The sequence below is a fragment of the Rhinoraja longicauda genome, chromosome 36, assembly GCF_053455715.1.
Source record: "Rhinoraja longicauda isolate Sanriku21f chromosome 36, sRhiLon1.1, whole genome shotgun sequence".
Taxonomy (NCBI): Eukaryota; Metazoa; Chordata; class Chondrichthyes; order Rajiformes; family Arhynchobatidae; genus Rhinoraja; species Rhinoraja longicauda.
This window is the reverse complement of record NC_135988.1, coordinates 16978759-17050020: the sequence shown is the minus strand read 5'-3', so window position 1 is coordinate 17050020 and position 71262 is coordinate 16978759. Positions and strand designations below refer to the sequence as shown.

Below are 71262 nucleotides of genomic sequence, written 5' to 3'. Positions count from 1 at the left end.
TCAACAGCGTGACAGTAAAACTAGTGCAAAGGCTAGGGTGGGGGAGGAACGGGGAGAGAGGGGATGCAAGGGTTACTTGAAGTTAGAAAAAATAATATTCATGCCAGCTTGGGTTTCTGTGCATTCACAGCCACAATAACTCCCAACATACACACGTTCTGTAACAGCAGATACTGCCACCAGCAGGCAGGAAGGAAACCCAGCACACTCATATTAAAATAAAGACATTAAGTGCTGCAGCAACTCAGCGGGCCAGGCAGCATCTCTGGAGGATTGGCACAAAATGTCGGAGTAACTCAGCGGGACAGGCAGCGTCTCTGGAGAGAAGGAATGGGTGATGTCTCGGACTGAGAGTCGGTTGAGGGGGAAACGAGATATGGAAAGGTACAATGAACACGCAAGGTGTACGGGTGAAGAGAAGAACAGATCACAGCAGGATGATCAGGGAAATGTACAATGGTCCATTGTTGGATGAGTGGAAGGTGACAATGAGGCATACGAAAAGTAAAAGTAATCAGGAGGACAATAGAACATCTCTGGAGGACACGTGTAAGGAATGGTTTGGGTTGGGACCCTTCTTCAGACATATTAACAACTGTTTGAATCCCCAGGGCTAAAATCTAAAACAAGGGCTGCTTGAAGAAACAGCGAAAATAAGCAAGGGAAGAGAGATATGATACTTTTAAGCAATAGTTTCTAATTATTTTAAAGCTCATTACTTTAAATCTGGGGGCTGAAAGCTAAACTCTTTATGAAACAGTCCATTCATTCGAGTAAATGCCACCATGGGGCACCGCACGTTGGCTGCCTCGCCAATGGTCTGGTCTGGCTTTGTCTTTTTCCTTCTTTGTGTTTTTAGTTCTCCCCTCCCCTCCCCTCCCCTTCCCCTCCCCTCCCCCAATCTTTGCACATCCCCAATTCTTTCCACTCGTCACTTTAATTTCATGTGTCACGTATTTTGTGTTTTGTATGACAATTGGCAGATCAATTTCCGTCCTGGGATAAATAGTTCTATCGTATCGCATCGACAGGTACACAGATAAGAAAGGGACATGGGGTCGGAGGGACATGGATCAAATGTGGGCAAATGGAACTGGCATAGATGGGCACCTTGGTCAGGATGCACTAGTCAGGCTGAAGGGCCTGCTCCCACTCTGCTCTGAATAGACCCTTTAGTTTCTGTGACCCACGGTTCTACACCTTCATCCTTGCTACATCGACTCTGTCAAGTCCTGCAAGAAATGTTTCCATGAGGTTTGCCCGAGCCGATCAGGGTCAAGGCCCAGTCTGATCAGTCTCCCCTCACATGGGAAACCCGAAGTGCCAGCAATCCCCTCCTCCAACTGCAGGGCCATCCTCCAAGGGCAGGAGGTGAGAGCCTGCACAATGCTCCAGGTGATTCTTGATCAGTGTGGGTGTCAGGGGTTATGGGGTGAAGGAAGGAGAATGGGGTTAGGAGGGAGAGATAGATCAGCCACTATTGAATGGTGGGGTAGACTTTATGGGCCGAATGGCCTAATTCAACGGCCATCACTTATGACCGAGGTGCAATTTCACCCAGGTGCCGTACAACTGCAAGAAGAATCTCCTTTACCCTTCAAGGTGTGCAAATAAAGTGCAGTGGCTCCTCGACTTTAAGAATAAGGGGTAGGCCATTTAGAACGGAGAGGAGGAAAAACTTTTCACTCAGAGTGTTGTAAATTTATAGAATTCCCTGCCTCAGTAGGCAGTGGAGGCCACTTCTCTGGATGCTTTAAAGAGAGAGTTAAATAGAGCTCTTAATGATAGCAGAGTCAGGGGGTGGAAGAAGGGTCTCGACCCAAAATGTCACCCATTCCTTCTCTCCTGAGATGCTGCCTGACCTGCTGAGTTACTCCAGCATTTTGTGAATAAATACCTTCAGCCATGATCACATTGAATGGCGCTGCTGGCTTGAAGGGCCGAATGGCCTCCTCCTGCACCTATTGTCTATTGACTGATTCACCCCACAAGCAACGCGCACCCCTCCACCCCCACCTCAGCCAACCACAGGATAGACCCCACGCACCGCATGCTTGGTTCCAGCAACTCACCCAGAGGTTTCCTTTCCCTTTGTTCCTGCAACATCCCGAGCAGGAGAGAGCTGCTGGTCCCCCGCTGCCAGCACAGCCGAGGGTGACGGTAGTCTGCTCTTCCCCAGCGAGCCTCGCCCCATCTCCAAGCCCTGCATGCAAGCTGCCAGCTTCCCAACGCTGCACACAGATGGCTCAGGAACCAAGCTTCGGCCTCTGCAACTGGGAGAACGGGAGAGGACAATGAGGGTGAAGAGTACACACACAGAAACCAAACCACCCCAGTCACGACTGGATACAGAATTGTGTAAGGAACTGCAGATGCTGCTTGAAACCGAAGATAGGCACAAAAAGCTGGAGTAACTCAGGTCCCGCCCCCTCCCCTGACATCAGTCTGAAGGGTCTCGACCCGAAACGTCAGCCATTCCTTCTCTCCTGAGGTGCTGCCTGACCCGCTGAGTTACTCCGACATTTTGTGTCTCCCTTCAATTTTAACCAGCATCTGCAGTTTTTTTCCTAAACCTAGCAACCCACACATTTTTAGAACATGGCAAGAGACAGGAGCACCAGGGGGGAATCCATGCGGCAACAGAAAGAACCTGCAGACTCCACACAGACAGCTCTGAAGAAGATGATTGAACTCTGGTGAGTGGAGCCGAGAGGCAGCAGGGCAGCCCTCTGCCTCACTGTGCCTGTTGTTTACTTATCAAAATAGTCAGCGTCTTTAGACCTTCGCTGCATTAAGACATCACGCTTCTTTGTGGGATGGCTTTCTCCCACACCAATAAAAAAGGTCTGGTTTGGCTCAGCCACCAAGCACGACATCCGGAGGCTGTAACGAATCGTTCGATCAGCTGAGAAGGTTGTTGGCTGCAACCTTCCCCCCCATTGACAAACTGTACACTGCAAGGGCCAGGAAGCGAGCGGGCAAGATCATCTCTGACCCCTCTCACCCTGGCCACAAACTCTTTGAAGCACTTCCCTCTGGAAAGAGACTCCGGACTGTCAAAGCAGCCACAGCCAGACATAAAAACAGCTTTTTTTCCCACGAGTAGTAGCTCTACTCAACAACCAAAAGCCTGTAGTCTCTTTTTGCTCTGGTTTATTTCACTCATGTTTAAACCGTAATGTTGTATTCTTAATGTTTTAAGCTTTATTCTTAATTGTTTACTGCATGTTCGTGTTGTTACTTGCGAGCGGAGCACCAAGGCACATTCCTTGTACATGGACATACTTGACCAATAAACTTATTCAAACTTATTCAAGGGGAATCACGCCTCACTGGCCCGCTCTGCAACCTCGCCTCCCAATGTAACAAGCAAAGCAGTGCAAGAGTGGGACTGGTGCGACAGGAGCTTCTGACTCGGTGCAGTTCCTCGCAGTGGAGGTACAGATAATCATTGCCAGCAGATAGTTGACCACCCCAACCACCCAGTCCTCTCCTTACCTGCTTTGCCCGGAGCTCCACTGTGGTTTCGCTCTCGGTGGAAAGGCATCTCCAGCGCCCAGCTCTGTTTCATGTTTTAATCCTCCTAATATTCCTCTGCCCAAGATCCCTCTGCCTGTGAGAAGGGGGGGAGGGAAGGAGTTAAAAGTCAGTGAAGTCTCTTTACTGCACAGGGAGCCACATAGGACTGCTGGGTGGTACATTTAACCTCCAAATTAAACCAAGTCTAAAGCAACTATGTGGTCCACCATTCCCTCCGAGCACCAGCTGAAAGCAGCCAGTGGGCTAAGAACTATAATAATAATAATAATAATAATGCATTTTATTTATATAGCGCTTTTCATATACTCAAAGACGCTTTACAGAGATTTTGAGATAATAGCCCTCACGTTCAGTCTGCCCGACGCATTTTCACTCCCTTCACCACAAAGATACTCTTCTTCAATGAGCCTGGCATGAGAACCGTCAGGAACAGCTCAGGTGTGAGGTACGCACCAAACAACTGGCAACAGCAGGTATGACTCAGTTGGAGTTATACTTTGCATCTCTTACGACTGTGCTACTTCCAATGACTCCTGTGCGGGGAGTTCCTCTTTGGTTAACCCTGACGCTTCCCTATTTGACACTGTACGCTTTGCACTGGGACCGCTCAACACAACACGGCGGCGCAGCAGTAGAGTTGCTGCCTTACAGCGAATGCAGCGCCGGAGACTCGGGTTCGATCCTGACTACGGGCACCGTCTGTACAGAGTTTGTACGTTCTCCCCGTGACCTGCGTGGGTTTTCTCCGAGATCTTCGGTTTCCTCCCACACTCCAAAGACGTACAGGTATGTAGGTTAATTGGCTGGGTAAAATGTGAAAATTGTCCCTAGTGTGTGGAGGATAGTGTTAGTGTGCGGGGATCGCTGGGCGGTGCGGACTCGGTGGGCCGAAGGGCCTGTTTCCGTGCTGTATCTCAAAGAAAACCTAAAACATGTTCTAAAACATGTACTCATTGCCTTTCCAAGAATCAAGCCCTTGGAATCTTTGACCAGCTCGGTCTAGCCTTGGTTCCAAGGATTGGTGGGAGGATGCACAAACAATAGCAGAGTGTAGTTGGGCTGGATGGTGTGTTTCTGTGTGGAGACACCAACTCAAGTGAAGGTGCGGCACTCATTGATTATCAGGGGAGGGAAGGGTTTACATTGGAAAGGTTGTACACTTCACTAACCACTGGCAAGGTAGACCCAGTATTTGCCGCTGGTCCTTACCTGGGACTGGAGCACGGGTTTTGTTGCCGAGGTGATCTCCTCGACCATAAGCTCCAAACTGCGGTAAGGAGGTTAAACTACGGAGCAGTTCGCCTGAACGACCCAGTGACTGGAAAAACAGGCAGAATTAGGAAGAACTGTCATTTCTGCTGCACCTTCCAGCAGCTGAGGCATCCTACACCGCATCATAGACCACAGTGTACTTCATACAACTAAAACCAGGAGAGGCAGAATTGAATTACACCCCAGCGGTATGAACATTGACTTCTCCAACTTCAGATAGTTCCTGTGTCCCTCTCTTTCCCCTCCCACTTCCCAGTTCTCCCACTGTCTTCCTGTCTCCTATCCTATCTTTGTCCTGCCCCCTCCCCTGACATCAGTCTGAAGAAGGGTCTCGACCCGAAACGTCACCCATTCCTTCTCTCCAGAGATGCTTCCTGACCCGCTGAGTTACTCCAGCATTTTGTGTCTGCCTTCAATTTGAACCAGCATCTGCTGCTATTTTCCTACCCATCATTTCATTACGTCTCAACAGTTATTCCAATCGGTTGGAAAATTAAATTCAGGTCAGGACACTTGAGGGAACTCCATGCAAGAGGGCAAGTGAGATATAGTACCATAACATGTCAAAAGCATTTCATTTTGCAGAGAGTCAAAACTTCAAATTGCTGGGTGTGCATATTTCTAAAGAAGGGTCTCGACCCGAAACGTCACCCATTCCTTCTCTCCAGAGATGCTGCCTGTCCCGCTGAGTTACTCCAGCTTTTTGTGTCTATCTTGTCTTTGAAATGCTGTGCATCAGATCAATGAGGGCCAAATACAATTGTTTGCAGGACAATTCCCCGAAGCATTCACATCTCTGCGGTGTGCCCCTTACCAGCTTTCCCCAAACATAATGTGCCTACCTGGAAGGCCAGTCCAGGACCGGTTGCCATTGTTGCTGACAGCTGCGGCTCATCTCCCAGTGACTCAGGCTGTGGAAGCCTCACACCGCGGCATGCTCTCCCTCGCCCTCGCATTGCTCCAGGCTCGGGCAGCAGCTGTTGTGGACGGCCAGGATATGGTGGGTCAATCCCTGTGCGAGGCAGGCCGCCGCGGAAATGGAATCTAGCCCGATCGGACATCTTGCTACCTGCAATACACCACAGCCTCATTATAAGCTCATAGTACCATTGCAGGGTTTCGATTGAGTAGAAGGCACCATTTTTTGAACCACGTTTATTAATTTGTACGGGCAGAGAAACAAAAGATTCACATCTTAATCACAAATTCAAGCCCTAATCCTTAACAGATTGAGTAATCCCTTAACAGATTATAGAAACATAGAAAGAAGGTGCAGGAGTAGGCCATTCGGCCCTTTGAGCCAGCACTGCGATTCAATATGATCATGGCCGATCATCCAGAATCAGTACCCTGTTCCAGCCTTTTCCCCATATCCCTTGATTCTGTTAGCCCTAAGAGCAATATCTAACTCTCTCTTGAATACATTCAGTGAATTGGGCTCCATTGCCGTCTGTGGCAGAGAATTCCACAGATTCACAACTCTCTGGGTGAAAAAGATTTTCTTCATCTAAGTCCTAAATGACCTATCCCTTATTCTTAAACTGTGACCCCTGGTTCTGGCCTCCGCCAACATGAGGAACATTTTTCCTGCATCCAACCTGTCCAATCCCTTAAGAATTTTATATGTTTCTATAAGATCCCCTCTCATCCTTCTAAATTCCAGTGAATACAATCCCAGTCGACCCATTCTTTCATCATATGTCAGCCCCGCCATCCCGGGAATTAACCTGGTGAATCTACGCTGCACTCCCTCAATAGCAAGAATGTCCTTCCCCAAATTAGGAGACCAAAACAGCACACAATGCTCCAGATGCAGTCTCACCAGGGCCCTGTACAACTGCAGTAGGACCTCCTTGCTCCTACACTCAAATCCTCTCGCAATGAAGGCCAACATGCCATTTGTGTTCTTCACTGCCACCCAGTACCTGCATGCTTACTTTCAGTGACCGATATACAAGGACACCCAGGTCTCGTTGCACCTCCCTTTTCCTAATCCTAATCATCTGTCTTCTTGTTCTTGGCACCAAAATGGATAACCTCACATTTATCCACAATATACTGCATCTACCATGCATCTGCCCACTCACCCAACCTATTCAAATCACCCTGCAGCCTCATAGCATCCTCATCGCAGCTCACACTGCCACCCAACTTTGTGTCATCCACAAACTTGGAGATGTTACATTTAATTCCTTCATCTAAATTGTCAATATATTGTAAATAACTGGGATCCAGCACTGAGCCTTGCGGCACCCCACTAGTCATTGCCTGCCATTCTGAAAAGGACCTGTTAATTCCTCCTCTTTGGTTCCTGTCTGCCAATCAGTTCTCTATCCATGTCAATACCCTACACCCAATACCATGTGCTCTAATTTTGCCCACTATTCTCTTGTGTGGGACTTTGTCAAAGGCTTTTTGAAAGTCCAGGTACACCATATCCACTGGCTCTCCCTAATCCATTCCACTTGTTACATCCTCAAAAAAAATTCAGAAGATTAATCAAGCATGATTTCCCCTTCATAAATCCATGCTGACTTTGACTGATCCTGTCACTGCCTTCCAAATGCACTGCTATTACATGTTTAATAATAAAATAAGTTTGGAGTGCTATGGACCAAGCGCAGGCAGGTGGGACTAGTATAGCTGGGACATGTTGGTCGGTGTGGGCAAGTTGGGCCGAAGGGTTTGTTTCCACACTGTATCCACACTCTATGATTCAGGCATCTTCCCCACTACCAATGTCAGGCTAACTGGTCTATAATTCCTCGTTTTCGCAAACCCTCCTTTCTTAAAAAAAAGTGGGGTGACATTAGCTACCCTCCAGTCCACAGGAACTGATCCAGAGTAACAGGACAGTGCTGGAATAGGCCATTCAGCCCACAATGTCTGTGCCAAGACCAAGACCAACTCTTATCTAAGAAGGGTCTTCACCCATTCTTTCTTTCCAGAGATGCTGCCTGACCCTCTGAGTTACTCCAGCATTTTGTGTCTACCAATTTAAACCAGCATCTGCAGTTCTTCCCAACACTTATCACATGATCCATATCATAGACAATAGACAATAGACAATAGGTGCAGGAGTAGGCCATTCAGCCCTTCGAGCCAGCACCGCCATTCAATGCGATCATGGCTGATCACTCTCAATCAGTACCCCGTTCCTGCCTTCTCCCCATACCCCCTCACTCCGCTATCCTTAAGAGCTCTATCCAGCTCTCTCTTGAAAGCATCCAACGAACTGGCCTCCACTGCCTTCTGAGGCAGAGAATTCCACACCTTCACCACCCTCTGACTGAAAAAGTTCTTCCTCATCTCCGTTCTAAATGGCCTACCCCTTATTCTCAAACTGTAAGAAAATAACTGCAGATGCTGGTACAAATCGAAGGTATTTAGAAGAAGGAGTCTGAAGAAGGGTCTCGACCCGAAACATCACCCATTCCTTCTCTCCTGAGACGCTGCCTGACCCGCTGAGTTACTCCAGCATTTTGTGAAATACATGATCCATATCCCTCCATTCTCTGATTAATTGGACAATTATCTGAATCATTCATATCATCCCTCCCCATCTCTACCTCCTCCCCCCCCACCCACCCACCCCCTCTCCACACCCCCCACCCACCCACCCCCTCTCCACACCCCCCACCCACCTCTCCACACCCCCCACCATTCCCCACCCACCCACCCACATACCTCCCCACCCCCCCCACCCACCTCCCCATCCCCCCACCCACCCCCTCTCCATCCCCCCCACCCACCTCCCCACCCACTCACTTACCTACCTCCCCATCCCCCCACACACCCACCTCTTCATTCCCCCACCCATCTCTTCATTCCCCCACCCATCCCCCACTCCATCACCCACTCCATCACCCCCCCACTCCATCACCCACTCCATCACCCCCCCACTCCATCACCCACTCACTTACCTACCTCCGCCCACCCACCCCTCCATTCCCCTCCCCCCTCGAGTTAACGGGCCCTCCGAATCAGGGCCCTCAGTCTCTTCATCCCCATCTATTCCTTCAACACCTCTGCAAGGCTGCAGCCGCCACCTCCAACCTTATCTCGGTCCGGCCTGGCCTGGTCACTGGGCTCCGGCTTCGGGGCTCCACAGCAACGCGGGCGTCAACCGCCCCCTCCCCCAAGAGCCCCGCCCCGCCCCTCCCCCAGAGCCACGCCCCTGCCCCGCCCTCCATAGAGCCCCGCCCCTGCCCCGCCCCTGCCCCGCCCTCCCCCAAAGCCCCGCACCTGCCCCGCCCTCCCCAGAGCCCCGCCCTCCCCCCAGAGCCCCGCCCCCCAAGAGCCCCGTTCCTGCCTCCAGTCCCGCCCCTCCGCCAGAGCCCCGCCCCTGCCCCGCCCTCCCGCCCCCAGAGCCCCGCCCATGCCCCGCCCTCCCGTCGACAGAGCTCTGCCCTCCTCCAGAGCCCCACCCCTGCCCCAAAGCCCCGCCCCCCGCCCCTTGAGCCATGCTCCCTCAGAGCCCCTCGCCCCTAGAGCCCCGCCCCTGCCCCGCCCTCCCGTCCCCAGAGCCCCACCCCCGCCCCAGAGCACCGCCCTCCCCCAGAGCCCCACCCCGGCCCCGCCCCTAGAGCCCCGCTCCCTCAGAGCCCCTCGCCCCTCGAGCCCCGCCTTGCTCGCCCTCCCGACCCCAGAGCCCCGCCCTCCCCCAGAGCCCCGCCCCTCCCCCAAAGTCCCCCAGAACATCCCCTGACGCCTCCTCCCACCCGGGGCCCTGCCCAGTCTACTATTGGTCAATTCTGCTGTCATTCAGGTGCGGTCACGTGGGGAGCCTGCCCCGCCCACCACGTGGTGCATCGAAGACCGAAGAAGGGCCTCGGCCCGAAACGCCACCTGTTCCTTTTCTCCAGCATTTTGTGTCTGATTTCGGTGTGAACCAGCATACATAGATACATAGACAATAGGTGCAGGAGTACGCCATTTGGCCCTTCGAGCCAGCACCGCCATTCAATATCAAAATCAGTGCCCCTTTCCTGATTTTTCCCCATATCCCTTGATTCCCTCAGCCCTAAATCTAACTCTCTTTTGAATGCATCTAACTCTCTTTTGAATGCATCTAACTCTCTTTTGAATGCATCTAACTCTCTTTTGAATGCATCTAACTCACTTTTCAATGCATCTAACTCTCTTTTGAATGCATCTAACTCTCTTTTGAATGCATCTAACTCTTGAATACATTCAGTGAATTGGCCTCCACTGCCTTCTGTGGCAGAGAATTCCACAGATTCACAACTCTCTGGGTGATGAAGATTTTCTTCATCTCAGTCCTAAATGGCCTACCCCTGAATCTTAAACTGTGACTCCTGATTCTGGACTCCCCCAACGTCGGGAAAATTTTCCCTTCATCTCGCTTGTCCTATCCCTTAATAATGTCATATGTTTCTTTAAGATCCCCTCTAATCCTTCTAAATTCCAGCCCAGTAGACCCATTCTTTCATCATATGTCAGTCCTGCCATCCCGGGAATTAACCCTCGTGACCCTACGCTACACTCCCCCAACAGCAAGAACGTCCTTCCTCAAAATTGCATCATCTGCAGTTCCTTCCTACAAATTGAGTTATTGATTTTATTTAATTAAAAGGTTAATCAGGATGCTAGTTATTAGTCCACAAGGGGGTGAATCTGAGCAACTCCAGCATTTTGTGTCCGTCTTCCACCCAGAGCAGACAGAGCAAGATAGATTCAATGCATTCAAGAGAGAGCGAGATAGAGCTCTTAAGGATAGCGGAGTCAGGGGGTACGGGGAGAAGGCAGGAACGGGGTACTGATTGAGAATGATCAGCCATGATCACATTGAATGGCGGTGCTGGCAAGAGGGGCCGAATGGCCTCCTCCTGCACCTATTGTCTATGTCTCTTGACCACTCGACCCTAAAAACCGTAGTATGTCACGGCGCCATTTTAGTAGGCAGAAACTTGCAGAAACATTAAAAAATAAAAATAACAACAATCTGTGAGTTGATAGATGAGATATATTCTGCATTTTAATGGCATCATCTCACATACTGTTCCCCCAAAACACTGATTACACTGCGAGAGGCAGAGCGAACGGCGGAGTTTTGCCTACTAAAATGGCGGACGTTCGCGTACTACGCTTCAGGTGGTTTCGACGGAGTGGTCACCATTGGCGAGATGGGCCGAAGGGCGTTGGAGTGCGCGCATGCGTGTTGGGTCCAGCCCGGGGGGGGGGCGGGGCGGGGCGAGGCGGGAGTTGGCGCCTGCGCGGTGGCCGCGGCGCCGGCCGGAAATGGGGGCCGGGCCCAGGGCCTGGAGCCTGTGGGGCGGAGGCGGCAGATGGCGGCGAATCTCAGCAGGAACGGGCCGGCGCTGCAGGCCGCCTACCGGGACGTGCTCAACGACAAGACGAGCACCGACTGGTGAGCGCGGCGCGCGCTGTCACTGACCCGACACGACACGATGGGACCGGGTGTGGGGCTGTATTAACAGGCGGGGAGAAGCCAGTAACACCCCCACCCCCACCCCCACACACATCTCTCCCCACCCTGAGGGGGAATGTGGTTACCGACTCCCCCCACCCTGGGGAGATGTGGTCACCCACTCCGCACCCCCCACCCAACCCTGGGGAGATGTGGCCACCCACTCCGCACCCCCCCCCCCCACCCTGGGGAGATGTGGTCACCCACTCCGCACCCCCCCCCCCCACCCTGGGGAGATGTGGTCACCCACTCCGCACCCCCACCCTGGGGAGATGTGGTCACCCACTCCGCACCCCTCCACCCCCCCACCCTGGGGAGATGTGGTCACCCACTCCGCACCCCTCCACCCCCCCACCCTGGGGAGATGTGGCCACCCACTCCGCACCCCTCCACCCCCCACCCTGGGGAGATGTGGTCACCCACTCCGCACCCCTCCACCCCCCCACCCTGGGGAGATGTGGTCACCCACTCCGCACCACCCCCCCCACCCTGGGGATATGTGGCCACCCACTCCGCACCCCCCCCCCCCCACCCTGGGGAGATGTGGTCACCCACTCCGCACCCCTCCACCCCCCAACCCTGGGGAGATGTGGCCACCCACTCCGCACCCCTCCACCCCCCTCCCTGGGGCTTGTCGCCATTTCCCCCCACCCTGGGGGGTTTGTCGCCACCCTCTATCCCCCACCCTGGGGAGATGTGGCCACCAACTCCGCACCCCCTCCACCCTGGGGCTTGTCGCCATTTCCCCCCACCCTGCTGGGGGCTCGTGGCCCCCCCCACCCTGCTGGGGGCTTGTGGCCCCACCTTGGGGACTTGTCGCCCCACCCTGCTGAGGGCTTGTTGCGCCACCCTCTGCTGGGGAGATGTGGCCACCCACTTAACCTTCCCTCCCCCTCCCCCTCCCCCTCCCCCCCACCCTGGGGTTCGTCGCCACCCTCTATCACCCACCCTGGGGAGATGTGGCCACCCATTCCACCCCACCCCGGGGGCTTGTCGCCCACGATCCTCCACCCTGGAGGGATATGGCAACCCCCTCCACCCTGGATGTGACTGCCACCCCCCGCCCCCTCCTGCGGAGCCACTCCCCTCCTGCAAGCCCCCCTCCTTTACAATGTGGGATTGATCTGAATTGCGTGATCTTTTCTTATTCAATCCTGGGTTTAAGATTATGCTTCCTCAGCACTGTCCTTGCAGGGCCAAGCCCTTGAGAAGTTGTTGGTGAGCTGCCTTGAACCATTATCTGTAGATTTTTCCACAGTGCTATTGAACAGGGAGTTAGACAATAGACAATAGGTGCAGGAGTAGGCCCTTCGAGCCAGCAACACCATTCAATGTGATCATGGCTGATCATTCTCAATCAGTACCCCGTTCCTGCCTTCTCCCCATACCCCCAGGTACTGGTTCCCAGGTTTAGAACCAGTACAGACGAATGAATATGGAAAACTGTCTATGTCAGGAAGGTGAATTACTTGAAAAGGCACTTGGTGGCATTCCATGTGCCCTGGAACAAACAACAGTGTTGTCTGCAGTTAGACAATGGACTTGGACAATTGAATTGGAGAAGATTGAATGTACCTTGTATCGCTGATATGCTGAGAAAGAATGTGTGTGAAATGAGCCGTACAATAGAACAAAACAGGGAGGGAAGAGAAAACATGGAGGTGGATTCTGCGATTGATGTTCTATTGGAGTGAAATCTGTATTGATCTGCAATACCTAGAATTTAATATGTTTGAAATGTCTCAAATGATCATATGCAGTTTAGCAAGTTATTTTTGAAATAAGGAACATACGCATTGAAGCAATGGGAAGGGCAGTAAATACGGAACCAGTGCAATAGTCACAGAATGTGGATTTTTTCTCTGTTATTTTAATTCTATCTAGCTATAATACAAGACCTTTAAATTTAAATTGCTGCCCTTGACCTTGTGTTACCTGAACTGAGCAAGGTCTCGCACCTCTGTGAGTCCTTTCTCTTGACCAAGTCCTGCAACCTTTAAGCACTCTTCCTGAATGTGTCCTGTTTGCAGTGTCTGAGTATGTTTCCTTGATGTATTAAGAACGCTGTACAAATTTATTTGGGGATTTGGCGTTGAACATAAAATTGTATCACATTTTATCCCCACTCTCCCCCACGCACAGCCTATGGGGCATGTGTACCACACAGGACACAAACTCCTCTCCATCCCGGCCTGTTAATCTTGGCTGCTTTTCTGTGTAGCAATAATCAGCCTTGGTCTTAATGAAGACGGAGCAGGCGTGGCGATCGATCATCTAACTCTGACTTCCTTTTCTGATCTTGTGTTCTTCTCACCCGTGACCATTTGTCCCATTGCTCCTGAAGTGCTGCTTATCTTAACCACCCCCGGTGGGAGCAAGTTCCACATTTAACCCGTAAATAAGTTTATTGAGAAACTTTGTACAGATGTTGCCAGTGGATAACATGCAAAACAAAGTCATTTCACTCTATCGTTGCATGTGACAAATAATAAACCATTTTAATAGGCAGAAACCAATGCTGATAGAAAGGTGTGTAGAAAGGAACTACGAATGCTGGTTTGCACCGAAGATAGATACAAAATGCTGGATATGAGTTATAGGTTTTTGATTTATACTTTAAACCAACGTAGGCCTGATGATTCATGCTTAGCACGCAGGTTAAAACATATCCAGGTTTCAAAGTTGAACTTGTGAAGCATTGTTTAAATATTTTGATGGTGTCTCACTCGTTGGCATTAAAGGTGAAAGGGGCCTAATAAAAAATCATGAAAATAACTCTTTAGGTTTAGGTTTATTGTTATGTACCGATGTACCGAGTTACCCTGAAAAACTTTGTCTTGCATGCTGTCCAAACGGAATAGATAATGTAATCAAGCCAAACTCAAGTACAATAGATAGAGCGAAGATGCAGGGTGCAGAATATAGTTCTCAGCATTGTTGCGCATTAATTCCATAGACAAGGTAGACAAAAATGCTGGAGTAACTCAGCGGGTCAGGCCGCATCTCAGGAGAGAAGGAACGGGTGACGTTTCAGGTCGAGACTCCTGAAGGGTCTCGACCCGAAACATCACCCATTCCTTCTCTCCTGAGATGCGGCCTGACCCGCTGAGTTACTCCAGCATTTTGTGTCTACCTTCAATTTGAACCAGCATCTGCAGTTATTTCCCTACAGTTCCATCGACAAAGTCCAATGTCCGCAATGGTGTCACTATGAATCAGACACTCCCCTCCCTTATGAAAGAGCTGTTGAGGAGGCTGATAGCAGAGGGGAAGAAGCTGTTCAGTGGAGCTTTGTATGTCACATATGTAACTGCACTGTGAAATTCGTTTTATATGTTTACACATGCAGGTGCGCCATGTTTTGGCACAATTTCCGCGGTCCAAAGTCCAGTCTGCCTGTGTGCTCAGTCTACTGGAGCAGTTCCCCATCCTGATGAGCCCCAGGCTCCTGCAGGGCATTCTGCCGCAGTTGCCTTTGACCGGATCGTCCCGCAAACCGACGTCCCTCCTTGATCAGCCACGTATGTGTCCCGTGGGACTCCTGCAGCCGGCCTTGGAGGCATTACCCCGGTTCACCCTCCTACTGCCCCCTGCAGGATTCTGAAAGCACTTGAGAAGTGGCAGCAGTGCTATCTCTCCAAATTCCTCTAAATCCACTGGCAGGTTTAGTGAAGATAGACACAAAATGCTGGAGTAACTCAGTGGGACTGGTTGCTTCTCTGGAGAGAAGGAATGGGTGACGTTTCGGGTCGAGGCCCTTCTTTAGACTGATGTCAGGGGAGGGGACCTTCTCCTTTGATGTCTTGTTTTCACACCTTACACATCCTCATCTGTGTCTCCCTCTCCCCTGACATCAGTCTGAAGAAGAGCCTCGACCCGAAACGTCACCCATTCCTTCTCTCCCGAGATGCTGCCTGTCCCGCTGAGTTACTCCAGCATTTTGTGTCTACCTTTGATTTGAACCAGCATCTGCAGTTCTTTCCTACACACTTGGCTGAAGCAGATTCTCTGAGCTCTGTCATGGCAAGAGGTCACCAGGAAGTTGGAAGGATGTCATTAAAGCCATTTTGAAAAGGTGCAACATCGCCAGGCCCTCAGTGCCTGCCCCACCGGTGGTCAAAATTGATTTTTTTTTTTAGATTTAGAGATACAGCGCAGAAACAGGCCCTTCGGCCCAATTTTTACATTTGCCCAGCCAATTAACCTACATACCTGTTTATTCACAAAATGCTGGAGTAACTCAGCAGGTCAGGCAGCATCTCGGGAGAGAAGGAATGGGTGACGTTTCGGGTCGAGACCCTTCTTCAGACCCGAAGAACTACATACCTGTACGTCTTTGGAATATGAGCATTCACAATAGCAATGATATCCACAAGGCCCTTGTGGGTTTATGCAGGTGCAACATGAACAGGCAAAGGATAGCATTCCCTTTCAGGCTTTTGGTCGGCACAGTGTCACAGTTGGGCAGCTGAGTGGTGCAGCTATAGAGTTGCTGCCTTACAGCGCTAGAGATCCGTGTTCGACCTTGACTGCAGATGCTGTTTGTACGGAGTTTGTACGTTCACCCTGTAAGCTCATGGGGTTTTCTCCAGGTGTTCCTGTTTCCTCCCACACGCCAAAGACATACAGGTTTGTAGGTTAATTAGCTTCGGTAAAAATTAAAAATTGTCCCTAGTGTGTTCGATAGTGCTAGAGTATTGGGTGATCGATTAGATACGATATGATACAACTTTGTTCATCCCAAGATCATTGGTCGCTGGTTGGCGTGAACTCGGGCTGAAGGGCCTGTTTCCATGCTGTGTCTCTAAAGTCTATTAACGCTCGTCTGTAATCAAGGCTGGAAGTTCCACACTGGCCTCACCAGACACCTCAGAACCCACAGAGATGGGAGTGGAAGCAAGTTATGCTCGTGCCTCTGGGGCTGCCGAAGAAGCAGTGGGCTCTCGCTGCTAAAAATGTTGAATAACTTGTTCTGTCTGTTATCTGCACAGCAGCTTGTCAGTGTTTTACAAAGTCACACAATAATGGAACTTGGCTTGAGTTGTAATCTTATTCCTTTTCATACACTTCCCCCACTACCCTGATGCTTAGCAGCGCTCTGTGGATTGGTGCAATCCAGTTTCACACGGTAACATTTCCCTCCATTGCTTAGCATTGGAAAATTGTAGCACGGAGGCCATTTGGCCCGTACAGTTTGTGCTGGCACCCAGCAAGAGTAATGCAGTCAGTCCCACTTCCCTGCTTTTTCTCTGCTTCATTTGCACTGGGCATTGGTGTGACTGTTCAAGTGTCTCCAACACTTGCCTCTTTATTAAAGGAAGAATGTTAATCTATTGGAAGCAGTTCAAAAGAGATTTGTGAAATTAAAACATAAATGTTGGTGATTTATGAGGCAAGACTTGTCCCCTCTAGAGTTTAAGAATGAGAGGACGCTTACCTAAAATATGTAGGATTTTGATGGGTTGAAAGGGTGGATTTGAGATTTTTGTTATTTCTAGAACTAGGGGTTCCTATTTAAAAATAAGGGGTCGCCCAAATAAAGCAGATGAGGCCAACTTTTTTCTTTGAGAGTTGTAAGTTTTTTTAACTTTGTCATCAGATGGAAAAAAAAAGGAAGTCTTTAATTATTTTTAAGATGGAGGTAAATAAATGCCTGATAAACAAGGAGGTGAAAGGTTATTGTGAAACCTTGGTTGTATTCATGGATGGAATATCTGATCTTTTAGTTTAGTTTAGAGATACAGCGCGGAAACAGGCCCTTTGGCCCACCGAGTCCGCACCGACCAGCGATCCCCGCACATTAACACTGCCCTACACTCACTAGGGACAATTTTACATTTATAACCAAGCTAGTTCACCTGCAAACCTCTACATCTTTGGAGTGTGGGAGGAAACTGAAGATCTCAGAGTCAGGTCTCTGGCTCTGTAAGGCAGTAGCTCTATCGCCATGCCACCATGCAGCCCAAATTGAATAGCATGCAAAACACCGCCTTTGTACCTCGGAACGCATGACAGTAACAAACCTAAACCAAATCAATTGGAATGTAGAGTTCCAATTCTATCCTAAAAAATAGAAATCGGATCATTCATGATCTTATGGGTGCAGCAGACATGATGGGCTGAATGGCCTACTAATTTAGCATGTACATATTCTCTTCTTTCGTAAGTGATAGGAGCAGAATTAGGCCATTCGGCCCACCAAGTCTACTCCGCCATTCAATCATGGCTGAACTATCTCTCCCTCCTCACCCCACTCTCCTGCCTTCTCCCCATAACCCCTGATCAAGAATCGTACTAATTAAGAATCTAGCCATCTCTGCCTTAAAAATATCCATTGATTTGGCCTCCACAGCCTTCTGTGGCAATGAATTCCACAGATTCACCCCCCTCTGACTAAAGAAATTCCTCCTCATCTCCTTCCTGAAGGAACGTCCTTTAATTCTGAGGCTATGACCTCTGGACCCAGACTCTCCCACTAGTGGAACATCCTCTCCACATCCACTCTATCCAGGCCTTTCTCAAATATCTAGCTTGTTGGTGTCGGCCGGGTTGCTCGGCTCTGTAGCTGTGAACAGACCCCGCTGTTTAATCACAGGCCATTTTCCCCTTATCACTCAGGCTTGTTGACACTTGTTCACCAGCCATTTTAAAACGGCATTCATCTGCAAGGCTGCAGGATCAACCCCTCTCAACAATGTAATTAAACTGCAGTTCCTTGTTGTAAAGCGTTTAATTAGTTGTGTAGGAAGGAACTGCAGGTGCTGGTTATACACCGAAGATAGACACAAAATGCCGGAGTAGCTCAGCAGGGAACAGGCAGCATCTCTGGAGAGAAGGAATAGGTGGCGTTTCGGGTTGAGACCCTTCTTCGGACTGAGCAGCTTCATGGGTCTGGGTACAACTGCTTGCATTAGGTCAGGCAGCATCTCGGGAGAGAAGGAATGGGTGATGTTTTGGGTCGAGATTCTTCTTCAGACTGATGTCAGGGGAGGGGGCGGTACCCGCCCCCTCCCCTGACATCAGTCTGAAGAAGGGTCTCGACCCGAAACGTCACCCATTCCTTCTCTCCAGAGATGCTGCCTGTCCCGCTGAGTTACTCCAGCAATTTGCGTTTAATTAGTTGACTGGTGGGAGAACCAAAAGCAGCTTTGTGATGCAGTTCACTTCAATGACTTGAAACCTAAAGGAGGAACTCGTGTTTATGCGGCCTGGGGGGAGGTCACAAAGCTCCATAAAAGGAAGTCGTTTTCCGATTTGCCCTGCAGGGCTTCTTCATTTTGAAGTGCATATTGGTAATCCCGTGCCTTTGACTGACCTTGTGAAGCAGCTTTGCAATCTGACCTCCATCTCAAAGCTTGCAAACACCTCGGTGAACTTTAAGCAGTTCCTTTAACATTAACTTTAAAAAGTTAATGCCAATACTGGGTTCTGCTGTTTGTACCCGTACCAGCATTCAAGAGAATTTTAGATAGGCTGTGTGGAGAAGGAACTGCGGATTCTGGTTTACACTGAAGATAGCCACAAAATGCTGGAGTAACTCAGCGGGACAGGCAGCATCTCTGGATAGGAGGAATGGGTGACGTTTCGGGTCGAGACCCTTCTTCAGGGATTGAAGAAGGGTCTCGACCCGAAACGTCACCCATTCCTTCTATCCAGAAATGCTGCCTATCTCTAGTATTTCTAGTGTAAGAAAATAACTGCAGATGCTGGTACAAATCGAAGGTATTTATTTCACAAAATGCTGGAGTAACTCAGCAGGTCAGGCAGCATCTCAGGAGAGAAGGAATGGGTGACGTTTCGGGTTGAGACCCTTCAGACTGATGTCAGGGGGGCGGGACAAAGGAAAGAAAGGCATTTCTAGTATTTCTATTTCATTCTGCTGAGTTACTCTAGGATTTTGTGTCTATTATAGATCGGCTTCTCGATATGGAGGGATATGGATCACATGCAGGTGGAAAGGGTTACTTTAATTTAGTATTATGTTCAGCACAAACCTTGTGGGCCAAAGGGCCTGTTCCTATGCTGTAGTTTTAAAATGTTTTTTTGGTGTTATGTATTCTTGCACCTTGTATTCCTGCTGAGGATGGCTGGAATGGGAGCCCTTTAGCTCCGAAGGTTATTTCCTGTTGACTTCAGTGCTTTTTGTACAGTACCCTGAGGTTGTCTAAACACCTTGTTTTTTTTTGTTGTTGCAGGGCACTGTTCACTTATGAGGGCAACAGCAATGACCTGCGAGTGGCAGGAACTGGAGGTGAGGTTCACTCAAACACACTGTTACGTGGCATGTTATCCGTAGTAAGTGATCTTGTTTGGATTGATGTGCTACAGATTTGATTGAGTTGCTGCACCTTCACTTCTCCATGTGAATTGTTCTCGTATAGAGAAGCAAATGTATAGTTGCACGGTGGCGCAGCGGTAGAGTTGCTGCCTTACAGCGCCAGACACCTGGGTTCGATCCTGACTACAGTTGCTTTCCGTACGGAGTTTGTACGTTCTCCCTCTCTCTTCATAGCTACCTGAAGAAGGGTCCCGACCCAAAACATCACCTGTACATGTCTTCCAGAGATGCTGCCTGACCTGCTGAGTTACTCCAGTACTTTGTGTTCCACTCTCCTTATAGCTTACACCCACTAATCCAGGCAGCATTCTTGTCAACCTCTTCTGCACCCAGTCCAAATCTTCCACATCCTTCCTGTAATGGGCCAACCAGAACTGATCACAATATTCTAACGCAACCCAAAAGTCCTATAAAGCTGCAACGTGACTTCATGACTATCAAAGTCAATGCTCCAAAGGATGAAGACAGACACAAAATGCTGGAGTAACAGGCGGCACCTCTGCAGAGAAGAAATGGGTGACGTTTCGGGTCGAGCCCCTTCTTCAGACCCTTCAACGTCTCGACCCTTCAACGTCACCCATTCGTTCTCTCCAGAGATGCTGCCTGACCCACTGAGTTACTCCAGCATTTTGTGTCTACCTTCGATTTAATCCAGCATCTGCAGTTCTTTCCTGCTCCTCCAGGATGAAGTTACACAGACCATAAATCACCTTTGCCGCTCTATATCAGTTTGTGTTGCCACTTTCAGGACACTGTGATCTTGGATCCCACGATATCTCTGTACATCAATGCCTTTCAGGGTTTTACCATGAACTCTATCCTTTCCCCTTGCGATCGCATCCCAAAGTGCGACACCTCACACGTCCTCAGACTCATCTCCCATCTCCCATTTCGGCAGCTGATCTATATCCCGAAGAAGGGTCTCGACCCAAAGCGTCGCCCATTCCTTCTCTCCCGAGATGCTGCCTGTCCCGCTGAGTTACTCCAGCATTTTGTGACTATCTTTTTAAAAAATATATATTATTTTTATTGCTTTTTTCAAATAGCATACAAAAATATTTAAAATAACATAACATAACAAGGCACATCAACAGCAAGGTCACTTTTAGGCACTTAAAGGCACTTTGAATATAAAGGAAGTAATATATATAATATATATATAAACTGCTCCCACCTTTAATAACCTAACCAGACAATAATCGCAATGAAAATAAAGACAGCAGTTCACTACAAGGCCTCAGTAAAATCTTTCCCCTCTAGAAATTTCATAAACGAGTCCCAAATCTTTTCAAAAGTGTCGTATTTCCCCTTAACTATACATGTAAGTTTCTCCAAAGCAAGACACTGCAGTAATCCATCAACCCAACTTTGCTTGTTTGGTCTGTAAACTGATTTCCATGACAAAGCAATTTTATGTTTAGCTTCAAGCAGACAAAATATAACCATCTTCTTATCTGTATTGTTAAGTTTACAGCTTGCTGGAAAATACTCGAAAGTACATAGTTTAGGACAGAGTGGAAGCTTCTCTTTTGTGGCAATAGATAAAGTTGTTATTATCTCCTTCCAGTACTCTTGGATGGTGAGGCATTCCCAAAGGCAATGAAACAAGCTACCCTCATGTACACCACATTTGATGCACAGATCAGGTGTATTAGGGTTACTGCAATGCAGTAAAACAGGAGTAATATATAGTCTCATTATCCATTTGTACTGGAGTAATTTGAACCGCGTATTTATTGTTTGGACTTGAGATTGTAAACATATATCCTGCCATTCTTCTACAGTAATTTCTTCATCAAGATCTGAACACCATGCAAGCATTTTATCTTCTAAAGATTCCTTTGCTGTAGCTATAATAATTTGGTAAAACCGTGAGATTTGGCCACCTGCCTCATGATGGTTTAAAGCCGCCTTTTCTAAAGAATTTTGAGTTGGCAGACCTAGTGAGCTTTGGTCTTTGTTATGAAGTTTCTAATCTGGAGATATTAAAAAAAATGTTTTACTTCATTGAAACTTAAAAGAATATCATTATTATATAAATCTGAGATTTTACTGATACCCTTGTCCCCCCATATCTTAAAACCCAAGTCATTAGTGCCTGGCGTAAAGTTTCTATTTCCCCAGACTGGTGAAAATTGGGATGGAGGAGGATTTTCCCACAGATAATTTAACACTTCATGCCACACTATCAGTGTGTTTTTTACGAAGGGATTTAAAGTGTATTTTTTCAGTGTGGATATATTTGCTGAATATAGATAAAGATTTAAAGGATTTTTAGAAGTTGTGGCGTCCTCCATCCTTATCCAATGTAGGGGTGACTCACGCTCAAACCAAACAGAGGCTGCCCTCAGCTGGGCCACCCAATAGTATCCCTGGAGGTTAGGGAGTTTTAACCCACCTCTGTCATACAGTAAGTACAACAGGGTTAAGCAAAGCCTTGAACGTCTACTGTTCCAAATATAGTTACGAAAAAGCTTATTTTTTCGAATAAAAAAATTAAAAGGGGGAGCCAGCGGGATGGTCTGAAAGAGGTAAAGGTACTTAGGAAGGATGTTCATTTTGAGAACATTAATACGTCCAATCATGGATAATGGTAAAGATTTCCATCTGTTAATAGATTCTACCACTGAGTCAACCACCGGATTATAGTTAGTGGGCACAATGGATTCTATTGTTGGAGTGATTTTTACTCCAAGATATGTAAAACTTTCCAAAACATTTCTGAAAGGAGTATGTAGTGGAGGGGTTAGTCTTTCAGAACTTTTAAGAAATAGGATTGTAGATTTAGATGTATTAACTTTATAACCTGAAAAACTTCCATATGTTTCAATTAAATCTAGTAAATTGGGTATAGATTGTTTCAGATCCGTTAAAAAAAGTACAATGTCATCCGCGTACATTCCTATTTTATTCTCAATGTCATTAATTTTAATACCAGCTATCCCGCTGTTGCTTCTAATTCCAATAGCTAAAGGCTCAATGTCCAGAACAAAAAGTAGAGGTGACAGGGGGCATCCTAGCCGTGTGCCTCTGAAGAGAGAAAACTGTTCTGATACCATATAATTGGTCATTACTGAAGCCCTTGAATCATAATATGAGATTTTGATCCAATTGAGGAAGTAACTGCCAATTCCAAAACGATTAAGCACTTCAAATAGGTATTCATGTTCAACCCAATCAAAGGCTTTTTCAGCACCAAGTCCTACCACAGCCGCATCTGGGGACTCTTTCTTTGCATGTATAATATTCAACACTCTACGTATATTATGGAAGCCCTGTCTTCCTTTAATAAAACTATTTTGATCTAGAGCAACAATAGATGGCAGGTGTTTCTCAAGCCTCTGTGCAAGAACCGTTGCTATTGTTTTCACATCGGAGTTGATCAGAGAGATAGGGCGAAAGGATTCACACTTTGTGGAGGGCTTTCCTGGCTTTAATATGAAAGTTATAAGTGCATTCCACAGTGAAGGTGGCAGCTCACCCTTTCCAACCGATTCTTCAAACATGTCTAATAATGGGATGAGTAGCTTGTCCTTAAACCTTTTATAAATATCAATAGGTAGACCGTCTGGCCTTGATGACTTTCCTCTTTTCATACTGACAATGGCCTCCGACAATTCTGATAGTACAACTGGGGAATTAAGCTCATCTTTAGCTCCTTCTTCTAGAACAGGTATCTCTAACTGGTCTAGGAAGTTGTGGAGGGTCTGTGAGATGGCTGGACCATCTGATGTATAGAGTTTTGAGTAGTATGATTGCAAAATATTGTTAATTTCTTGTGGATTTATTATTGTTGTCCCTTCCTCGGATTCAATTTCCAAAATTGATTTTTCATTTTGCAATGATTTTATACGCCAGGCCAGTGGCTTCCCTGCCTTCTCTCCTTGATCATAAAATGTCTGTTTCAGTTTCATTAGGCTGGATGCTGCTTTATTTGTGGACAATTCGTTGTACTGTGCTCTGAGAATTGCCAATTTCTGTCTGGTCTCTTTTATATCGTAAAGATTAATTTCTATCTCAGGTATTTATTCACAAAATGCTGGAGTAACTCAGCAAGTCAGGCAGCATCTCAGGAGAGATGGGCGACGTTTCGGGTCGAGACTCTTCTTCAGACTGATGTCAGGGGGGCGGGACAAAGGAAGGATATAGGTGGAGACAGGAAGATAGAGGGAGATCTGGGAAGGGGGAGGGGAAGAGAGGGACAGAGGAACTATCTAAAGTTGGAGAAGTCAATGTTCATACCTCTGGGCTGCAGGCTGCCCAGGCGAAATATGAGGTGCTGTTCCTCCAATTTCCGGTGGGCCTCACTATGGCACTGGAGGAGGCCCATGACAGAAAGGTCAGACTGGGAATGGGAGGGGGAGTTGAAGTGCTCAGCCACCGGGAGATCAGATTGGTTAAGTTCTCTAATATCTTTTTCTAACTCTATCAATTTCAGATGTTGTTTATTTGAGCTGCTACTTGTATAACTGATCATTTGCCCTCTGATATAGGCTTTAAATGCCTCCCATCCAGTTGATGCTGAAGTTTGAGTTGTATTCAGTTGGAAGTATGGATCAATATTTTTTCCAACAACTTCGAGGGATTTTTTATCATATGACCATCGTGGGCTTAATCGCCACACAGCAAGGCCTCTGCTAGCTGTCCTAACGGTATAACTAACTAGTAGTAAAGCATGATCTGAAATGACAATACTTTTATACACTGAATCGTTCACACAGGTTATCATTGGTTTAGAAATGAGGAAATAATCTATGCCTGAATAGGAATTATGAGTAGCAGAGTGACATGAATATTCCCGCCTTGAAGGATTTTTATATCTCCAAATATCACAAAGGTTCAACTCACACATAAACTGTTGTATTATAGACAATAGGTGCAGGAGTAGGCCATTCGGCCCTTCGAGCCAGCACCGCCATTCAATGTGATCATGGCTGATCATTCCCAATCAGTACCCTGTTTCTGCCTTCTCCCCATACCCCCTGACTCTGATATCCTTAAGAGCTCTATCTAGCTCTCTTGAATGCATTCAGAGAATTGACCTCCGCTGCCTTCTGAGGCAGAGAATTCCACAGATTCACAACTCTCTGACTGAAAAAGTTTTTCCTCATCTCCGTTCTAAATGGCCTACCCCTTATTCTTAAACTGTGGCCCCTGGTTCTGGATTCCCCCAACATTGGGAACATGTTCCTGCCTCTAACGTGTCCAACCCCTTAATAATCTTATACGTTTCGATAAGACCGACACTGCTTATGAGAAGTATCCACGCCTGAGGATTTATCCAATTGTGGATTAAGAGTACAGTTAAAGTCTCCTGCTATACAGATGAAACCATGTAATGTTGATAAAGTAAGAAACAGATTATTATAAAAATTTGTATCGTCGCTATTAGGGCCATACACACTTACTAAATTTATTTCTTGATTTAGTAATGAGCTCTGGATGATTACAAATCTGCATGCTGGATCCTGTATGGTTTTATGAATCCGTAGTGGAACAGATTTGTGCACAAGTATTGCAACTCCTCTTGGTTGGACAGGCTAGATGCAGGAAGATTGTTCCTGATGTTGGGGAAGTCCAGAACAAGGGGTCACAGTTTAAGGATAAGGGGGAAGTCTTTTAGGACCGAGATGAGAAAGTTTTTTTTCATACAGAGAGTGGTGTATCTGTGGAATTCTCTGCCACAGAAGGTAGTTGAGGCCAGTTCATTGGCTATATTTAAGAGGGAGTTAGATGTGGCCCTTGTGGCTAAAGAGATCAGGGGGTATGGAGAGAAGGCAGGTACGGGATACTGAGTTGGATGATCAGCAGGCTCGAAGGGTCGAATGGCCTACTCCTGCACCTATTTTCTATGTTTCTATCAGGAATTGCACGAGGAGAATCCATGGCCGTGTCCCACCGGACCCATCCTGGATCTGGGGCACCTTGCCTATCCTGTAGGCTTGCTCGATGGTCACTTGTGGTCCCACATCCATATTGAGAGCCTTAGGCAGCCACTCCATTAAGAATGCAAGTGCATCTCCTTTCTCCGACCCCTCGGGTAATCCAACCAGTTTCAGGTTTGCACGGCGTTGGTGGTTCTCAATCTCTTCCACCTTTAAGGTTAGCTTCTGGACTTTCTTCTGTGTGGCACCGGCCTCCGTTGCTAGCGATGTAATCTGGTCCTCCGCCGTGCTGATGTGAGTCTCTGCCATTGTGAGTCCTTCGGAGAAAGCTCCTATAGCTTCTTTAATCTCTCTGTTGGAGGAAACTACTTCTTGTAACTGTGTGGAAAAGTCATTTCTCAGCGCTTGTATGGCTGACAAAATCAGACTCTCGTCATGGCTAGTCTCTTCTTGAACTAGCATCTCTTCAGGGGCCATTGGGTCTGTGTGTCCCTCCTGTAGCATTTCAGCATCTGTCTTTTTCTGGTCTTTAGCCCGGCTTTTTGCTCGAATTTTGGACATCATAAGGAATATGAATGTCTTAATACATGTTTAGGTCATAAATAGTTTCGTCTGTACGTCGGAATATAAAAAAATATTTTGAATTCGCCGGAACCTTGGCCCACACGACTGATCAGTTGAATGTCATAACCGAAAGTCCTCATTTTGTGACTATTTTTGATCTATATCCTGTTGTATACTTTTGCAGCCTTCCTCAATGTCTGCAACTTCGCAAACTTTGTCTCGTCTGCAAGCTCACTAACCAACCCATCTAAATATACGTCCATTTATTCACAAAATGCTGGAGTAAATCAGCAGGTCAGGCAGCATCTCAGGAGAGAAGGAATGGGTGATGTTTCGTGTCGAGTCCCTTCTTCAGACTGATGTCAGGGGGCGGGACAAAGGAAGGATATAGGTGGAGACAGGAAGATAGAGGGAGAACTGGGAAGGGGAGGGGAAGAGAGGGACAGAGGAACTATCTAAAGTTGGAGAAGTCAATGTTCATACCACTGGGCTGCAAGCCGCCCAAGCGAAATATGAGGTGCTGTTCCTCCAATTTTCGGTGGGCCTCACTATGGCACTGGAGGAGGCCCATGGCATAAAGGTCAGACTGGGAGTGGGAGGGGGAGTTGAAGTGCTCAGCCACCGGGAGATCAGGTTGGATAAGGAGGACTGAGCGAAGGTGTTGACCGAAACGATCGCCGAGCCTGCGTTTGGTTTCGCCGATGTAAAGAAGTTGACATCTAGAGCAGCGGATGCAATAGATGAGGTTGGAGGTGGTGCAGGTGAACCTCTGTCTCACCTGGAAAGACTGTGGCTCCTTGGCTGTTGCTCCACTGTGTCTTACACTACATGTACGTCCAAGCCGTCTATGTACATCACAAACAATAGAGGTCCCAGCACAGATCCCATTGGAATTCTGCTGGTTACACGCCTCCAGCCAGAATGACACCCTTCCACAACAACCGAAGACAGACACAAAACGCTGGAGTAACTCAGCGGGACAGACAGCATCTCGGGAAAGAAGCAATGGATGGCGTTTTGGGGTCGAGACCCTTCTTCAGACTGAGAGTCGGGGGAGAGGGAGACTGGGGATATGGAAGGGTAAGGTGTGAAAATGACAGATCAAAGCAGACGATGATCGAGGAAATGTGGAATGGTTCTTTGTTAGCTGAGGGGAAGGTGACAAGGAGGCAGTCAATCAGTAAAATTAATCGGGAGGACAGTAGAACTAGTCGGAGAAGTAGAGTGGGGGAGGGACGGAGAAAGATGGCAAGCAGGGGTTACTTGAAGTTAGAGAAGTCAAACATCATACCGCCTGGTTGGAAGCTGGTCAGGCTTGCACAATCACAACCCCTGTGTTCCTTCTGTGATGATTCTGATGACCTATGACATTGACATTTTCAGATGGAGGTCTGGAGGAAATGGTGGAGGAGATGAGCAGTGGGAAAGTGATGTACGCCTTCTGCCGAGTGAAAGACCCCAATTCAGGGTTGCCCAAGTGTGTTTTGATTAACTGGGTAAGCGTTGATCTGTGTGGGTGAGTTGCTGTTCGTTGACCACGTTCCACACTTGATCCTCCCTTCTGCAGGCACTGTGTGTTTACCATTGTTTACCATTGCACCATTGTTTCAGTGTGAGCTCAGAGAGAGAACATGGCTGAGCAGTTTGATCTGTGGAGGCAGCCTGGCGATGCATGGCGTCCTCTCACATCTAGTTATTTCCCTCTTCCACTGCTGGAGAACCTGAGACCAGTTTAGGCAATCCGACAGTCAAGAAAGAACGTGTCCCTTCTTGCTCCTCATCTATCTTCCCCAATATTTGAGCATTTCACCGTGGTAAAATGTTAATCTCCTGCTAAATCCTTAAATCCTGCAGGTTCTGTTGTTTCTACAGAACCATCTATATACTAAAACTCCTGTTTGTTCTTGAACTACAGCCAAAACGGTACACGATAGCGCGACAATTTTAGGCCCACCTTACTCACCGTCGTCCCTTTGGTGCTAATGGAAGAAGTTTCATTGAAATCGGTGTTATATTTTTAAAGTTTCTCACATTTATTTGATCTCCGAGGGGGGAGGAGGGAGGATAAGAGGGGTTGAGGGGGATGGAGTGGGGGGGGGGGGGGGGGGGGGGAGGGGAGGGGGAGAGAGTAGAGGGGGAGGAGAGGGTGCTGCACCAATGCTGGAGAGGTTTGGGCCCAACGGGTCCACTTGGTCTAGTGCTCTTTGAAACTGTGTGCTGAGGGAATGTAAGCTGGGTAAAGCTAAATTGTTTGAGTTCAGGGACAGGCGCGACTTTGATCGTTTATCTCTGGCAGTGACATGTCTGGTTACCCTACCCTTTGTCTTTAGACTGGTGAAGGTGTGAAGGATTCCAGGAAAGGGCTGTGTGCCAACCATGTCACCACTATGGGCAACTTTCTGAAGGTAAGATCAACTTCTCCACACTCCCCTTCCCCAACCCTTTCAAGCTTGAAAGGGTTCAGAAAAGATTTACGAGGATCTTGCCAGGACTAGAGGGTGTGAGCTATAGGGAGAGGTTGAGTAGGCTAGGTCTCCATTCCATGGAGCGCAGGAAGATGAGGGGTGATCTTATAGAGGTGTACAAAATCATGAGAGGAATAGTTCAGGTAGATGCACAGTGTCTTTGACCCAGAGTAGGGGAATCGAGGACCAGAGGACATGGGTTCAAGGTGAAGTGGAAAAGATTTCATAGGAATCCGAGGGGTGACTTTTTCACACAGATGGTGGTGGGTGTATGGAACAAGCTGCCAGAGGAGGTAGTTGAGGCTGGGACTATCCCATCGTTTAAGAAACAGTTGGACAGGTACATGGATAGGACAGGGTTGGAGGGATGTGGACCAAGTGCAGGCAGGTGGGATTGGGTCCCACGTAGGCAAGTGGCAAGTGGGTCCGGCCCCCTCCCTTGACATCAGTCTGAAGAAGGGTCTCGACCCGAAACGTCACCCATTCCTTCTCTCCTGAGATGTTGCCTGACCTGCTGAGGAACTCCAGCATTTTATGTCTACCTTCCATTTAAACCAGCATCAGCAGTTTTTTTTTCCAACAATCTCATCTAAGTCATCTATAACGGTTAACAAAGGTCCCAGTACCAATCCCGACAGTAGACCACTGTAGAGATTTACATTCAGAAAAACATCCCTCCGCCTCCCTCCTCTGCCTCCAATCACCAAGCCAATTTTGGATCCAGTTTGCAGCACACCTGAGCTCCCATGTGCTCTAACTTACTGGGCCAGCCTAACTGTGCCAGACTTTGTCAAAGGCCTTGCTAACATCAATGCCAACCACACCTAGGGCAGTCACGGTGGCGCAGCGGTAGAGTTGCTGCCTTACAGCGAATGCAGCGCCGGAGACCCGGGTTCGATCCCGACTACGGATGCTGTCTGTACGGAGTTTGTACGTTCTCCCCGTGACCTGCGTGGGTTTTCTCCCAGATCTTCGGTTTCCTCCCACACTCCAAAGACGTACAGGTTTGTAGGTTAATTGGCTTGGTAAATGTAAAAATTGTCCCTAGTGGGTGTAGGATGGTGTTAATGTGCGGGGATCGCTGGTCGGTGCGGACCCGGTGGGCTGAAAGGGCCTGTTTCCGCGCTGTATCTCTAAACTAAACTAAACCTACTGCCCTGCCTCCATCAATATTCTCGGTTAACTCCTCAAAATAAACTCAATCGGGCTTGTGAGACTGGATTTCCCCTACACAAAACTGTGTTCACTTTTAAGGTAGACACAAAATGCTGGAGTAACTCAGCGGGTCAGGCAGCATCTCGGGAGAGATGGAAGGGGTGACGTTTTGGGTCGAGACCCTTCTTCAGTTGTCTTCTAATTAGTTTCAGCCTTTCCACGTGAAGGTAAATTCTGTTCCCAAGAATTTTCTCCATTAATTTCCTTATTATTATTGTACGGCTGACCAGCCTGTAGTTTCTTGGTGCTCGTTTCAGGTAAGGCAATGACATCAGTTACCATCGCCCTTTGTTTACGATGTTGTTTAACGCCCACCTCGTTGACCGTGCTCTCCTGTTGAATGTGCCCTGCTGTCCAGGGGGCTCACGTTACCATCAACGCCCGCGCTGACCAGGATGTGGAACCAGACGAGATCATGGAGAAGGTTGCCAAGGCCTCCGGTTCCAACTACAACTTCCACAAGGAGAGCCCCCGCTTCCAAGATACCAACCCGCCGGCACCTGTGGTGAGTCAGCCACCAGCTCGTGAAGCACTCTGCACGACCCTCACTACACCCCACCTCAGCATCGATCTGCTAGGGACCTTGTTTTGTTTGCATTGCGGGCTTTTTTTTTTTTTAGGGATACAGCGCGGAAACAGGCCCTTCGGCCCACCGAGTCCGCGCCGCCCAGCGATCCCCGCGCGTTAACACTATCCTACACACACTAGGGACAATTTTTACATTTACCCAGTCAATTAACCTACAAACCTGTACATCTTTGGAGTGTGGGAGGAAATCGAAGATCTCGGAGAAAACACACGCAGGTCACGGGGAGAGCGTACAAACTCCGTACAGACGGCGCCCGTAGTCAGGATCGAACCCGAGTCTCCGGCGCTGCATTCGCTGTAAGGCAGCAACTCTACCGCTGCGCCACCGTGCCGCAAAAGCTTTGCTTTGCACTATTACGACCTGGCTACTGAGGATTACTGATAATTTTGTATTATTGATTATTATATATTTAATAATAATAATAACTTTTATTTATATAGCACTTTTCATGCAATTGAATGCAGCCCAATGTGCTCTCCACAAAAACAAACGCATGTCTAAACAAAGATACAATTTAAAACAGAAAGGGAATAGGCATACAAAGCACAGATTTATATAAAAATACTAGACCAAACCTCTCCTCCATTGGTGCCGCGGCCTCTCCTACTCCCCTCCCTCCCCTCCCCTCCCCACTTCCCCTTCCCCCTCAACCCCCCTTATCCACCCTCCTCCCCCACTCCCTCCCCCCCCACCTCCCTACCCCCTCCCTCCCTAGGAGATAGATTTAAACTTTAAAAAGCTTGAGTAAAAAGATATGTTTTTAACTGCCGTTTAAAAATCTCAACTGAGTGGGCGTCTCTCATGGCCCCTGGGCAGGGTATTCTACAGTTTGGGGCCCTAATTGAAAAAGGCTGCTTCCCCAATTTTCTTACTGCTGCGGCCTTGAGAGGCTAACAGGCCGGCATCAGAAGACCTGAGCGCTCGAGTAGGGGCATAGGGAAGGAGGCACGCTGTAAGATATGCTGCTCCCAAGCCATTTAGGGCTTTGTAGACTATAAGGAGGACCTTATAGTCTATCCTGGATCTTACAGGGAGCCAATGAAGGGAGTACAATACTGGGGTGATATGTTTGCTTTTCTTGGTCTTTGTTGTTATTGCATTAATGGACCTGCAGCAAGTAAGAATTTCATTGACCAGTTCCTGGTGGTTATGACAATTAGTTGTACAGCATGGAAACAGAGCCTTCACCACAGCTTGTCCATGCTGACCAAGATGCCCCATCTAAGCTGGTGCATTTGGCCCATGTCCGCCGAAACCCTTTTCTATCCATGTTTCTGTCCAATTCTCTTAAATGTTGTTGTGGTACCTGGCTCAACTACCTTCGCTGGCAGCTCGTTCCACATACCAACCATACTCTGTGGAAAAAGTTGCCCCTCTTACCATAAACCTGTGTCCTTTGGTTCTTGATTCCCCTACCCTGGGTAATAGATTCTGGGCATTCTTCCTGTCTCGACCCCTCACGATGAATTAAACACTCGTGACACTTAAATTCTAAACAAAATAACATGGTGGGATATTTGAATGGTGATCGGATGGTTTGGGATTGTGCCAGTGTAGTGATTGGCAGGGCAGGGGATTTTCAATCCTGAGTATTTTGTCAGTTCTGAGCAGAGACCAAGACGGCATACTGGCACAGCGGGTTGCTGCCTTACGGAGCCAGAGACCCGGGTTTGATCTTGACTACAGGTGCTTTCTGTGATCGTGTGGGTTTTCTCGTGAGTGCTCCGGTTCCCTCCCAAACTCCAAAGATGTGCAGGTTTGTAGGTTCATTGGCTTCTGTAAATTGTCGCTAGCGGGTAGGATAGAATTAGTGTACGGGGGCGATTGTTGGTCGACACGGACTCAGTGGGCCAAAGGGTCTGTTTCCACGCTGTGTCTCTAAGAGGTCTTTGTGTCGGAAGTCCTCAGCGTGTGTGTGAATGGGCTGAGAAGCATCATGGTCAGCTGCTTGACCCACCTCCATGGCTGGTGAACATTGTATAGCACGAGTGGGCCTTAGAATGGGGAAACCCGTCCCATATTTGGTTTTGATCTCCCAATTTGAGGAAGGACATCCTTGCTATTGAGGCAGTGCAGCGTAGGTTCACCAGGTTAATCCCCGGAATGGCGGGACTGTCATATGAGGAAAGATTGGAAAGACTGGGCTTGTATTCACTGGAGTTTACAAGGATGAGAGGGGATCTTATAGAGACGTGTAAAATTATAAAAGGACTGGACAAACTAGATGCAGGAAAGATGTTCCCAATGTTGGGGGAGTCCAGAACCAGGGGCCACAGTCTTAGAATAAAGGGGAGGTCATTTAAAACTGAGGTGAGAAGAAACTTTTTCACCCAGAGAGTCGTGAATTTGTGGAATTCTCTGCCACAGAGGGCAGTGGAGGCCGATTCACTGGATGAATTTAAAAGAGAGTTAGATAGAGCTCTAGGGGCTAGTGGAATCAAGAGATATGGGGAGAAGGCAGGCACGGGTTACTGATTGTGGATGATCAGCAATGATCACAATGAATGGCGGTGCTGGCTCGAAGGGCCAAAAGGCCTCCTCCTGCACCTATTTTCTATGTTTAAATGTTTCCATATGCAGCACACTTCCTCAGGCAAAGTTACCAGCAGCAATCTTCAAACCTTGGAAAGCTGCATGCACACTGGGTGTCTGGTGTGAAGCACCTTGCCCGTGCAGTGTGACCAGCGAGCATTGTTGCACCTGGCTCTGCTCTGACCGGTCGAGTTACAAGGCCAAATTCTATCCCTTCCCAACCCAGGACAGATCTTGCTACACACCTTGCTGACCTTGGTCAATTGATTGCCACAATCTCCGGGCAGCACTAATTATGTTCTCTCTCCACTCAGGGGTCAGTTTACAAGAAGACAAACGCGATGTCTGAAATCCGAAACGTGAACAAGGAGAGCTTCTGGGCACAGACGGAGGTGAGGCTTTAGTTTGGGCAGTGGACTACCATTCAGCCGGCCATGTGAGTTGTGGTCAGCGATTGTGGCTTACACCAGCCATCCTCCTGTCCAAATGACCCAACACTGACATCCACACAAAATGCTGGAGTAACTCAGCGGGTCAGGCAGCATCTCGGGAGAGAAGGAATGGGTGACGTTTCGGGTCGAGACCCTTCTTCAGATGGGACCCTCCCCTGACATCAGTCTGAAGAAGGGTCTCGACCCGAAACGTCACCCATTCCTTCTCTCCAGAGATGCTGCCTGACCCACTGAGTTACTCCACCATTTTGTGTCTACCTTCGACTTAAACCAGCGTCTGCAGTTTTCTTTCCGACTCAACCCTGAGGTTGCCCATTGAAGTCCCACCGCACCACTTTGAGAATCGGGTGGTCCACGCTGAGACCCCATGGGGATAAAGCCGACTGCAAAACGCTCCTTTGGTTGTGGGGCCCCAGAGTTGACTCTGGATGTGTTTCAAGGAAAGTACCATATCATATCATATCATATATATACAGCCGGAAACAGGCCTTTTCGGCCCTCCAAGTCCGTGCCGCCCAGTGATCCCCGTACATTAACACTATCCTACACCCACTAGGGACAATTTTCACATTTACCCAGCCAATTAACCTACATACCTGTACGTCTTTGGAGTGTGGGAGGAAACCGAAGATCTCGGAGAAAACCCACGCAGGTCACGGGGAGAACGTACAAACTCCTTACAGTGCAGCACCCGTAGTCAGGATCGAACCTGAGTCTCCGGCGCTGCATTCGCTGTAAAGCAGCAACTCTACCGCTGCGCTACCTACCTGGTCTTGGCCTGTTTGAGCCCAGACCAACCCTTTGCAAGTGAGTCAGTGAGTATGAAATCACAGCAACGCTGAAGAAATGATGTTTTGTTTAGTTTAGTTTAGAGATACGGAGCGGAAACATGCTCTTCTGCCCACCGGGTCCGCGCCGACCAGCGATCCCCGTTTATTAACACTATCCAACACCCACTAGGGACAATCTTTTTATTACATTTACCGAGCCAATTAACCTACATACCTGCACGTCTTTGGAGTGCGGGAGGAAACGGAAGATCTCAGAGAAAACCCACGGGGAGAAGGTGCAAACCCACGGGGAGAAGGTGCAAACTCCGTAATGTTTTTAATTTCACTGACGGTGAGACCCTTTTCTCAACAGAAAGATGAGGCGAAGCGAAGGGAAGAAGATAAGACGAGGAGGGCGCAAGAACACGAAGGGTTGGAACACGAGCGGAAGGAGAGGGAGCGGCGAGAATCGGAGTCGAGGGAGCTGCAATATAGAGATAAGTCAAGTCAGATTGACCAGCAGAAGTGAGTGTTGTTTCTCTGTGTCTGTTCTTTCTCTGAGTGGGGCTGTGTTTGACTACGGACCGGGTCAGGGACTGCAGGACATGTTATTTAGTTGAGATACAGCGTGGAAACAGGCCCTTCGGCCCACCGAGTCCGCAGTGACCAGCGATCCCAGCACACTAACGCTATCCTACACACACTAGGGGCAACTTACTTTTATATCAAGCCAGTTAACCTACGTCTTTGGAGTGTGGGAGGAAACCGAAGATCTCGGAGAAAACCCACGTGGTCACGGGGGGAACGTACAAACTCCGTACAGACAGCCCCCGTAGTCGGGATCGAACCCGGGTCTCCGGCGCTGCAAGCGCTGTAAGGCAGCAACTCAACGGTTGGACCACTGTGCTTAATCTAGCTAGTCCCACTTGGCCCATGTTCCACCAAATCTCGACCCGAAACGTCAGCCATTCCTTCTCTCCCGAAATGCTGCCTGTCCCGCTGAGTTACTCCAGTGCTTTGTGTCTACCTTCAGTGTAAACCAGCATCTGCAGTTCCTTCCTGCACAATGTGAACTCCCTCGAATTAGATGACCCCATTGTAGTTTCAGGCAGCAATCTAAACCTTGGGCTGCTACTTCCAGTTGACACTCCCGCTTCCTGTGTCAGTGTTGCGCTGTTGGTGTTTTAACGAGTTGCAAATAATTGCAAGTAATTGCTAATCACTGTGGGTTACAATAGACAATAGACAATAGGTGCAGGAGTAGGCCATTCAGCCCTTCGAGCCAGCACCGCCATTCAATGCGATCATGGCTGATCACTCTCAATCAGTACCCCGTCCCTGCCTTCTCCCCATACCCCCTCACTCCGCTATCCCTAAGAGCTCTATCCAGCTCTCTCTTGAAAGCATCCAACGAACTGGCCTCCACTGCCTTCTGAGGCAGAGAATTCCACACCTTCACCACTCTCTGACTGAAAAAGTTCTTCCTCATCTCCGTTACCTGCTGTAATGTTAACAATGTCTGAGCAGTTTCATGCGTCTGGGTACAACTGCTTGCATTAGGTCAGGCAACATCTCAGGAGAGAAGGAATGGGTGATGTTTCGGGTCGAGACCCGAAACGTCACCCATTCCTTCTCTCCCGAGATGCTGCCTGACCCGCTGAGTTACTCCAGCATTTTGTGTCTACCTCAGAGATCACATTGGTGGGTTAATGAGTCAAACTAGGTACACACAAGGTCCTGGGCCAGGTGGGGCATTGTTCCTCAGGACCATGCAGCTTTCTAAAGGCAGACACAAAGTGCTGGAGTAACTCAGCGGGACTGGCAGCATCTCTGGAGAGAAGGGGTGGGTGACGTTTCTTCAGACTTAGACAATAGGTGCAGGAGGAGGCCATTCAGCCCTTCGAGCCAGCACCGCCATTCAATGTGATCATGGCTGATCATTCTCAATCAGTACCCCGTTCCTGCCTTCTCCCCATACCCCCTGACTCCTCTATCCTTAAGAGCTCTATCTCGCTCTCTCTTGAATGCATTCAGAGAATTGGCCTCCACTGCCTTCTGAGGCAGAGAATTCCACAGATTCACAACTCTCTGACTGAAAAGGTTTTCCTCATCTCCTTTCTAAATGGCCTACCCCTTATTCTTAAACTGTGGCCCCTTGTTCTGGAACTTCTTCAGACTCATGCCAATTGTTAACTGTATGTTGGTGTTGTCATTTGTGAGCGGAGCACCGAGGCACATTCCTTGTGTATGCACATACTTGGCCAATAAAACTTATTTATGTAGAACTCTTTTTTTAAATGTCTGAAGATGAGACAGGAAGACAGAAAACTGGGAAGGGTCTCAACCCAAAACGTCACCCATTCCTTCTCTCCCGAGATGCTGCCTGACCCGCTGAGTTACTACAGCATTTTGTGCCTACCTTCGATTTAAACCAGCACCTGCAGTTCTTTTTCCTGCACCGTTTGCATTGCGTGTTGGTGCGTTTAATATGGAACACAATGATTCATAAAAAGAGTATGCCCTCAACAGACTGCTTTTTCCAAACTCTGACCGGCAAGTTTTCTGTGAATTCACTCAATTTTTATCCATCTGTTGCAGGCAGTTCCAGAAGAAACAAGACTCTGTAAACAGGGAGAGTGAGAAACAGCGCTGGGTAAGAATGCTTCTGTGTGACTGTAAACCTTGTCGTTCCTCTCTGTAGCTAGTGAGCGCTGAACTTGAAAACGTCAGTCCATGGACAGGTGCAGTATATTGCTAGGGTACAAAATATAGACGGGTGGTGCAGCGGTAGAGTTCCTGCCTTACAGCGAATACAGCGCCGGAGACCCAGGTTCGATCCCGACTACAGGTGCTTTCTGTACGGAGTTTATACATTCTCCCCGTGACCTGCGTGGGTTTTCTCCGAGATCTTCGGTTTCCTCCCACACTCCAAAGACGTGCAGGTTTGTAGGTTAATTGGCTTGGTAAATGTAAAAATTGTCCCCAGTGGATGTAGGATAGTGTTAGTGTGCGGGGATCGCTGGTCGGCGCGGACCCGGTGGGCCGAAGGGCCTGTTTCCGCGCTGTATCTCTAAACTAAACTTTGTTTTGCATTTGAATTTCTAATGCTTCCCTAACACTCTTCCGTAAATCATCCCAAGGTAAGGTGCAGTGTGGCTGAGAAACACTGTGAATACCTCTCCGCGCTGCCCCATGAAACACCCCCCGGGTAGGGAGTGCAACTCTCTTGACACTTATTAAAAGTTCCCAGGATGGGTTAGGAACAGAGTAATCCCCTGCACCCCCAGGGCTTAGAGGCAGAGAGTGATACAGTGTGGAAACTGGCCCTTCACCCCAACCTGCCCACACTGGCCAACATGTCCCAGCTACACTGGTCCCACCTGCCTGCGTTTGGTCCACCTATATACTAAAACTCTCATTTGTTTGGTTGTTTGTTCCTGAACTACAGCCAAAACGGTACACGATAGCGCGACAATTTTAGGCCCACCTTACTCACTGTTGGCCCTTTGATGCTAATGGACGAAGTTTCATTGAAATCTGTGTTATATTTTTTAAGTTATTCACATTTAAAAGTTTAAATGTATCTCCTAGGGAGGATGGGAGAGGGGGAGGGGGAGGGGGGAGGGAGGATAAGGGGGATTGAGGTGGGGGGAGGGGAGGGGGTGGGGGGGGGAAGGGAGGGGGGTGGAGGGAGGGGGAGGAGGGAGGATAAGGGGGATTGAGGTGGGGGGAGGGGAGGGGGTGGGGGGGGGGAGGGAGGGGAGGAGGAGAGGGTGCTGCACCAATGCAGGAGAGGTTTGGTACAAGGGATCCACTTGGTCTAGAATCCCTCTCAACCTGTCCTATCCATGTACCTGTCTGACTGGATGTTAAACGTTGGGATAGTCCCAGCCTCATCTCCCTGTGGCAGCTCGTCAGTAGTTCCCTTCAATAGACAATAGACAATAGGTGCAGGAGGAGGTCATTCATCCCTTCGAGTCTGTACGCACCGCCATTCAATGCGATCATGGCTGATCACTCTCAATCAGTACCCCGTTCCTGGCTTCTCCCCATACCCCCTCACTCCGCTATCCTTAAGAGCTCTATCCAGCTCTCTCTTGAAAGCATCCAACGAACTGACCTCCACTGCCTTCTGAGGCAGAGAATTCCACACCTTCACCACTCTCTGACTGAAAAAGTTCTTCCTCATCTCCGTTCTAAATGGGCTACCCCTTATTCTTAAACTGTGGCCCCTTGTTCTGGACTCCCCCAACATTGGGAACATGTTTCCTGCCTCTAATGTGTCCAATCCCCTAATTATCTTATATGTTTCAATAAGATCCCCCCTCATCCTTCTAAATTCCAGTGTATACAAGCCCAATCGCTCCAGCCTTTCAACATACGACAGTCCCGCCATTCCGGGAATTAACCTAGTAAACCTACGCTGCACGCCCTCCATAGCAAGAATATCCTTCCTCAAATTTGGAGACCAAAACTGCACACAGTACTCCAGGTGCGGTCTCACCAGGGCCCGGTACAACTGTAGAAGGACCTCTTTGCTCCTATACTCAACTCCTCTTGTTATGAAGGCCAACATTCCATTGGCTTTCTTCACTGCCTGCTGTACCTGCATGCTTCCTTTCATTGACTGATGCACTAGGACACCCAGATCTCGTTGAACTCCCCCTCCTCCTAACTTGACACCATTCAGATAATAATCTGCTTTTCTATTCTTACTTCCAAAGTGAATAACCTCACACTTATCTACATTAAACTGCATCTGCCATGTATCCGCCCACTCACACAACCTGTCCAAGTCACCCTGCAGCCTTATTGCATCTTCCTCACAATTCACACTACCCCCCAGCTTAGTATCATCTGCAAATTTGCTCTCATGGGTGTCTCAAACACTGTGCTGCCGCTAACTGGTGAATCGGTTGTTTTGCAGAATGAACAAGAGCAGGAATATCAAGTAGAGATGCGCAAGGGGTTCAGGAGAAGCCAGTCCATTGAAAAGGCATCGGTATGCTGACCATTAGCATGTATCTGCTTGGACTACAGTGCTGTCCTTTGTTCAAACAGGATGTGGGGTACCTAACACACAGGGAATTGCATGGCAAGGAGCAACTGCCCTTGCTTTCCCTCTCTCTCCATCCCTCCCCCTTCCTAGTTCTCCGGCCACTCTGACTGTCCCCCAGATTACATTTTTATCTCGATTTGCTTTGTTGTCACCTTCTCCCAGATAACGATGATCGATACTACATTTTCCTTGAAACCCATCTCTATGGATGTCTCGTTTTCACAACTTACTCTTCCTTATCTCTGTCTCTCCCTGTCCCCTTACACTCGGTCTGAAGCAGGGTCTCGACCCAAAACGTCACCCATTCCTTCTCTCCAGAGATGCTGCCTGTCCTGCTGAGTTACACCAGCATTTGCTTGCTGACGCCCGCGTTTCGCTGCGTTCTCCACTTACTGCTGGTCTCTCTACAGGAGGCAGCTTCCATCATCTCCCAGAGATCGATGAACCCCAAGGAGCTGTTCAAGGATCGTGAGCGTGGCAAGGTGGCAGACCCGTCTGCGTTCAATGCCAGCACACAGCCAGGTAATGGAGAGGGAGCAGACCCTCCCCCACCTTACTCTCCCCCTGCCTTACTCTCCTCCCGAACCCCCCCTGCCTTACTCTCCTCCCGACCCCCCCCGCCTTACTCTCCCCCCGACCCCCCCGCCTTACTCTCCCCCGACCCCCCCCCCGCCTTACTCTCCTCCCGACCCCCCCCCCACCTTACTCTCCTCCCGACCCCCCCCGCCTTACTCTCCTCCCGACCCCCCCCCCGCCTTACTCTCCTCCCGCTATCCCACTGCCTGAATGCAGGCAACACGTTTGACAGGCAGCAGGGATAAACCCGGCGTGTAGTGAACTGTGCAGAGTGTGGTCTAACTGGTTACACCTCCTGAATGTGATATTGTACAGTCCTGAACCCTCACCACCCAGAATAACGTTCCAACCTTCTGTGTAGAGGAGGCTAAACCTAACGGACAGAGTGCTGAGCTGTGCAGTTGCGATAGTTCAGCATCTTTTGCTGTCGCGGTGTTTAGTGACAAATGAGCAGATCCATCCAAATCACTGCCCTCCTGTCCCAGGAGGGTGAGCGGGTCAGGACGGCAAGATCCGTTGTGAATTAGTGTGAGCACATGGCCTGGCACTGGAGAGGGACCAGGAATGAATGGGTTAACATATGATGAGCATTTGACGGACTACGCCTGTACTCTCTGGAGTTTAGAAGAATGAGGGAGGGGATCTCATTGAAATGTACCAAATAGTGAAAGGCTTGGATAGAGTGGATGTGGAGAGGAAGTTTCCTCTAGTGGGAGAGTCCAGGACTAGAGGTCACAGCCTCAGAATTAAAGGACGTTCTTTTAGGAAGGAGATGAGAGGAATTTCCCGCCCCCCCTTCCTCACCCCTCCCGACATCAGTCTGAAGAAGGGTCTCGGCCCGAAACGTCACCCATTCCTTCTCTCCAGAGATGCTGCCTGACCCGCTGAGTTGCTCCAGCATTTTGTGTCTGCCTTGGAAACTTATCGAGTCAGGCGTACTTAGAAAGGCTTCTGCCCCACGTCATGCTCTGTGAAGCCACAGCTGCCGAGGGTGTCCTGTTGCACAGAGAATACTGAGGTTTGCAAGTCACGCACTGATGCATTAATGCAATTGGCACTGAGCTGCTTGCTTCAGGGCTGAGGGTTGCGGCAAAAGGCAGCTGGAATCTCTTGGTGTGCAAGAAGTTGTACTTCATGACCACATTTCATAAGTACAGAGTCTTATCTGCACTGGAGGAAAAGAATCAAACAAGTCCGTTGTCGCTCTGCTAATGTCAGCGTGCAACTGAGACACAGGCAGGATGTGGTTACAACCTGGCCTGTCTTCTGGTTAGTTGGTGTAATGTCCAAGTGCCTCACTTACTTCAGACTTACTGATTATCAACTCCATCTTTCCTCGTTTGTCCATTAAGGTCAGAAGGAATAGGAGCAGAATTAGGCTATTCAGCCCATCAAGTCTACGCCATTCAATCATGGCTGAAATATCTCTCCCTCCGAACCCCATTCTCCTGCTTTCTCCCCATAACCGCTAACACCCGTACTAATCAAAAATCTATCTATCTCTGCCGTAGAAATATCCACTGACTTGGCCTCTACAGCCTTCTGTGACAAAGAATTCCACAGATTCACCACCCTATGATTAGAGAAATTTCTCCTCATCTCCTTCCTAAAAGAACGTCCTTTAATTCTGACGCTATGGCCTCTCGTTGTAGACTCTGCTTGCGCCTGCAATGGTGTTTCTTGCTGCGCTCTGTCACCCTGTGCTTTGAGGCTTGAGCTTCCCTGAGCAAGGGCAGGTTGAAAGCACAAGCAGCCCTTCAGGGTGGAACACTGACACCCAAGCTGGCCCTGCCCTTCCAATCCAACATCCTGCAGCCCACTGCTCCCCCTTTTGGGAAAAGATTTCATAGGAATCTGAGGGGTAACGTTTTCCACAAAAAGGGTGGTGGGTGTATTGAACGAGCTGCCGGAGGAGGTAGTTGAGGCAGGGACTATCCCGACATTTAAGAAGCAGTTAGACAGGTACATGGAAAGGACAGGTTTGGAGGGATTTGGACCAAATGCCGGCAGGTGGGACTAGTGTAGCTGGGACATGTTGGCCGGTGTGGGCAAGTGGGGCCGAAGGGCCTGTTTCCACACTGTATCACTCTATGCCTCTCCATTACCTGCTTGCCTGGAGGCTAGGACAGATGATGTATGGGACTCCTGTTATCTGAAGTAATACTCCGAGAAATGTATCACCGTTCCTCCACTGTCCACTCGGTCTGAACCCTGGACTTGCATAGAGTCATGGAGTGATACAGTGTGGAAACAGGCCCTTCGGCTCAACTTGCCCACACCGGCCAACAATGTCCCAGCTACCCTAGTCCTACTTGCCTGCACTTGGTCCATAACCCTCCAACCCTGTCCAATCCATGTACCTGTTCAACTGTTTCTTAAAGGATGGGATAGTCCCAACCTCAACTACCTCCTCTGGCAGCTTGTTCCACACACCCACCACCCTCTGTGTGGAAAAGTTACCCCTCGGATTCCTATTAAATCTTTTCCCTTTCACCTTGAACCCATGTCCTCTGGTCTTCGATTCCCCTACTCTGCGTAAAAGACTCTGTGCATCATTCTCTCATGATTTTGTGTACCTCTATAAGATCTCCCCTCATCCTCCTGTGCTCCATGGAATAGGGACCCAGCCTGCTCAACCTCTCCCTACAGCTCACACCCTGCATAACTGCAGTTGTGTGAGCCCCTTCCCAACAAAGACCACAATGGACCAAGGTGGCTCACTGCCAGAACCAGCTGCCATTGAAGACGAACAGTAAATATTCGGCCTGCCCTATGTATTTTAAAAAGTGACGGGCTCAGTTTTGCAGCATCTGTTTAGCTTGTATCAGACTTATCAAATATTGTGGACTTGTTTTTGGCGTGTGATTTTGAACAAGAGGGGGTGATTAGTGCAGCTTGTGATTTCTTCCTGCAGTGTGCAGGCCTGCAGTGTGCAGCCAGCCCCTGGTGTGGAGTGTGCTGCCTGCCGTGTTGCCCTGTACGGTGTTGCGACAGCACAGCTTACTGTTGTCTCCGTGCTTGAGTTTTATCTGCTTTTTTCCTGCCAGGCAAGTTGAAGAGCCCTTTCCTGCAGTCCCGGAGTCAGCAGCTAGAATCCCCTCCCTCGCCTGTCAGCTCGCCTGCCCAGCCAGAGCCCCCAGGTTGGCATCGCCTCTCCTCCATTTCCACTGTGCCTGGGGTAGCGAACAATCCACACAGGGGTTAGGGATGAGGTGCATGACGTTAGTTACTGAACCCGCGAGCACTCTCTCTCGTGTAATCGGAGATGGGTGGTTGTGTATCGCTGTCACTAGTCACTTGGCTATTGCAACGCTGTCAAGTGCTGCACCTTGTGGGACCTCAGTTGTGACCAATGATAATAGAGCAGAGCAAGATAGACCACTCGGCCCTAAAAACCGTAGTGCGTCACGGCGGCCATTTTAGTAGGCAGAAACTTGCAGAAACATTTAAAAAGAAAAATAACAACAATCTGTGAGTTGATAGATGAGATATATTCTACATTTTAATGGCATCATCACACATACTGTTCCCCCAAAACACTGATTACACTGCGAGAGGCTTAGAGTAAGGCGGGGTTTGCCTACTAAAATGGCGGATGTTAAGCTCCTTTGTGGACTACACTTCAGTGTGTGCAGTTTCAACAGAGTGGTCCATCTTGCTCCTCTAGTGTCTTTGGTTCTGTCTCAGCCTCGGGCTAAAGCACGCAAACCAGACTTCTCACTCCGCATCAGTCATTTGCTCAGAAGTATCCACCAGAGTTTAAACTGTCGATGGACCCCAAAATGCTGGAGTTACTCAGCGGGACAGGCAGCATCACTGGAGGGAAGGAATGGGTGACGTTTCACAGAGTGCTGGAGTAACTCAGCGGGTCAGGCAGCATCACTGGAGGGAAGGAATGGGTGACGTTTCACAGAGTGCTGGAGTAACTCAGCGGGTCAGGCAGCATCACTGGAGAGAAGGAACGGGTGACGTTTCGGGCCGACACCCTTCTTCGGACTGGAGAAGAGTCATTCTGACATCTGTCTGAAGAAGGGTCTCGACCCGAAACGTCACCCATTCCTTCTCCAGTGATGTTGCCTGACCCGCCGCATTACTCCAGCATTTTGTGCCTGTCTTCGGTTGAAACCAGCATCTGCAGCTCCTTCCTACAGAGTTTAAACTGTCCAAGCGCCTCCTTGTCCTATCGCCACGTCTGCCGTGCTTAGCAAGCTTGCCTTCAATGTCATTTGCTTTGTACTTATTAATTCATGGAGTGAATGCGGAGAGTTCACACCGCTCTGGGTCGACTTTTCTCCTGAATTCCTGATTGGATTTATATTACCTGTAATTCTGAGCTTCCAAGCAAATGGAATTATATTACAATGACCCAGCCAAGTGGTGACCAGAGCACCCCAGCCTGTTCAGTCTTTATACCAAGTCGGTTTGCCACAAGTCTGAAGAAAGGTCTTGAGCCGAAACATCACGTATTCCTTTTCTTCGGAGATGGTGCCTGGCCCGCCGAGTTCCTCCAGCGTTTTGTGTCTATCTTCCCTTAAAAACCAGGTGGTTTGTAGCACTGGGAGTCGCTGTGTATGGAAGTCACAGTGATGTGGAGTGCCGTGTGGATTCTAATCGCAGTACAGTATACAGAGACCAGACGTGTGTACAGGCCCCCAGCTGAGGGCTATCCAAGCTACAGGGAGGCAGCGCTCAGTGGGTTGTCAAAGGTCCACTATACCTCCAAGTTTTTGAAATCTTTTTCAGCCTCTGTCTCCACTTTGATAATTGAGGTTGAGAACGCAACATGGTATGCATGCAATGTGACCATGGCAACGCAGTTTAAACACAGCATGCCTGGAAATGATTGTATTTATGGTGTTGGGCTCGGTGGGTGCTGTTTGCAGAGGTGGTGGCTTATCAACTCTTTCCACACGCACGTGCGCTCACACACGCACACGTGCACATGGGCATGAACTCGCACACGTGCACATGGGCATGAACTCGCACACGTGCACATGGGCATGAACTCGCACACGCACATGGGCATGATCTCGCACACGTGCGCGCGCACACTCACACATGGCATGAACTCGCACAGGCGTGTGCACATGGGCATGAACTCGAACTCGCGCGCACGCGCACACCTCTTCCCTTTGTAAGTTTCTGATCGTTGATCTTTTTTGGCAAATTCCATCAGACCAGCGCACGATTAGAAATCATTGTGTTTGCCAACCTTGTATTTAGACGTGCAATCCCCAGCGGAGGTGCAGAGTGGAACCGAGCGGGTGGAAGCAGAGCCCAAGGAAGAGCCGCAGACTGACTGGAGTGGTACGTCACCAGCCGAGGGGTCCGTGCTCCTGGCTCTGTGCACGCGTGTACGTGTGTCTGCACATGACATGCACTGTGTCTGGGAGGGAGACATATCCACATCTATTTAGTTTATTGGCACATGCACTGAAAAGCTTTTTTGTTGTGAGCTATCTAGTCAGTGGAAAGACTACACATGATTACAATCAAGCTGTGTACAGAAACAGGACAAAGGGTGTGATGTTTAGTGCAAGTCTGATTAATCCGTGGGTCTCCAATGAGGTGGATGGTGGGTCAGACCGCTCTTTAGTTGGTGAGAGGATGGTTCAGTTGCCTGATAACAGCTGGGAAGAAACTGCCCCTGAATCTGGAGGTTTTCACACTTCTGCACCTCTTGCCTGATGGGAGAGGGGAGGAGAGTGTTCAGGGTGAGACTGGTCCTGAGACATCTGTGAGGGTTCAGAAACATAGAAAATAGGTGCAGGAGGAGGCCATTCGGCCCCTTCGAGGCAGCACTGCCATTCAATATGTCATCTGGCCATCCAAAATCAGACGATTTCTCCCCATATTCCTTGATTCCGTTAGCCATAAGAGCTAGATCTAACTCTCTCTTGAAAAAATCCAGTGAATTGGCCTCCACTGTAATTTGTACAAATAGGTACACAACTTTTTAAAGACATTTAGAAAGTACATAGATAGGAAAGATTTTGTTCAATATGGGCCAAATGCCGGAAAATAGGAGCAAGTCAGATCGGTGGGCCGAAGGGCCTGTTTCCCCACTCTATAATTCTGTCTACATGACTTACGAGGCCAGTGGTGCCTGCAGAGAGAAGCAAGTCATGTGGTATTTTTAAAGCAGAAATTGATAGATTCCTGATCAGTAACTCTGTCAAATGTTACGATGCGATACGATAGAACTTTCTTTATCCCAGGAGGGAAATTGATCGTTGGGAGAAGGCAGGAGAACGAGGTTTTGAGGGAATGATAGATTAGACTTGATTGAATAGACCCGGTGGGCTGAATGGCCTCATTCTGCTCCTATGACTTATAAACTTGCACCGGATCAGCCAAACCATTATGACCTGCTGAGCCAAAACATTATGCCCACCTGCCTAATATGCTGTTGGTCCTCCGTGTGCAGCCCCATACGCAGCAGGGTGCGATGCACTGTGTATTGTGACACATTCCTCCCGTGACCACCATTAAATTTTCTGTGACTTGTGCCACAGTCGACCTTCTGTCGGTTCGGACCAGACGGGATAGCCTTCGTTGCCCTCGCCATCGATGAGCCTTGGGCGCCCAACACCCTGTCTGTCGCCGGTTTGTGGTTTGTCCCACCTCGGACCACTGTCGGTAGGTACTCACCACTGCTGACTGGGAGCACCCCACAAGCCTTGCCGTTTCAGAGATGCTCTGACCCAGTCGCCTGGCCATAACAATTTGGCCCTTGTCAAAGTCGCTCAGGGCCATTTCTCCTGCATCCAACACATCAACTTCAAGAACTGCCTGTTCACTTGCTGCCTAATATATCCCACCCCTTGACAGGTGCCATTGTAACAAGATAATCAATGTTATTCACTTTGCCTGTCAGTGGTCATAATGTTTTGGCTGATTGGTGTATGAACATGGTTAAAGTTTCAGGTCAATGATCTTTAAATGCAGAAGGAAGCATATTGACCTGAAATGTTAACAGTTTCTCCTTGGACACTGCCCGGCCTCTTGAGCCTTTCCAGCATTCATTGTTCACGTGGTTGTTGGGGGTGGTGTGAGAGTGGCTGGAGGTTCCTGCCCTCATTGCCCCTTGACCTGATTTTCCCTCTGCTCATGTTCTGGAAACCATCGACAGCGGAGAAAGGACAGAGTGAAGAGGGTTACAGCTGGCAGTTCCACCATTCGGACACGGTCGAGCACGAGGATATCTATCAGGATGCGGAGGGAAACGCAGAAGAGCAGCAGAAACCGGAGCCTGTGGCGACGGTAAGTTAGTTTAGAAATACAGCGCGGAAACAGGCCCTTCGGCCCACGAGTCCATTCCAACCACGATCACCCGTATACTAGCACTGTCCCACACACACGAAGGACGGTTTACAGAAGCCAATTGACCCACAAACCTGCACGTTATTGGAATGTGGGATGAAGCCTGAGCACCCGGAGGAAACCCACACAGTCACAGGGAGAACGTGCAAACTCTGTGCAGTTAGGATCGATCCCGGGTCTCTGAGGCTGTTAGGCAGCCACTCTACCGCTGCACCACCCCTGGGCCTCTGGTATGCCATCCTCACCCGTCCTCTATCCCAGTCGAATGGTTGGTGAGACACGGTTGTCTAACCAAGGCAGTGAGGTTGCTCTCCAGATGCTGTCTGGCCATGTAGCTCCTCGTGCAGGTTCCCCCACGGCCGACACGCCGCCGCACGGTCCCACGTCGCCAGCACCCCTTTACCTTCTGCGTTGCTCGGTCTTCCTTCACTGCATCCTTGCAGCTTCTGCCCTGCACTTGGTTTGCCCCACTAACATCCTTACCTTGGCCCTTTAACCCCACATGCTTCCCCAGTAAGTAAACTCATGGGTTAAGCAGATTGAAAACTGATCAACTTCCTTCTAGTTTTCAAAATGTCCCCCTACATCATGGGGATTGGGGATTGCGAAGGGCTTTTGATGGAGTATGGGAGAAGCCGTTTGCGTGGGTCAGTGACTCGAGAGGACGTTTGGAATTGGCGGCAGAGCTGTCTGAGGGCTTTGTGACTGAGTTTAGTGATTTGGAATACACTGCCGGAGCTGCAGATGGACTGGGGTTGAAGGTTGGAGCCGGGTCAAGAAGGGTTTCATTTATTCCCAGGTGATCACGTTGGTGTTTCTCACAGTCTGCCCCTCAGGTCACCACGGACCAGTCTGCCCCTCAGGTCACCACGGACCAGGCTGCCCCTCAGGTCACCACGGACCAGGCTGCCCCTCAGGTCACCACGGACCAGGCTGCCCCTCAGGTCACCACGGACCAGGCTGCCCCTGACCACCAGAACATCTATGAAGCGACCGAGACCACGATACAGGGATTGTGTGCCAGGGCGCTGTATGACTATCAGGCTGGTAGGTCTATTTGCCACATTTACACCAACAGGGCCATTGGTCACACACGCCAACCGCAGAGAATCAGGAGGCATCGGGGTCCCTGGTGGACTCGTCTTTGGAGAAATTGGATCCTGTGTGACCATGTTTAAGGCAGAGATAGATTGTTGATTAGTGCGGGTGTCTGAGGTTATGGGGGGAAGGCAGGAGAATGGGGTTAGGAGGGAGAGATAGATCAGCCACGATTGAATGGCGGAGTAGACTCGATGGGCCGAATGGCCTAATTCTACTCCTATTCGTTATGACCATGTGACCAGTTTATGTGTGTGTGTGTAGACAAGAGTCGGCTCCATAGACTGGCATCTTGCTTCCCAAGAACAGCGCACAGACCTGATACCTGCACAGGCCTTTGCCCAGGTGCCAATCTTTCCTGGGCTTCTGTGAGGTGCAGCACCAGTTGCAGGGTCTCTGGTGTGGGAGCTGCTCTGATGATGAGTGGTCACAGCTGAGTGACCAGTCAGTGACCAAGGTTGCTCACTGTATGGTGAAGCCTGCAGATGGTGGAGAGGCCACTGCCCATGTCCTTGGCACCCCACATCCATCCTGGCCTTCTAATCTCCAGGTAGGTAGGTTCCAACCTCCCCAACTCAGCTCAGGAAGAAAACTGCAGATGCTGGTTAAAATCAAAGGTAGACACAAAATGCTGGAGTAACTCAGCGGGTGAGGCAGCATCTCTGGAGAGAAGGAATGGGTGATGGCTCGGGTACCCATGAAACGTCTAAAGAATGGGTGATGGCTCGGGTACCCGAAACGTCACCCATTCTTTCTCTCCCGAGATGCTGCCTGACCCGCTGAGTTACTCCAGCATTTTGTGTCTATCCCAAGTTGCCACTTCATAACTATAAGGCAGAGATAGACAAATTCTTGATTAGAACGGGTGTCAAGGGTTATGGGGAGAAGGCAGGAAAAATTGAATTCGGAGGCAGAGATCAGCCATGATTGAATGGTGGAGTGGACTCGATAGGCTGAATGGCCTAATTCTACTCAGTAACTTATGAGCCATCGTAATGTTCGCTGTATGATAACCCCAGAGTGGAGAGACAGCTGATGAGATCAGTCCTGGGTTTCCCCAGGTGCCCTGCCCCTAGGGTTGCCAACTTCCTCACTCCCAAATACGGGATAAAGGGTGTTGTCGCCACTCCACGCCCAACGTGACACCAATGGCGGCCGCCTGGGCCGGGAGGCGGGTTGCTACGCAACGTCCGTTCAGCGGCACCCGGGCCTCCGGACCGAGACTGTCCAGAGCTAAAATGTTGGAAATCTAGACTGTCGGAAACCTAGACTGCCGTGGCCTAGACTGCCGGGGCCTAGACTGTCGGGGGCCTAGACTGTCGGGGGCCTAGACCGCCGGGGGCCTAGACTGCCGGGGGCCTAGACTGCCAGGGGCCTAGACCGCCGGGGCCTATCTACTACACCATGCATTTTAGTGTTGACTCTTCTGGCAACTCGTTCCAAAGACATGCGACCAGTTCCCACATGAAGCTCAACACCCAGTGATCACAGAAAGTTAAAAGATTATCCCAATGGTTTCACTCCAGGATAACTATGGGCCGTTGTGTCCAGAATGTGTTTTGGCCAGTGATGCAGAATGGAATGCCCAGATAGTAACGCTGGTTTAACAGGTACAGGTGTGCTGACGTCTCGCTCTCTCTTTCTGTCTCTCTCTCTCTCTCTCATCAACTTCCCCCTGCCCCCCTCTCTCCCTCTCCCCCCAACCCATCTCTCCCTTCCCCCTCACTCCCTCTCCCCCTCAACCCATCTCTCCCCTACCCCAACAACCCATCTCTCCTCTTTCCCCCCACCTCCTCTCTCCCTTACCCCCTCTCTCCCCTCCCCACCTCTCCCCTTCCTCTGGCACCCCCTTCTCCTCCCTACTCTGCCCCGGCTACCCCATCTCCCTCTTCCCTTTCCCCATCACCCCTTCTCCTCTTTCCCCCTCACCTCCCCTCTCCCGTCTCCACCCCCCCATCCCCTGTCTCCCTGCCACCCAGCTGACAGCACGGAGATCTCCTTTGACCCGGACGACATCATCTCGGACATCGAGCAGATAGACGAGGGGTGGTGGCGGGGGTACGGGTCGGACGGCTCCTTCGGCATGTTCCCAGCCAACTATGTGGAGCTGCTGACCGGTTAGTGCCCGGCCCGGCCCTGCCCGCCCTGCTGCCCACGCTGACCCAACGCTGACCACTCGCCAACGCTACACTGTGTCTGCAGCTCTCGTCCTGCGCCCACCGGGAGGGCTGAATCGGTGATGGTCACGGCAGGAGTGGGGGTCTCCGCTCACTAACACTGGGGGGGGTGGGACGGTCTCTGCTCTCGGTCACATGGTGGGGGGGAGGGCAGGAGAAGGTTCAGCCACCCCTCACCCTCCACTACGCTTGGTGTTTTCCCCCAACCATTCATTCCATCCATCGCACATTCCTCCCCCTCCCTCCCCTCCCCTCCCTCCCTGGCGACCAGGCCTGGACGTTCTCTGACCGCCTCCTTGTGGTGCCGCACTGTGTGAGGGCCGTGTGTCCACCTCCACCTCCAGCCCCTGAACGGTGACTGATGCAGTGGGCAGAGCCTGCGGAGCTGGACATCAGCTCCCCCCTCACTGCGGCCAAGCCAGCTCAGGGTGTTAGCCCCTCACCCCCCCCCCCCCCACCTGGGACATGCCGGGACCACAGACCACCCAACAACCGTCTCCTCCCCCTCCGACCCCCTCTTGCCCAACCCTGCCACACTCCCCCCAATGCCGCGATGTTTCCCAATCCGTGCCCACCCCATCCGGCAACAAGAGGACATTCACCACGCTGGTTTACGGGAACAAAGACACAGTGCTGGAGTAACTCAGCGGGCCAGGCAGCGTCCCTGGAGATCACGGATGGCTGATGTTTGGGGTCGGGACCCTTCGGACCAGAGATGCTGCCTGACCTGCTGTGTGTTACTCCAGCATTCTGGGTTTCCACCTGTTGTTAGTTGTTCAGCTGAGGGGGGGGGGGGGGGGGGGGGGCGGGGGGTTAGTGAGCTTACGGGCGAAGGAGAGGGGGGGGATTAGCAGTCGTCAGGCCCCCCCCCCCCTCCCCTCCACCGCTGCTGCCTCCGTCAGCTTCCCTGCACACAGCGGCCCCCTGAGTTTGGGTCGATGGTGGGATCAGGGGGGGGGGGGGGGCTGCATGAGACGGGGAGTGGGGGCTCTCTCTGGGTTTTCCACACGTCGCATCAACGGTTCTGCATCCCGATTCTGTTTCTCTCTGATGATTTACTTTGAATAAAAAACAATCATGTGCCGACATGAAAGCATTGTCTACCTGCGGACATGACCCCAGCATCACGGGCAATGGGGCTGTCTGCTTCACCCACCCATCCACCCTCCCACCCACCCCTCTCACTCACACTCTCACACACTCTCACTCTCATTCACACTCACTCTCACCTGCTCTCACTCATACTCTCATTCACACTCACTCACACCCACTCTCACTCACACTCACACTCTCATTCACACTTTCATTCACACTCACTCTCACCCTCTCTCATTCACACTCTCATTCACACTCACACTCCCTCTCTCTCACCCACCCACTCTCACTCTCGCCCACACTCACTCACCCCCCCCCCAACCCGCCTAATGTCTTTGCTGCTGGCTTTTAATAAAAGGATTTTGTTTGTTTTTTGTCAGTTGGCGTCTCTGTGTGGCTGTGTCAGTGCGCTGGGTGCCGGTGGGGAGGTGGTCATAGCCTCAGGGGTCACGAGACAGCCTCAGAATTAAGGGGCACTCTTTTAGAAAGGAGGTGAGGAGGGAGTCAGATGGTCAGAGGATATTTTTAAGGCAGAGATAGGCCAATTCTTGATTAGAACGGGTGTCAAGGGTTATGGGGAGAAGGCAGGAGAATGGGGTTAGGAGGCAGAGATCAGCCTAATTGCAAAGATAGAGAGACACAAAGTCCTGGAGTATCTCAGCGGGGCAGGCAGCACCTCTGGAGAGAAGGAATGGGTGATGTTTTGGGTCGAGACCCTTCAGATTGTTATAACAATAAAACAGACTCTGGGCGCCTCTCTGGAGTCTCAACAGCCTTGCTGATGCAGTTGGTGCAAGTAGCAGCAGGGGGCAGCAGAGGTCCAGTCTCTGTCAGCAGAGGGATAGTAGTGTTTCGGAAGGAACTGCAGGTGCTGGTTTACACCGAAGATAGACATTAAATGCTGGAGTAACTCAGCGGGTCAGGCAGCATCTCTGGAGTGAAGGAATGGGTGACGTTTCGGGTTGAGACCCTTCTTCAGACGAGCACAGGAAAGGGAGATGAGAGATATCCTGTAGGCGGTGAAATAGATATAGAACAAATGAATGAAAGAAATGCAAAGGTAATGATCAAGGAAAGGTGGAGCCCACAACGCTCCATTGTTGGCTGTGGGCTAGGTGATAACAAGTTATACAGACAGTGAAACTAGTACGGTAACTAGGGTGGGGGAGGGACAGGGAGAGAGAGGGAATGCAAGGGTTATTTAAAACTGGAGAAATCAATATTCATACCAAAGAGAGACACGAAATGCTGCTCGAATAGCGTTTAGTTTCGGGATACAGCGTGGAAACAGGCCCTTTGACCCACCGAGTCCGCACCGACCAGCGATCCCCGCACATTAACACCACCCTACACACACTAGGGGCAATTTATACTTGTACCAAACTAATTAACCTACTAACCTGCACGTCTTTGGAGTGCGGGAGGAAACCGAAGATCTTGGAGAAAACCCGCGGGGAAAGCGTACAAACTCCGTACAGACGGCACCCACGGTCAGGATCGAGGCCAGGTCTCTGGCGCTGTGAGGCAGTAACTCTACCGCTGTGTCATCGTGCCGCCCTTAGGAAGTTTGATATTCTAGAAATAAATGTGCTTTTCCTTAACGAGAGAGCAGAAGAGGTTTACCAGAATGCTGCCTGGGTCCGAGGCTATTAGCTGGAAGGGGATGTGGAGAAACTTCAGAGGTTAAGGAGAGACCTGAATGGAAGCTTCAGAGGTTAAGGAGAGACCTGATGGAAGCTTCAGAGGTTAAGGAGAGACCTGATGGAAGCTTCAGAGGTTAAGGAGAGACCTGATGGAAGCTTCAGAGGTTAAGGAGAGACCTGATGGTCCTGGTGGCCACCGCCGCCCAGAAATACCAGCAAACAAGGTTGTGCTGTGGGAACCCACCCATGGAAGACGGAACCCGGGACATTCTCTTTGAATGCATTCAAGAGAGAGCTGGATAGAGCTCTTAAGGATAGCGGAGTCAGGGGGTATGGGGAGAAGGCAGGAATGGGATACTGATTGAGAATGATCAGCCATGATCACATTGAATGGCGGTGCTGGCTCGAATGGCCTCCTCCTGCACCTATTGTCTATTGACCACACGACCATGCTGAAGACGTTGATGGAAGACCCACGTGTAGAGACAAAAGAGGAGCTGGCCAGCTGTACGGAGGACAGAGATGTGTGGGGCGTCCGTCACCGTGCCCGTCGGAAACCAGCACCACCTCCTCGCTAATGTTCTCAACAATTTTAATTTCATTCATTTGATAAAAAGTATATTAAAGTTATGAGGTGGAGCGGTAGCACGTGGCCGCTGGCTGGGTGAGGTCACCCTTTGTCCCGTATTTGGGAGTGAGGAAGTTGGCAACCCTAAGGGGTGGTGGTGGGGACAGATACAGTCGTGGTATTTAGGTACCTTGGATCGGTATGTGGATGTGGATGGGAATATGTCACGTGCAGGGAGAGGAGGATAGGTTAACTTGGCTTCATGTTTGACACGAACATTGTGGGCCTAGCGGTCTGTTCCTGTGTAGTGACTGACTGTTATATGGAGAAACAAGGAACTGCCCATGCTTTTGTTATTTACAAAAAAGCCACAAAGTGCTGGAGTAACTCAGCGGGTCGGGCAGCAACTGGGGGAGACATGGATGGGTGACGTTTTGGGTCGGGACACTTCTTCAGGTCCAGACCTGAAACGTCACCTATCCTTGTTCTCCGCATATGCTGCACGACCTGCTCAGTTCCTCCAGTATTTTCTGTCTGTGCTGTTATATGTTCTGCTGTGAAATAAGTTGAGTATAGGAGCAAAGAGGCCCTTCTGCAGTTGTACAGGGCCCTAGTGAGACTGCACCTGGAGTACTGTGTGCAGTTTTGGTCTCCAAATTTGAGGAAGGATATTCTTGCTATTGAGGGCGTGCAGCGTAGGTTTACTAGGTTAATTCCCGGAATGGCGGGACTGTCATATGCTGAAAGACTGGAGCGACTAGGCTTGTATACACTGGAATTTAGAAGGATGAGAGGGGATCTTAGAGAAACGTATAAGATTATTAAGGGGTTCGACATGTTAGAGGCAGGAAACATGTTCCCAATGTTGGGGGAGTCCAGAACAAGGGGCCATAGTTTAAGAATAAGGGGTAGGCCATTTAGAACAGAGAGTTGTGTCAGAGAGTTGTGAATCTGTGGAATTCTCTGCCTCAGATGGCAGTGGAGGCCAATTCTCTGAATACATTCAAGAGAGAGCTAGATAGAGCTCTTAAGGATAGCGGAGTCAGGGGGTATGGGGAGAAGGCAGGAACGGGGTACTGATTGAGAATGATCAGCCATGATCACATTGAATGGTGGTGCTGGCTCGAAGGGCCGAATGGCCTCCTCCTGCACCCATTGTCTATTGTTTGCAAAATTCAGCGTTGAACCACTGGCGCTGTGAGGCTGATTTCACCTGGATCGGAGCTGAAAGGCCGTGTAAAAGGGGATGAACCCACAGCTCTATGCTCTTGGATGTCGACATGTTTTATTAGTTTAATTTAGAGAGTCCAGCAATCCCCAACACTAGCGCTATCCTACACACGAGGACCGGTTTACAGAGGCCAATTAACCTACAAACCTGCAGATGCTGGTTTACATCGAAGATGGACACAAAATCTGGAGTAAAGGTGCCCGACTGTTGAATTACTCCAGCATTTTATATCAAAATGCAATCCTGTATGTCTTTGGAATGTTTAGTTTAGTTTAGAGAGACAGCGCGGAAGCAGGCCCTTCGGCCCACTGAGTCCACACTGACCAGCGATCCCCACACACTAACACTATCCTGCACACTAGGGACAATTTACACTTACACCAAGCCAAATAACCTACAAACCTGTAGGTTTCCGAGAAACGTCACGAGGAGAACGTACAAACTCCGTACAGACAGCACCCGTGGTCGGGATCGAACCCGCTGCAAGCGTTGTAAGGCAGCAACTCTACCGCTGGGCCACCGTGACCGCCATGATCAGGATCAAACCCGGGGTTCTGCTGCTGTGCCACATTGCCATCTCCACATCATCTGTAATATCAACATGGAATTCGCAGCTAATCGATATTAGTTGCAAAGACTTGACAAGAAGATCCGTTGGCAAAAAGCCTGGTGACGCCTCGTATTTGATCCATATTTGTGTAGTCTGTAGGTCACAAGCAACTTTCACTTCCTTCTCCCATCAGTAACCAGGCCTGCTTGGGTTGAGTTGACTGGAATTGGCAGGGGTTTCAGTGACAGGTGTGTGTGGGCTAAACCCCAAGCTCGATTTATTTACACCCAATTCCGTTTTAAAGGCAAATTATTTCCAGCTTGTGAGAGTACAGTAAATAATTGAGGAAATGCATTACTGTAACGAAGCATGAAGATTCCTTTGATGGGGAGAGGCACTGATGAGCGCCATAATGTGGACTCCACTTGTGCTTAAGGTAGACACAAAATGCTGGAGTAACTCAGCGGGACAGGCAGCATCTCCGGAGAGAAGGAATGGGTGACATTTCGGGTCGAGACCCTTCTTCAGACTGGGTCTGAGTCTGAAGAAGGGTCTCGACCCGAAACGTCGCCCATTCCTTCTCTCCAGAGATGCTGCCTGTCCCGCCCGCTGAGTTACTCCAGCATTTTGTGTCTATCTCAGGTTTTAACCAGCATCTGCAGTTCCATCCTACACACTTGTACTTAATGCGGGGATGTCATTTGGATTCTTAATTCTTTTAAAAGTCAAAGTAAAAATGCAATTTAGTCAGAAAACAACTCTGTCCCTATCTTTGTCAAATGAGTCCCGAGGAAACGTGTACCAAGGTGTTATGGCCAATTCATTCATTTCAAAGAAGATAGACACAGAGTTCTGGAGTAACAGGGTGGCACGGTGGCGCTGCGGTAGAGTTGCTGCCTTCCAGCACCAAAGACCCGGGTTCCATCCCGACTACAGGTGTTGTCTGTTCGGAGTTTGTATGTTCTTCCCGTGACCTGCGTGGGTTTTCTCCGAGGTCTTTGGTTTCCTCCCACACTCCCAAGGTTAATTGGTTTGGTGTAAATGTAAAATGGTCCCCAGTGTGTGTACGGTCGTGCTAATGTGCAGGGATCGCTGGTGGGTGTGGACTCGGTGGGCTGAAAGGCCTTTATCCGCACTGTATCTCGAAACTAAACTAAACTAAACTCAGTGGGTCAGGCAACACCTCTGGAGAAAAGGAGTGGGTGACGTTTCGGGTCGAAGCCCTTCTTCATACCTGCTGAAAATGCTGTGGAGGTGAGATGGGGTGGTTAGAAATTGTAATGGCAACTTCCTGACTTTGGCGATGACTTCTTTTCTAATTGCCATTACAACACGGGGAGTCGGAGCGACCTTACGCGGACCCAACAGAACAGATCTTCCATACGTCATTTCCAGTTTAATTAGTTGTTTATTGAAGTAGTTGTACAAACAAGGAGATGAACATACCAGGCTTTACTTATTGCGCATACAAGTCGTAGCTGGCTGCTCTGTCCCTGGTCTGGTCCCAGGTCCCAAGTTTTCCCACTCGATGGTCTGCCCACTCGATAGTCTCTCCCTCCCTGTGCCTGGCTCCTCCCAGTCCCTTATGCCTAGGGTTGCCAACTGTCCCGTATTAGCCGGGACATCCCGTATGTTGGGCTAAATTAGTTTGTCCCGTACGGGACCGCCCTTGTCCCGTATTAGTAGGGTTGCCAACTTCCTCACTCCCAAATACGGGACAATGGGTGACATCACCGCCCCACGTGACCTCACCTAGCCAGCGGGAGCGGGAGCACGTGGCCGCTGGCTGGGTGAGGTCACGTGGGACGCGGGGCGGTGATGTCACCCTTTGTCCCTTATTTGGGAGTGAGGAAGTTGGCAACCGTACTAATACCCATATATATACACCACCTGTCTCCACCTATATCCTTCCTTTGTCCCACCCCCGACATCAGTCTGAAGAAGGGTCTCGACCCGAAACGTCACCCATTCCTTCTCTCCCGAGATGCTGCCTGACCCGCTGAGTTACTCCAGCATTTTGTGAATAAATCGATTTGTACCAGCATCTGCAGTTATTTTCTTATATATACACCACCCTGTTCTTCTAATGACCGCCCCCAAGTGTCAAAAATAATGCGAAAAGATATATCTAGACAAAATAATATAATATGCCAACAGTAGCTAGCCTAAACCAAAGAGGAGCAAGATAGACCACTCGACCCTGAAAACCATAGTACGTCGTCAAGGCGCCATTTTAGTAAGCAGAAACTTACAGAAACATTTAAAAATAAAAATCATAAAAATCTGTGAATTGATGGACGAGATATATTCTGCATTTCAATGGTATCATCACACAAACTGTTCCCCCAAAACACTGATTACACTACGAGAGGCTTAGAGAAAGGCGGGGTTTGCCTACTAAAATGGCGGACATTACGCTCCTTTGCGTACGACACTTCAGTATAGGTGATTTTGACGGAGTGGTTCATCTTGCTCCTCTAGTATCTTTGGTCTAAACACAAATGGCTCCTACAGAAATCTTGCGTTAACCAGCAATGTTTGCACGTTGCGGTTTGGTCAACAGCCTGGGGATTTGGTGCCTTGTACGTTGGTTTTGAACTTGTTTGTATGCAACTGTACTCTGAGAATCGTTCTTCGTCATGTTTACCACAGAGCCGTTTCCTGGAAGCCTCTGGAAATAGTTGATGAAATCTTTGGGACTTCCCCACGTCCATCTGTGGTTCTCAGAATGATGCCTCCACCGTACATATTTCAGTAGGAAAGGTTCTCGGATGAAATATTGGTCAAAATAACAGAAAGTACCTTGAAGAAATGATACAAAACAGAAGCTGGTGGAAATTTTTACAGGTAGTGAGAATTGTTGTCGGGGCAAAAAAAGAAAAAAAACAACAGGTTTCCTGTCAGAAATATCAAATGCAAGGCCCAAATTAACCAAGGGGAATGCTGGAGGAACTCAGTGGGTCAGGCAGCATCTGTGGTGGGAATAGACTGAAAAAACGTCCTGTCCCAAAACTTTCTCCATCCATTCCTTCCACAGATGCTGCCTGGCACGCTGAGTTCCTCCAGCGCTTTGTGCTTTGCTCCTGATTCCAGAATCTGCTGTTCATAGAATATAGTACAGCACTGGAACAGGCCATTCAGTCAAGTCAAGTCAATTTTATTCGTCTAGCACATTTAAAAACAACCCACGTTGACCAAAGTGCTGTACATCAGTTCAGGTACTAAGAAACGAACATACAATGGCACACAAACATAACAGCACATACATAAACAGTTCACAGCGCCCCCTCAGAGGGCCTCAAACGCTAGGGAGTAGAAATAGGTTTTGAGCCTGGACTTAAAGGAGTGGATGGAGGGGGCAGTTCTGATGGGGAGAGGGATGCTGTTCCACAGTCTAGGAGCTGCAACCGCAAAAGCGCGGTCACCCCTGAGCTTAAGCCTAGACCACGTGATAGTGAGTAGCCCCAAGTCGGCCGACCTGAGGGACCTGGAGATAGAGTGGTGGGTTAGAAGATTTTTGATATGGGGGGGCGGGGGGCAAGCCCGTTTAGGGCTTTGTATGTGAATAGGAGGAGCTTGAAGTTGATTCTGTACCGTACTGGGAGCCAGTGGAGAGAGGCCAGAATCGGAGTGATGTGCCCACACTGTCTGTGCTGAACATGATGCCAGCTAATCTCCTCTGCCACGCTGCATGTGTTCCACATTCCACAATTGCCCGCATGTTCATGTGGCTATCCAAAAGCTTCTTAAACACCACCATCGTATCGACCGCCACCACTTCCAGAAGGGACAGAGCCGGCTGTACTTTTGTGAGAAGGCTCCGCTCCTTCAACGTGTGCAGTGAGATGGTGCAGATGTTCTACCAGTCGGTGGTGGCCAGTGCCATCCTCTTCGATACCGTGCGCCGGGGCAGCAGGACGAAGGCCGCGGACGCCAACACGATCAACAAGCTCACCGGGAAGGCCGGCTCCGTCCTGGGGGTGGAGTTGGTGTTGGATTCACGGGGAGATGGTCTCGGAGGGGAGGATGCTCCTCAAACTGCGGAGCATCCCGGACAATACAGCCCACCCCGCCCCTCCGTGACACACTGGTCAACCTGAGGAGCACCTTCAGCAACAGACTGGTCCCAACGAGATGCAGCACAGAACGCCACAGGAGATCCTTCTTCCCTGTGGCCATCAAACTGGACAACCCCTCCTCCAACTGTAGTGGGGTAGACTGAGACCGACTCCCCGCCCTCTCCCAATCTTTGCACATCTCCAATCCTTTCCACTCATCACTTTAATGTCATGTTTCATGTATTTTGTGTTTTCGTGACCGTTGGCAGATCAATTTCCCTCCTGGGATAAATAAAGCTCTAACGTATCGTATCGTACTGCCGTTTGTCCTCTGTCTGAGGAAGGTTCTCCTTGCCCTGGAGAGAGCATAGTTTCTTCCCCCGGGGTTGACTTCCACAAGATAGGATTGAGACTCCTTGGCGTTAGGAAGAATGAGAGGTGTTCTTGCTGAGGTAAACCAGTTAAGCTCTGGAGTGGCTCCTCTGGATCCATAATAGCTCCACCCAAGACCGCAAGAAATTGCAGCGAATTGTGGACGCAGCCCAGACCATCGCACAAACCAACCTCCCTTCTATTGACTCCATCTACACCTCACGCTGCCTCGGCAAAGCCAGCAGCATCATCAAGGACCAGTCGCACCCCGGCCACTCCCTCTTCTCCCCTCTCCCATCGGGCAAAAGGTGTAGAAGTGTGAAAACACACACCTCCCCTGACATCAGTCTGAAGAAGGGTCTCGACCCGAAACATCACCCATTCCTTCTCTCCTGAGATGCTGCCTGACCCGCTGAGTTACTCCAGCATTTTGTGTCTACCTCCAGATTCAGGGACAGTTTCTTCCCAGCGTTTATCAGGCAACTGAATCATCCTACCACAACCAGAGAGCAGTGCTGAACTACTATCTACCTCTTTGGTGACCCTCGGACTTTGCTGGCTTTACCTTGCACTAAATGTTATTCCCTTATCATGTATCTGTACACTGTAAATGGCTTGATTGTAATCATGTGTTGTCTTTGTACTGACAGGATAGCACGCAACAAAAGCTTTTCACTGCACCTCGGTACACGGGACCATAAACTAAACTGAATCCTGTTCCCATCTGCTGTGTAGCATGTGCACAGACAGGTTATACACAGCAAGATCCCATTGCAAGCAAGGTGAAAAGAACCAGGTAACCTGCTTGTGTAAGAAGGAACTGCAGATTAATTTATTCACAAAATGCTGGAGTAACTCAACAGGTCAGGCAGCATCTCGGGAGAGAAGGAATGGGTGACGTTTCAAGGAACTGCAGATGCTGGTTTAAGCCGAAGACAGACACAAAAAGCTGGAGTAACTCAGCGGGACAGGCAGCTTCTCTGGAGAGAAGGAATGGGTGACGTTTCGGGTCGAGACCCTTCAGACCCTTCTGAAGAAGGGTCTCGACTCGAAACGTCACCCATTCCTTCTCTCCTGAGATGCTGCCTGACCCGCCGAGGTAACCTGTTTGTGTAAGAAGGAACTGCAGATGCTGGTTGAAGCCGAAGACAGACACAAAAAGCTGGAGTAACTCAGCGGGACAGGCAGCATCTCTGGAGAGAAGGAATGGGTGACGTTTCAAGTCGTGACCGTTCTTCAGACCTGTTTACATGATAAAGAAGAGTTGCAAATATTAGCCGCAAATAGTGTTCACAGGATCTTTTTGATTCATTTGTGTGAGCAGATCTGAATTTTATGTTTCATTCGAGGTATTGATAAAACCACAGCTGTGGCCCCCCTGAGGGTGAGCAGGTCTGACGGGACAATGGACATCAGCAGTTCACACCAAATGCGTAGAATCTTTAAAAAGCTAAACCATTTCCGGGCTGCAACACTCTGCCATTTCCTGTCAATTGAACATTTGACTGTAAAACTCACCGCTAAATTACGCAGAGTTCTCATCTCACTCGGCCTCTAATCAAATAATCTATCCACTTTCAATAACCGCACACCGCCAGGGACAAGCATCAAATCATGCCTCTGCAGGGCCTGGAACGGCTCGACTCATCGAGCTGCATGAGATGTGAGAACCAAGAACGGAAAATGCTGGAAAAGCTCAGTAGGTCAATAGACAATAGACAATAGGTGCAGGAGGAGGCCATTCAGCCCCTCGAGCCAGCACCGCCATTCAATGTGATCATGGCTGATCATTCTCAATCAGTATCCCATTCCTGCCTTCTCCCCATTCCCCCTGACTCCGCTATCCTTAAGAGCTCTATCTAGCTCTCTCTTGAATGCATTCAGAGAATTGGCCTCCACTGCCTTCTGAGGCAGAGAATTCCACAGATTCACAACTCTCTGAAAAAGTTTTTCCTCATCTCAGTTCTAAATGGCCTACCCCTTATTCTTAAACTGTGGCCCCTTGTTCTGGACTCCCCCAACATTGGGAACATGTTTCCTGCCTCTAAAGTGTCCCACCCCTTAATAATCATACGTTTCGATAAGATCTCCTCTCATCCTTCTAAATTCCAGTGTATACAAGCCTAGTTGCTCCAGTCTTTCAACATACGACAGTCCCGCCATTCCGGGAATTAACCTAGTAAACCTACACTGCTACGCTCCACAGGTCCGGCAGCATCTGTGGAGAGTAAAACCACACAGTGTTAATCCAGAACCAGGGACCACGCAGTCTAAGAATAAAAGGGAAGCCATTTAAAACTGAGGTGAGAAGAAACTTTTTCACCCAGAGAGTTGTGAATCTGTGGAATTCTCTTCCACAGAAGGCAGTGGAGGCCAATTCACTTGATGAATTTAAAAGAGAGTTAGATAGAGCTCTAGGGGCTAGTGGAATCAAGGGATATGGGGAGAAGGCAGGCACGGGTTACTGATTGTGGATGACAATGAATGGCGGTACTGTCTCGAAGGGCCAAATGGCCTCCTCCTGCACCTATTTTCTATGTTTCTATATGCTGGAAATATGTATCCAGTCAGGCAGCATCTCGGGGGGGAGAAACAGAGTTAATGGTTCAGCCGCAGCTCTGACAAATGGTCATCAATCTGAAACCTAACTAATTTTCTCTCCACTGATGCTGCCCGACTTGCTGAGTCTTTCCAGCTTCTCCAGCTTTAGTTCAGATTCCCAACATCTGCAGGTTTCATTTGATTTTCTTTTACTCTTTGAGAATAAAATCATGAGAGGAATCGATCGGGTAGACGCACAGAGCCTCTTGTCCAGATACCCTCGTATCAGTAGTTTTGCCAACTTCCTCAGTCCTAAATAAGGGACAAAGGGTGACGTCACCGCCCCGCGCCCCACGTGACCTCACCCAGCCAGCGGGCCACATACGGCCGCCATTGGTGGAGCGGGAGCACGTGGCCGTTGGCTGAGCGAGGTCATGTGGGGCGAGGGGCGGTGATGTCACCCTTTGTCCCTTATTTGGGAGTGAGGAAGTTGGCAACCCCTACTTATTGAGGTGTGCAAGAACATGAGGAGCACGGTTAAGGGAATGTTCACAGCCTTTTTCGCACGGTAGAGGATTCTAATACTAGAGGACACAGCCTTAAGATGAGAGGGGAGAGATTTAAGAGGGAACTCAGGGGCACATTTTTCACTCAGAGGTCAGTCCATATCTGGAACGAGCTGCCACAGGAGGCTATAGAAATGGACACAATGACCGCTTTTAAAAGACATTGGGACACACACCAATGAGCCAAAACATTATGACCACTGACAGGTGAAGTGAATAACATTGATTATCTTGTTACAATGGCACCTGTCAAGGGGTGGGATATATTAGGCAGCAAGTGAACAGTCAGTTCTTGAAGTTGGTGTGTTGGATGCAGGAGAAATGGGCAGGAGTAAAGACCTGAGCGACTTTGACAAGGGCCAAATTGTTATGGCCAGACGACTGGGTCAGAGCATCTCTGAAACAGCAAGGCTTGTGGGATGCTCCCGGTCTGCAGTGGTGAGTACCTACCGACAGTGGTCCGAGGAGGGACAAAACACAAACCGGCGACAGGGTGTTGGGCGCCCAAGGCTCATCGATGCGCGAGGGCAATGAAGGCTATCCTGTCTGGTCCGAACCGACAGAAGGTCGACTGTGGCACAAGTCACAGAAAATTTTAATGGCGGTCACGAGAGGAATGTGTCACAATACACAGTGCATCGCACCCTGCTGCGTATGGGGCTGCACACGGAGGACCAACAGCACATTAGGCAGGTGGCCATAATGTTTTGGCTCATCAGGTCATAACGTTTTGGCTCACAAAATGCTGGATTCCTTGGAGGAACAGCACCTCATATTTCGCCCAGTGATATGAACATCGACTTCTCCAACTTTAGATAGTTCCTCTGTCCCTCTCTTCCCCTCCCCCTTCCCAGATCTCCCTCTATCTTCCTATCTCCACCTATATCCTTCCTTTGTCCCGCCCCCCTGACATCAGTCTGAAGAAGGGTCTCAACCTAAAACGTCACTCATTCCTTCTCTCCAGAGATGCTGCCTGACCTGCTGAGTTACTCCAGCATTTTGTGAATAAATACCTTCGATTTGTACCAGCATCTGCAGTTATTTTCTTATACATAATGTTTTGGCTGATCGGTGTATACATATAGGTATAAATGGATAGAAATAGTGTAGAGGGATATGAGCCAAATACAGGCAAGTGGGACTAGCCCAGTATGCCAACTAGGTCGGCATTGACAGGGTGGGCCGAAGGGCCTGTTTTGATCTGTATCACTGTACGACATCTATGCCAAACAAGCCTGATGTAATAGAATATTTCTCAAAAGACAGGGCAATATTCCATTGATAACAAAAAATAAGGAACGGAAGTGAAAGAAGCGGATGCGATGGTGTCGGTGCTAGGCAATTTCGGAAGAGGTTACAGCAATATTGAGGTCGGTTTACTGTGGACGGTATTTGCTGTCAATAACATGACTTTGGCACTCGACAATGCCACATTCTCCCACGTAAGTTTCAGTTTTACTTTGCAAAGTCTGGTTTGTGACACTTTGCTGCTCCACGCTGTGCTCAAGTCAGAGAGGGCTGTTTGCAGGGAGTGAATCACAAGTTTAGTTTGAGACAAGGTGCGAAGAGAGAGAGCGAGCCTCCTGAAAACTGGAAGATGAGCAGCTTGCTGGTGGGGTTTGTAGGGGTTGCCAACTTCCTCACTCCCAAATACGGGACAAAGGGTGATGTCACCGCCCCTGCGCCCCGCGTGACCTCACCCAGCCAGCGGCCACGTGCTCCCGCTCCACCAATGGCGGAAGCCATTGGTGGAGCGGGAGCACGAGGCCGCTGGCTGGGTGGGGCGCGGGGCGGTGACGTCACCCTTTGTCCCGTATTTGGGAGTGAGGAAGTTGGCAACCCTACTAATACGGGACAAGGGCGGTCCTGTACGGGACAAATTAATTTAGTCCAAAATATACGGGGTGCCCCGGCTAATACGGGACAGTTGGCAACCCTATCCACAGTGCACAGATAAAGGGTGCAACATTTAGTGCAGGATATAACAATAGCATTAGCTATTACCAAATTTGCAGATGATACAAAGCTGGGTGGTAGTGTGAACTGTGAGGAAGATGCTATGAGGTTGCAGGGTGACTTGGACAGGTTGTGTGAGTGGGCGGATGCATGGCAGATGCAGTTTAATGTGGATAAGTGTGAGGTTATCCACTTTGGTGGTAAGAATAGGAAGGCAGAGTATTATCTGAATGGTATAAGAAAATAACTGCAGATGCTGGTACAAATCGATTTATTCACAAAATGCTGGAGTAACATGATTTATTATTAACATTAACATTAACATTAACAAATCGATTTATTCACAAAATGCTGGATTATCTGAATGGTGTCAAGTTGGGAAAAGGGGACATACATCGAGATCTGGGTGTCCTAGTGCATCAGTCACTGAAAGGAAGCATGCAGGTACAGCAGGCAGTGAAGAAAGCCAATGGAATGTTGGCCTTCATAACAAGGGGAGTTGAGTATAGGAGCAAACAGGTCCTTCTGCAGTTGTACATGGCCCTAGTGAGACCGCACCTGGAGTACTGTGTGCAGTTTTGGTCTCCAAATTTGAGGAAGGATATTCTTGCTATTGAGGGCGTGCAGCGTAGGTTTACTAGGTTAATTCCCGGAATGGCGGGACTGTCGTATGTTCAAAGACTGGAGTGACTAGGCTTGTATACACTGGAATTTAGAAGGATGAGAGGGGATCTTATCGAAACGTATAAGATTATTAAGGAGTTGGACACGTTAGAGGCAGGAAACATATTCCCAATGTTGGGGAAGTCCAGAACCAGGGGTCACAGTTTAAGAATAAGGGGTAGAACTGAGATGAGGAAAAACCTTTTCAGTCAGAGAGTTGTGAATCTGTGGAATTCTCTGCCTCAGAAGGCAGTGGAGGCCAATTCTCTGAATGCATTCAAGAGAGAGCTAGATAGAGCTCTTAAGGATAGCGGAGTCAGAGGGTATGGGGAGAAGGTGAGCTATATATATACATGTACCACAGTCCCGGCTATTTGCACAACCTCCAAGACCCATGACACTATACTCCAAATACAAGGAGCACCTTGGAACCAAGGCACAGGAATACCGAAGATAGATACAAAAAGCTGGAATAACTCAGCAGGTCAGACGGCATCTCTGGAGAAAAGCTGCCTGACCCGCTGAGTTACTTCAGCTTTTTGTGTCCATCTGCAGTTCTTTCCTGCACGTGGGAACACCACCACCTGCAGGTTCCCCATCCTGGTGCTACGCCGTTCAGTCCTCCGTTGTGGCTGTGTCTGACTCGTGGAGCTCCCTCCACAGAGCACTGTAGCAGGAGCTTGATCAGACGCTCTGCTGACGTACCTGAGGGGTTTGTGGCTGAGCTGTGGGATTGGAGGCTGGCCCAGTGGTTAATATCATAAAGTGGCAGGAGTGAGAGAGCCAGGCTGGAATCTGAGGGTTGGTTTCTGAGGGTTAATAAATAGAATTACAGAAACGCAGGAACGACTTACAGATCGGAATCAAATCAAGGAATACGGGGCAGTTAGAGTATCAGAGACCCAGGAGTGAGTTAAAGGCTTGAATCTAATCTTGCACAGGTTTATACAGAGAGTTGGTGATGTTTCGGGTCTGGGCTCTGCCTCCATCACCTTCATTTAATACCTTCAATGACCACCCTACCCTGAGCCTCATAATTTTATACACCGATAAGGTCACCTTGCAAACTCTGGCGTGTACCACAGAAAACAATCCAAAGTCTGTCCAATCTCTCCCTGTTGCTAATCTCCCCAAAATCAGACTTCATTCTGGTAAATAGACACAAAATGGTGGAGTAACCCAGCGGGACAGGCAGCATCTCTGGAGAGAAGAAATGGGCGATGTTTTGGGTGGAAACCCCACTTCAGACTTCATTCTGGAAAATCTGCTCTTGTACCCTCAACCTGCACACAATACTCCAAACGTGGCCAAACAAAAATCTTATAAATCTGGATCATGACTCTTACACTCAAAGACCCATCCTATGAATGCGCCTTCTTTACCATTTATATACTTGTGTTGCCACTTTCAGGGAGTTAAGGACTTGGACCCCAGGATCCTTCTGTACATCTTTGAACAAGATTCTTTGCACAAATTGTTTTGCACAACTCTGCACAAGTTTATTTGCACAACTTTGCACAAGTTGCTTTGCGCAACTTTCTTTACACAACTCTGCACAACTTTCTTTACACAACTCTGCACAAGTTTCTTTGCACAGGTTGCTTTGCACAGGTTTATTTGCACGACTTAACACAGGTTGCTCTGCACAACTTTACACAGGTTGCTCTGCACAACTTTGCACAGGTTGCTTTGCATAATTTTCTTTACACAACTCTGCACAAGTTTCTTTGCTCAGGTTGATTTGCACAAGCTTATTTGCACGACTTAAATACAAGTTGCTTTGCACAACTTGATTTGCGCAACTTTTCACAACTTTCTTTGCACAAATTGCTTTGCACAACTTTGAGCAAGTTTCTTTGACAATTGGGAGGTCACGATTGTGGGATTGCAGCTGGGGGCGGGGCTATGATAGGGGGGTGGGGCCCAGCCATAGAGGCGGGGCTAGCCGCGAGAGGACTCGGGGTGGTGAGGGGGCGGGGGCTGTGATGAAGGGGCGGGGTTGATGCAAGGGGGCGGGTTGGTGATGAGGGGGCGGGGGTGAGGGGATGGGGCTGTGTTGAGGGGGCGGGCCTAGCAGTAGGTGGGGGTGGGGCTAGCCTTGGAGGGGGGCGGGGCGGGTCGGTGGTGAGGGGGCGGTGTTGAGGGGGCGGGGCCCCCGGTGGCGGCGGGGCTGTGGTGGCGGGGAGGGCCTAGCAGGAGAGGGCGGGGCCGTGATGGGGCGGGGCCGTGTTGAGGGAGCGGGGGGGCTGTGTTGATGGGGCGGTGGTGGTAGGGAGGGACTAGTAGGAGGGGGCGGGGCCGTGGTGTGGCGGGACTGTGATGGGGCGGGACTGTGAGGGGGCGGGACTGTGAGGGGGCGTGGCGGTGATGGGGGCGTGGCGGTGATGGGGGCGTGGTGGTGATGGGGGCGTGGCTGTGATGGGGCGGGGCGGTAATGGGGGCGGGGCAGTGATGGGGGCGTGGCTGTGATGGGGCGGGGCGGTGATGGGGGCGGGGCGGGCGGTGATGGGGGCGGGGCGGGGCGGGCGGGTTGTCCGTTGGTCGCTGCTGCAGCGCGCGCTCCGCCGGCTGCCGTCGAGTACGGGCGGACAGCTCCATGTGGGCACCTCCCGGCACCTTGTGCAAGTGGGTGAGTGAGTGAGTGAGGGCAGAGGGCGGGCGGGTACGGTCAAGTTAAGTTGAAACTGTGTATGTATGACATTGTATGTCTGACACTGTGTGTACATGTATGTGACGCTGTGTGTGTGTGAGAGAGACACACTGTGTGACAGACTGTGTGTGACATACACAGTGTGTGTGTGTGACAGAGAGAGTGTGTGACACTGTGTGACAGAGACAGTGTGTGTGACAGAGAGTGTGTGACATACACAGTGTGTGTGTGACACTGAGAGATGGTGTGTGTGTGTGTGACAGAGTGTGTGACATACACAGTGTGTGTGTGTGACAGAGACAGTGTGTGTGACACTGTGACAGAGAGTGTGTGACATACACAGTGTGTGTGTGACAGAGAGAGTGTGTGACACTGTGTGACAGAGACAGTGTGTGTGACAGAGAGTGTGTGACATACACAGTGTGTGTGTGACACTGAGAGATGGTGTGTGTGTGTGACACTGTGACAGAGAGTGTGTGACATACACAGTGTGTGTGACAGAGACAGTGTGTGTGACAGAGAGTGTGTGACATACACAGTGTGTGTGTGTGACACTGAGAGATTGTGTGTGTGTGTGACACTGTGTGACAGAGAGTGTGTGTGACACTGAGAGATGGTGTGTGTGTGTGACACTGTGTGACAGAGAGTGTGTGTGACACTGAGAGATGGTGTGTGTGTGTGACACTGTGTGACAGAGAGTGTGTGTGACACTGAGAGATGGTGTGTGTGTGTGACACTGTGTGACAGAGAGTGTGTGACATACACAGTGTGTGTGTGTGACAGAGACAGTGTGTGTGACACTGTGTGACAGAGAGTGTGTGTGACACTGAGAGATGGTGTGTGTGTGAGACTGTGTGTGTGTGACAGAGAGTGTGTGTAAGACACTGTGTGTCCTGCTGAGCCGGACGGTCACATCACACAGTGAACCGGCACAGATCTACTTGCACTTTATTCTGTTTTAAAACTGTTCCAATTTGTTTCATTGGGTTGTTTAAATTAATACTGACTAGCTAATTAATTTATTGCATCGTATGGGAGGCGCATTCCCAATCTCGTTGTACCCCTGTACAATGACAATAAAGATATATTGTATTGTATTGTGTGTGAGACAGACAGTGTGAGACACTGAGATGGTGTGTGTGAGATCTGTGACAGTATGTGTGTTAGTGTGTATGTGTGTGAGAAAGGGGTACTTTGTGTGTGTGTGAGACCATCTGTGTGTGAGAGGGGTTGTGTGTGTGTGTAAGAGAGAGGGTGTGTGTAAGAGAGAGGGTGTGTGCGTGTGAGAGAGAGAGGGGTACTGTGTGTATGTAAGAGAGAGGGGTACTGTGTATGTGTGTGTGTGAGAGAGAGAGGGGTACTGTGCATATGTGTGTGTGTAAAAGAGAGAGGGTGTGTGTAAGAGAGATGGGTACTGTGTATGTGTAAGAGAGAGGGGTACCATGTATGTGGGTGTGTGTGTGAGAGAGAGGGGTACTGTGTGTGTGTGTGAGAGAGAGAGAGAGGGCATGTGTAGACAGTTGCCCTGGTGTGTGCAGCACTGAGTGAGGCTCTAGTTCAGTCTCCGCTCTCGACAGCCCTTCTGATTTAAAAGAGCAGAATGCGGGAAGAGCTCAGCGCGTCTGTGGTGGCAAAAGGTGTGAGTTGAGCCTTCATGTTGAGACCCTCCATCAAGTGTGACCTGAAAAATGAACATACACCTCTGGCCTCGATAGACGGTGTTTGACCCGCTGAGCTCTGTTTTTATTCCAGATTCTTGTTTCTGTCGTCTATTTGTCTCCAGCCTTCCAGGTGTGTTTGAGCCTCTGACCTGCTCCTGCACAGGGTTGTGTGTCCACGGTGTGCAGACAAGCCTCCTCTGAGCCTCGGTGGGAGTGGGGACTTTGGCAGAGTTGAGAAGTTGGTGCCAGTGAAGCTTTTGTACTGCAGTGGGTGAGGGCATAGAGATTCAGTAGAGATGATTGCTGCAAGCCCATTGCTGAGCAGCTGACATCCTTGGGAGTCATTCAGAGTTCCTGCCCTGACACAGTAAAGCCCTGGTTTTGGCCACTGCGAGAGAGGGGAGAGCTAGGAGTTACAGACCTGGCTGTTTCCACATCCCACCGTGGGCCAGGTGAGGGGGATTGGAGAGGAGGGGGATGCGGCATGAATAGCCAACAGGTGATGTGGGTAGGGGGATGGGATTTCTCTGTGAGACAGCAGAGGCTTGACGGGCGGAAAGGATGTGAGTAAATATGGAAACTTGCAATGATTTGAAAAGCAATTGTTCTAGGTGTGCATGGCTGCTGTTTACGGATGTGAAGGGCTCTGAAAGAGGAGCAGAGGGAATTCCGCAAATTGTTCGAGGGATGAGGGATTCATCTTCCCGGAAAGGTTGTCCAAGGTGGACGTTCACCTGGGAGATAAGCAGTTGGGATGAGATTTGATAGAGGCAATGGGATGGGCTGGGGGTAGGTCTCCCATTAACAGACGGAGTAAAGCAGCTGGTAGAGCCGCTGCCTCACGGCACCGGAGACCCGGGTTCAATTCTGACCTCGGGTGCTGTCTGTGTGGAGTTTGCACGTTCTCCCTGTCACTGTGTGGGCATTCTCCAGGTGCTCCGGTTTCCTCCCACATCCCAAAGACGTGCAGGTTTGTCGGTTAATTGTCCTCTGTAAATTGCCCTGAGTGTCGTAGGGAGTGGATGAAAAAGTGGGACAACATAACAGAAAACACAGACTGCAGGCGGTGTGAGGTAGCAATGTGACTAGGATAAGACTGTCTGTTAGGCGTGAGATCCCAGCCCGTCTGGAGAAGGCATGGGGTGGCAGCCGGACGCTAAGGTCATAAGTAAGAGGAGCAGAATTAGTCCTTTCGGCCCATCAAGTCTACTCCGCCATTCAATCATGGCTAATCTATCTCTCCCTCCTAACTCCATTCTCCTGCCTTCTCCCCATAACCTCTGACACCCATACTAATCAACAATCTATCTATCTCTGTCTTAAAAATATCCATGGGCCTCCACAGTCTTCTTGTGGCAAAGAATTTCATAGATTCCATAGATTCACTACCCTCTGACTAAAG

General features: G+C 49.6%; 2 protein-coding genes across 4 annotated transcripts in view; one reads left to right on the top strand and one right to left on the bottom strand.

The window, feature by feature from the left end:
• piwil2 (piwi-like RNA-mediated gene silencing 2) overlaps positions 1 to 9005 on the bottom strand; it is a 60503-nt gene extending 51498 nt beyond the window's left edge. The window contains exons 1-5 of the mRNA XM_078429025.1: positions 8837 to 9005; positions 5655 to 5881; positions 4710 to 4858; positions 3862 to 3948; positions 2073 to 2273 (exon numbers count right to left, since the gene is read on the bottom strand). Coding sequence (XP_078285151.1) covers positions 2073 to 2273; positions 3862 to 3948; positions 4710 to 4858; positions 5655 to 5881; positions 8837 to 9005 — 833 coding nt within the window. The remainder of the gene's footprint in view (positions 1 to 2072; positions 2274 to 3861; positions 3949 to 4709; positions 4859 to 5654; positions 5882 to 8836) is intronic.
• A 2053-nt stretch (positions 9006 to 11058) lies between these two features.
• Positions 11059 to 51112, top strand: dbnlb (drebrin-like b). 3 transcript variants are annotated; one of them, XM_078428766.1, is made up of 15 exons: positions 11059 to 11203; positions 19459 to 19514; positions 27434 to 27546; positions 28381 to 28455; positions 30089 to 30235; positions 33166 to 33243; positions 34447 to 34598; positions 36672 to 36726; positions 39001 to 39075; positions 39543 to 39654; positions 42756 to 42848; positions 44932 to 45015; positions 46841 to 46971; positions 47856 to 48078; positions 50109 to 51112. In XM_078428766.1, exons 1-15 carry the CDS (start codon positions 11121 to 11123, stop codon positions 50249 to 50251), a joined length of 1620 nt encoding a protein of 539 aa, XP_078284892.1. In that variant the 5' UTR covers positions 11059 to 11120; the 3' UTR covers positions 50252 to 51112. The 3 variants fall into 3 exon arrangements, with proteins under 3 accessions (XP_078284892.1, XP_078284894.1, XP_078284895.1); XM_078428768.1 differs by lacking the exon at positions 39001 to 39075; XM_078428769.1 differs by lacking the exon at positions 42756 to 42848.
• Positions 51113 to 71262: the final 20150 nt, after the last annotated feature.

What these genes read in the sequence shown, in the direction of transcription:
- dbnlb (XM_078428766.1), top strand. Translation starts at nt 11,121, where the DNA reads ATGGCGGCGAATCTCAGCAGGAACGGGCCGGCGCTGCAGGCCGCCTAC. An exon ending in GCGAGTGGCAGGAACTGGAG is followed by an intron (nt 19,515 to 27,433) that starts GTGAGGTTCACT and finishes TGACATTTTCAG; the next exon opens with ATGGAGGTCTGGAGGAAATG. An exon ending in AGAGTGAGAAACAGCGCTGG is followed by an intron (nt 36,727 to 39,000) that starts GTAAGAATGCTT and finishes GTTGTTTTGCAG; the next exon opens with AATGAACAAGAGCAGGAATA.